This window comes from Rosa rugosa, chromosome 5 (assembly GCF_958449725.1).
Source record: "Rosa rugosa chromosome 5, drRosRugo1.1, whole genome shotgun sequence".
In the NCBI taxonomy this organism is placed as follows: domain Eukaryota; kingdom Viridiplantae; phylum Streptophyta; class Magnoliopsida; order Rosales; family Rosaceae; genus Rosa; species Rosa rugosa.
Genome location: NC_084824.1, coordinates 32357943 through 32428368, shown reverse-complemented (window position 1 = coordinate 32428368; position 70426 = coordinate 32357943). Strand labels below are relative to the sequence as shown.

The 70426-nt window shown below is 41.9% G+C and overlaps 6 protein-coding genes, 3 long non-coding RNA genes and 1 pseudogene across 11 annotated transcripts; 4 read left to right on the top strand and 6 right to left on the bottom strand.

Annotated features, from left to right (window-relative positions):
- Positions 1–11: 11 nt before the first annotated feature.
- Positions 12–1337, bottom strand: LOC133708101 (F-box protein SKIP22-like). The gene has a single exon (XM_062133553.1). It carries the CDS (start codon positions 1212–1214, stop codon positions 186–188), a length of 1029 nt encoding a protein of 342 aa, XP_061989537.1. The 5' UTR covers positions 1215–1337; the 3' UTR covers positions 12–185.
- Positions 1338–5592: 4255 nt separating this feature from the next.
- On the top strand, positions 5593–6902 carry LOC133708057 (uncharacterized). 2 transcript variants are annotated; one of them, XM_062133505.1, is made up of 2 exons: positions 5593–5823; positions 6174–6902. In XM_062133505.1, the coding sequence occupies exons 1-2, from the start codon at positions 5616–5618 to the stop codon at positions 6296–6298; spliced, it is 333 nt and encodes a 110-aa protein (XP_061989489.1). In that variant the 5' UTR covers positions 5593–5615; the 3' UTR covers positions 6299–6902. The 2 variants fall into 2 exon arrangements, with proteins under 2 accessions (XP_061989489.1, XP_061989488.1); XM_062133504.1 differs by having other exon boundaries at positions 5593–5853.
- A 12412-nt stretch (positions 6903–19314) lies between these two features.
- On the bottom strand, positions 19315–21268 carry LOC133712969 (uncharacterized). The gene is made up of 3 exons (XR_009847684.1): positions 20955–21268; positions 20700–20783; positions 19315–19688 (listed from the first exon to the last, which is right to left on the bottom strand). It is a non-coding gene; the product is annotated as an uncharacterized LOC133712969 (long non-coding RNA).
- Positions 21269–21844: 576 nt separating this feature from the next.
- LOC133711548 (putative F-box protein At1g23770) lies at positions 21845–22882 on the bottom strand. Its single transcript, XM_062137652.1, has one exon. It carries the CDS (start codon positions 22880–22882, stop codon positions 21845–21847), a length of 1038 nt encoding a protein of 345 aa, XP_061993636.1.
- A 447-nt stretch (positions 22883–23329) lies between these two features.
- On the bottom strand, positions 23330–25175 carry LOC133707993 (uncharacterized). 2 transcript variants are annotated; one of them, XR_009845480.1, is made up of 3 exons: positions 24634–25175; positions 24160–24434; positions 23330–23844 (listed from the first exon to the last, which is right to left on the bottom strand). It is a non-coding gene; the product is annotated as an uncharacterized LOC133707993 (long non-coding RNA). The 2 variants fall into 2 exon arrangements; XR_009845479.1 differs by having other exon boundaries at positions 24160–25175.
- Positions 25176–29254: 4079 nt separating this feature from the next.
- LOC133711547 (F-box protein SKIP22-like) lies at positions 29255–30298 on the bottom strand. The gene has a single exon (XM_062137651.1). It carries the CDS (start codon positions 30296–30298, stop codon positions 29255–29257), a length of 1044 nt encoding a protein of 347 aa, XP_061993635.1.
- A 5405-nt stretch (positions 30299–35703) lies between these two features.
- Positions 35704–36895, top strand: LOC133711546 (uncharacterized). The gene is made up of 3 exons (XM_062137650.1): positions 35704–36313; positions 36408–36623; positions 36810–36895. Exons 1-3 carry the CDS (start codon positions 35704–35706, stop codon positions 36893–36895), a joined length of 912 nt encoding a protein of 303 aa, XP_061993634.1.
- Positions 36896–37527: 632 nt separating this feature from the next.
- LOC133708434 (uncharacterized) lies at positions 37528–39729 on the top strand. The gene is made up of 4 exons (XR_009845835.1): positions 37528–37666; positions 37838–37969; positions 38460–38524; positions 39593–39729. It is a non-coding gene; the product is annotated as an uncharacterized LOC133708434 (long non-coding RNA).
- A 28242-nt stretch (positions 39730–67971) lies between these two features.
- Positions 67972–70159, top strand: LOC133707769 (superoxide dismutase [Fe] 2, chloroplastic-like). The gene is made up of 9 exons (XM_062133257.1): positions 67972–68107; positions 68189–68241; positions 68333–68407; positions 68653–68841; positions 68980–69151; positions 69265–69383; positions 69506–69532; positions 69659–69682; positions 69776–70159. The coding sequence occupies exons 4-9, from the start codon at positions 68671–68673 to the stop codon at positions 69983–69985; spliced, it is 723 nt and encodes a 240-aa protein (XP_061989241.1). The 5' UTR covers positions 67972–68107; positions 68189–68241; positions 68333–68407; positions 68653–68670; the 3' UTR covers positions 69986–70159.
- LOC133707770 (cell division cycle 20.3, cofactor of APC complex-like) overlaps positions 70152–70426 on the bottom strand; it is a 2731-nt pseudogene continuing 2456 nt past the window's right edge.

Below are 70426 nucleotides of genomic sequence, written 5' to 3'. Positions count from 1 at the left end.
CTGAGAAACAGGTCATAAAAAACAACAAACTAATAAGCTCATAAAAAACAACCAACTAATAACAAGAACAAAGCCAGAAACTACCCGAACGGAAGAGAAGAGGACGCAAGAACAAGAGCTCAGCTCAAAAGGGATATTTCACTTTTTATGGGTTGAGAAAGTCATCCATATTGGAAATCTGAAAGTCATCTCTGTTGGAAATTTGAAGCAGTATATTGATAGGAAAAAAAATGAGGAGGAAGAGGACGGAGTTCCAGTGCTTGCACAGAATTTGGCCAATTGGCGTGAGAGAAAGACCTCTCATTCCTTGGATTCCAGGGATATTTTTGCTGCCTCCATTTATCACCATAAACCGTCTTCCACGTTTTCGTTCCCCCTACCATATCATCATTATCATCCTCATTCCACGACCCCGGAAACTCATACGCTAACTTGTTCCACCACAACTCATCGTCATTGCCTAATTGTCGCAGCTCCCTGCAGGTACATTCAACTTTTGCAATATCAACACCACACAGTGACTTCAAAATCTTGGCCTTGAGCTCTGGAGGAAGACTCATAAGGCAGGGCGGAGACGGCAACCCCGCCTTTGCGCAAAGATCAATAATCAAAGGCAATGCAATTCCATCTTTAATAGTCTTCCAAAAATCAAAAATTTTGGTTTCTTGCATCTCAAGTAATCCAACTTTGACAATATCATTCACGTTTATTCTGCTTGCCCAAACGAATTCAATAATGGATGCAACCTTGTGCGCCTCCAAGCTTACCCGGTATACAGAATCGCCGCCGATTAAATACCCATAAACATTCACGAAGTGCCCTAAGCTCTGAAACCTCAGCCCTATCCTTTCAATAATCGTATTACTACAGCTGCTGCCGGTGCTGCTACTACCTCCCAGATTTTGCAGTATTTCAGGCAAAGTATAAAAACGGGACGTAAAGTGAACACCGGGAACCGAATTGGAGTATATTCGGACAAAACCCGAGTCCAACAGCACCGCATGTACTGCATTCTCCAATAATGACTTGTGATTTATGAGGTGATGGGCACCCAAATCCTCCATCAGAACCCTCTTCAAGAAAAAAGGCACCGACTGCGGGTTCCAGATGATTTCGACTTCAACACTTTTTAGGTATCCTGATTTTAAACCCACAGAAGAAGAAGAAGACCACCTTTCTCCTTCAACAATTGAACCATCACCATGCCTATCCATTTATCTAGAAAACTATATCTTCTGCTAAGGAGATTCCTTATCCTGTCTATCGCGTTAGACTTTGATTGCTTGCGTCGATTGTGAAAATAGGGTCCTAGCGTTATATAAATATTAATATTCTTAAGTCACACCCATTAGGGATTCCATATTGAACACTACACCTAGACCATATCTACAACATAAAGTTTACATCTATGTACTACAATAATTTAAATCACAATCCTTATTGTAGACGATTCGAATGTCAATATTGTATGAATTTTAATTCTTGTTTGTTCGTTTGTTTGTTGTTATTGTTGTTGTTGTTGTTGTTTTTTTTTTTTTTTTTTTCCTCCATGTGATTCAAAGTTTCAAACTCAATGAATGAATGAACACATCAATAAGAGTCCCAAAGGGAAGGAACCTCCATTACATAACTGTTGGTTTTCATCAATTAAATCATGTATCCATGGAGGGTGAACCTCCATGTACAGTAGATGGACTGGATCGACTTCACTGCATGTGCTAAACAATGACCAAGGCGATTGCATCACTTATGGAAATGTTTCCAAGAGACTCCGACCTAACTCCCTCATAAGCAGTCAAAAACTGCACCAATGGCAAGTTGCTTAAGCATTTAGGACATTGGGGGCATCACCTTCAATCTCCACCCTGCCTTAAAACTACTGAAATTTTCATCAAAATTTTTATAATTTTGTTTTTCATCCTCACCTCTACTGACTCCATCCCAGGTATTCCATGACAGTGTGATACCAGTGAGAATCCAATGAGTAACATACATAACGTACTCAGAGCAATAGTGCTTTTCAGTGCTAACCTTATACTGAACCACTTCTAAAAAAAAAAAAAAAAAAAAAAGACATGTCCTGGTAAATAATTGTTGATCCGACAATAGAGAATTTTGTATATATGGTGAATGCAAGTTCTGGTGTCTTTAATAATCAAAAATGGAAAAATAACACGCACATGAAACACACAATGTTTGTAATCAGGCTGACTTGGATGCCGGATTATACTTCGCTGACCAGGTATGGTTAGCTCTGGCTGACCATATCCACTAACTGGGTGACACGTGTCCTCACAAGCCAATTAAGCCTTCTACACGCTCTCGATCTTGTCGGAGCCTCGGTGGCGCTGTGCTTCAAAATCCGTTCTCCCGGGTCACGACATCGACCTTGATGGAGGTGGAGCAAGCATAGTACTGCTGCGAAGCAGGGAATAGTACCCAGAGGAGGATTTTCCGTTGTCGGAGACGTGCCGTTACCGGAGACAAGTACTGAGAGATCTCGATCCGCGCCGTAGGCTTTGATTGAGAGTAATAAGGGTCTAAACCTAGAAACGCAAGAAGAAAGCTTGGAAATAGCAGAAGAAACATAAAGTTGGGGTATTTCTAAATGTACCCAGCAAATATCTAAATACAGCCAGCACACAGTAAATTTATAGAATCTTTAACTACACCCAGCAAATTTTACTATAACACCCTCTTCTAAACCCAGCAAAACTCATACAACCTTGACGAAGAATACCAAACACCTGATAGACTCCCCGACGCTGTCAATCAGTTAATTAATGGATTGGAGAAAGGGACGCTTAAACTGATGTGAGTCTCTTCATAGATCTTCACAGTTCCCTGCCCCAACTCTCTCTTAACACAAATGACAGAGATGCTTTAGATCAACTGATCAAGTACACGACTTTTTCCTTACATTAGGTTTGTTTTCTGTCTCGTGTTTTTTTTTTCTTCTTTACCTGATCTAACAGAGTAAAGGCTCACGAATATAACATCAGTGAACAGTGTATGGTAGACTTTTCATTCGTGTTGTTGAGTTCTAATTCAGTAATTGTATTATATATATGTTATTCAACGTAATTCATTGGTGGTGGTTTGAGAGCAGAATGTAACTAATTATTATTGTCATCACGGTTTATTATTTCCTAATTAATGTTGCAAATGAATGTTGTGATAATTGATAAAAGCAAAAACATGATTAAATTTGCGATAAACTTCAGATTATCTTGGAGAAAGAGTGAGTCTGCTTGGTGTTTGGTATTTGTCAGTGTATAAATTTTGCTGGGTTTAATTAAAGAAAATGGTATTATAGGAAAACTTGACGGGTGTAAGGGTGGAAAAAATTTGCTGGGTACATTTAGAAACACCCTAAAGTTGTTATAGATCATAATTTAATATGGTAATCGACTAGTACATATATAGGTGAATAAACCAGGCTAGGGGGAAGAATTGGACACCATCCAATTCTTCAATCCTTATAGATAAGGAATCCAAAGTTACAGCTAGCAAGCACCTCGATTCCTAACAACACAAGGACTCCAAAAGGATAACAACAACCAAATTATAAATACTGGATCAGTACTCCAATATCCCATCCCCCATTCAAACATTGCATGATCTAACCCTCGAACTTAGGAAATTGAAGTTGAAAAGACTCAGCGCTCTCCCAAGTAGCATCCTCCTCCGAGCTATTTTTCCATTGAACCAACCAACGCACTTAAGGTGAATTACCATTTTTAAATAAAGCTCTCTCCAGAATCTTAGCAGGAACCCAATTCTCCTTGTTTGAGTCGAAGTTTTTTCTCCAAGCTTTTTCTTAAGTAGGGATACATTAAAAACCGGATGCACTTTAGCAGTAGCTAGGAGCTGAAGCTTATAAGCAACCTTTCCAGTCCTCTCAATCACTTGAAATGGCCCAAAGTACTTGGGTGACAATTTATAAGATTTTCTTACCTGAACAGACCTCTGTCTATAAGGTTGTAACTTCAAAAACATAAAGTCACCAACAACAAATTCCCTCAGTGATGCTTATCATAATAAGTTTTCATCCGTCCCTGAACTTGCTGCAAATTTGTCTTCAGTAAAGCCAAAAGGTCATCCCTATTCTTTAGCGTGATATATATCCACCTGATGGACTGATGTAGAACTAGGAACATAGGTTTGAATTCGAGGAGGGGGCACACCATATAAAGCTTCATATGGAGTCATCTTGATTGCTGAGCAGTAGATAGTATTATGTTGGCGTGAGTCACTCTCCATAATTGTAGGAATTGTAGTATAATTAGGATTGTATAGTTAAGGAGGATATCATGTAGTTAAGGGGGAGAATATCACGGTGTAATTAGTTTCCTATTAGGAATGTGTATACTTTGTATATGTACTCCATCTTTGGAGAAGATCAAAACATCAGAAAATTCTCAATCTCTTATTCTTTCGTTCAATTTGACTTGGTATCAGAGCCGAGATCCATTCGGACTCGGTTTGTTCTTTCCGCTGCGAATATAGGGTTCTTTTGATTCGGTCCTTTTTGATTTGGTTGACTTGGTTCTTTTGGTCGGTTGATTCTCTTGCCTTGGTTCTTTTTTTTTTTGTTGAATTGGTTCTTTTGCTTCTGCAAGTCGTGAATTGGTTCTTTTGCTTCTACAAGTCGATTTCATCCTTTGTCCATCAGTTCATCCTTTTTGTTCTTGTGTCCGTCCATATCCATCCTGGTTCTTTGGTATTCTTTTTATTACAATTTGTAAGGTCTAAAAAAAAAATAAAAAATGGTGGATCTGACTCTTACTGACGGGAATACTGGAGGATCTCAGGATGGAGGGGTGAACTCTGTGGCCCGTGAGGTTGTGATTGTTCAGAATGTGACAGATAATTCAAGTTTTGGTGTAAAGCTCGATGGCACCAATTATCAGTTATGGCAGAGGCTTATGAAGATCCATATTCAGGGGATTGGAAAGTGGAGTTATGTTACCGGTAGTGCAGCAAGACCTGCTGCAGGACCAAAAGCCGATGAATGGGATACGACAAATACTAATGTGATGGGAATTCTTCTCAAGGCTATGACTCCGGAGGTAATGAGATTATTTGCTAACTATGATTCTCCCAAAGCAATTTGGGATTCTGTTGCTGCTACATATTATGATGGGAGTGACTTTGCTCGTGTTCATGAATTGAATGTCAAAGCTTTCAAAATAACTCAGAGTGGACAGCCTGTTGCAACCTTTTATGCGAATTTGAAGACAATTTGGCAGGAGCTTGATCAGAGAAACCCTAGTCCTATGACTTGTGAAGTTGATATTAATTCCTATCGGACTGAGCAGGATAAGATGCGTGTCCATATTTTTCTTGTTGGCCTGGACCCTCACTTTGAAGGGGCAAAGAATGAGTTATTGCGTCTTGCAACTCCACCTACATTGGAACAAGCTTTTGCCTATATCCGAAGAGATGAAGGTAATAAGGCTGCTGCTCAGAACCTTCATACTGAAATTTCTGGTTTAGCAATCCATGCTACACCTCCACCTCAACCTCAGATTGGGAACTCTACCCTAGTTCCATCTCAGAGTCAGTATCAGCCACGGAATCAGGGATATCAGCAGAACCAGAATTATAATCAAATGGCTTGCAACTATTGCAAGGAAGTTGGCCATTTCAAGAATCAATGTCCTAAGCTGCGAAGATTTAATTACAACAACTCTGGTTGGAGAGGAGGCAATAATACTGGAGGACGTGGAGGACGTGGTGGTGGTCAAAGAGGCAAAGCGGCAGTCCAATTGGTGCCAGAACCTGACTTCTACGGCATTGCAGGGCAAGATCCCTCACAGGGTAATGTTTCCTTGACTAAGGGAACTCGAGGTAAAATTGGTGTTGCTTTACATGTTTCTGACTTTACTGGTAGTGATACATGGATAATTGATTCTGGTGCGTCTGACCATATGACCTATGATAAGTCTTTCTTTATGTCTATGTCATCCCCTTCTATATCCCATGTTTCTAATGCGAATGGTGCATCTTTTCCAGTCTTAGGTATTGGGTCTGTTCAGGTTACACCATCCATTGTATTGCATGATGTGCTTTATGTACCCTCATTGTCTCATCATCTTTTGTCTGTATCCCAGTTGGGGTCACAAAATAAATGCTCTGTAACCTTTTATCCAATGTATGTTATTTTTCAGAATCTGTGCACCAGGGTGATCATGGGCAAGGGAGACCTGAGGGGGAGACTGTTTCACTTGGATTGCATGTACGCAGAGCCAACACAAGCACCGGAACAGCCTTTAGCCCTGACATTGAATTCTGACAGATTAAGTGAGCTTTGGTTGTGGCATAGGCGTTTGGGTCATCCATCTTTTGGAGTTATGAAGAAGTCCATGCCTTCATTGTTTCTGGGAGTTAGTGAGTCTAGCCTGCATTGTGAAACTTGTGCTTTGGCTAAGAGTCATAGGTCTAGTTATCCTTCGAGTTTTCATTCTAGTACTATGCCTTTTGAGTTAATTCATTCAGATGTATGGGGTCCTTCTAAACATTCTACCCTTTCTGGAATGCGATATTTTGTGTTATTCATTGATGACTTTACTCGATTATCCTGGGTGGTTTTACTTAAGTCCAAAGATTCTGTTTTCTCTGCTTTTACAGCATTCCATAAGCTTGTTCGTACTCAATATGATGCTCATGTTAAGGTCTTTCGTTCCGATAATGGGGGTGAGTTTGTCAATCATTCTTTTCATGAATATTTCCAACACCATGGCATCATACATCAAACTTCATGCCCACAGACACCTGAGCAAAATGGGGTGTCTGAACGGAAAAATCGTCATCTTCTGGACATGGCTCGGTCTCTTCTACTTAGTGCTAACATGCCTAAGTATCTTTGGGGAGAGGCCGTATTGTGTGCTTCGCATCTAATCAATCGTCTTCCATCTGTCCCTCTTCAAGGTCGTGTCCCACTTGAGGTCCTGTCTAACTATGTTTCTATTCCATCTTCTAATACTCTTCCTGCTCGTGTCTTTGGTTGTATTGCTTATGTTCATCTATATAAGAATCAGAGGTCAAAGTTGGATGCTAGAGCCCTTAAGTGTGTGTTTGTAGGGTATGGTTCTCATCAGAAAGGTTACAAATGTTATCATCCTCAATCCCAGAAGTTTTATGTCACCATGGATGTTACGTTCAGTGAAGATGCATGTTATTTTTTGCCTCCTGTGACTCCTCGTCAGGGGGAGAAGTCTTGTTATTATGAAGATTTGTTTAGTGGGCAAGATGGGAGACTAGCATCCGAGTTCTCAAGGCTGGAGTGTTTTGGAACGGAACTTGAAAAACAGGACAGTAGCCCACCGAATGGAGAAGAGAATTTGGGTAGTCAGCTACTGACCAGTCTACCGGATCAGTCTGACCGGTCAGTTGAAGAGGAAGTTTCTGATTCTGTTTCCGATGACATTCCCGATGTCACCAATGCCGTTTTGAACAGTTCTTCTGTCTCTCCCTCTCCTTCAGTGGTCTCGCCTGCTCAATCATCACCCGAGGTATGTTCTAATCCTTCTTTATCTAATACCCCTTCTGTGTCAACTAGTGTTCCTTCTTCTATGTCAGATATTGTTCCCACCAAAACTCTGCCTAGTCGTTCCACCCGTGGTCAACCCCCGAAACACTATGAACCTACTCTAAATGCCAAAGCTAAATACCCCGTTGCTAATTATGTGTCGACCCATAGGCTGTCTAAACCGTATGTAGCCTTTGTGAATCAATTATCTTCTGTGTCTCTTCCTAGTAAAGTGCAGGATGCAATGAGGGATGAGAAGTGGATGCAAGCAATGACAGTCGAAATGGATGCTCTTGAGAAGAATTGTACGTGGGATCTAGTATCATTACCACCCGGGAAGAAGACAGTTGGTTGTCGGTGGGTGTATACTGTGAAACACAATTCAGATGGATCGGTGGACAGGTACAAGGCAAGACTAGTGGCTAAAGGCTATACTCAGAAGTATGGAGTGGATTATGATGAGACATTTGCTCCAGTGGCCAAAATTAACACAATTCGGGTACTTCTTTCGTTAGCTGCTAATCTTGATTGGCCTTTACAACAGTTTGATGTTAAGAATGCATTCTTGCATGGTGATTTGCATGAAGAGGTTTATATGGATTTGCCTCCTGGATATGGTACTTCTACTGGAGAGCAGGTGGTGTGCAGATTAAAAAAATCTCTTTATGGTTTGAAGCAGTCTCCCAGAGCTTGGTTTGGCAGGTTCACCAAGTTCATGAAGAAAATTGGCTACCGGCAAAGCAATTCAGATCACACCTTGTTCCTTAAACATCGGTGTGGTAAAGTGACTGCCTTGATTATTTATGTTGATGACATGGTTGTGACAGGTGATGACTTTGAGGAGATTCAAAGGTTACAAGGTCAGTTATTTTTAGAATTTGAGATGAAAGATTTGGGTAATTTGAAATATTTCTTGGGAATTGAAGTTGCTCGTGGGAAGGATTGTATTGTGTTGAGTCAGAGGAAGTATGTTCTCGACTTGCTGGCAGAAACAAGTATGCTTGACTGTCAACCTGTTGATACTCCTATTGAGCAAAACCATCGGTTAGCAGAGTACTTGGATCAAGTACCTACGAATAAAGCAAGATACCAGAGGTTAGTTGGCCGGTTGATTTATTTATCCCACACTAGACCAGATTTAGCCTATGCTGTTAGTGTGGTGAGTCAGTTTATGCATAATCCCAGTAAGACTCATATGGATGCTGTATTTCGTATTTTGCGGTATTTAAAGTCTGCTCCAGGGAAGGGATTACTCTTTTCAAAACACAGTCACTTGGATGTTTCTGGGTACACAGACGCGGACTGGGCAGGTAATATTACAGATCGTAGGTCTACTTCGGGCTACTTCACATTTGTGGGTGGTAACTTGGTTACTTGGAAGAGCAAGAAACAAAAGGTGGTGGCTCGTTCTAGTGCAGAAGTAGAGTATAGAGGAATGGCCCGAGGACTTTGTGAGTTGTTGTGGTTGAGAAATCTGTTGAGGGATTTGGGGTTCAGGCAGGAAAAGGCTATGCCGCTTTATTGTGATAATAAGGCTGCAATTGAAATTGCTCACAATCCTGTTCAGCATGATCGCACGAAGCATGTGGAGGTAGATCGACATTTCATTAAAGAAAAGCTGGATGGACAGATCATTATGTTTCCCTTTGTTCCTACTGAGGAGCAGTTGGCGGACATTCTTACAAAGGCAGTTTCTCGCAAGGCGTTTTGTGACTCACTTGACAAGTTGGGCATCCATGATCTGTATGCTCCAACTTGAGGGGGAGTGTTGGCGTGAGTCACTCTCCATAATTGTAGGAATTGTAGTATAATTAGGATTGTATAGTTAAGGAGGATATCATGTAGTTAAGGGGGAGAATATCACGGTGTAATTAGTTTCCTATTAGGAATGTGTATACTTTGTATATGTACTCCATCTTTGGAGAAGATCAAAACATCAGAAAATTCTCAATCTCTTATTCTTTCGTTCAATTTGACTTATTATACCACCACTCGGCCCACGGTAAAATCTCAGGCCACATCTCCTTCTTCTCACATATTACACACCTGATATTGCTCTAAGACTCTGTTTAGACACTCTGTCTGACCATCAGTTTGAGGATGGTAGGACATGCTCATACAAAGTTCAGAACCCTGCAATTCAAAGAAATCCTTCCAGAAAGCACTTAGAAAAATAGGATCTCTGTCACTAATGATATTTTCCGGCATTGCATACAATCTAAATATTTTTTGACAAAGGATTCAGCCACAAACCTTGCAGTATAAGGATGACTAAGAGCAACAAAATGTCCATATTTAGTTAATCTGTCCACAATAACCAAAATAGAATCTTTACTTACAACTCGAGGAAGACCATCGATGAAGTCCATTGATATATCAGTCCAAAAACCAGAAGGAATGAGATTAGGTTGAAGTAGGCCAAGAGGTGCTATAGTTTCATAGTGGACTTTTTGACAAACCATACACTCAGAAACAAAGATTTTCACTTGCTTTTTAATACCAGGCTACAAAAAACTCATTGAGATCCTTTTGTTAGTTCTCACCCATCCTGAATGACCCCCTTCTTTCCCACAATGCAGTTCCATGATTATCTTGACTCTCCAATCATCAACATTTGTGAAGAAGTACCTTTTTCAATGTCACTCACTACTTTCATGGTGCCAGGTTGAGTACGACATATGGCAGCAATTTCATTCGTGAAGTCCATGACAGGACTCGAAATTCCCATAAAGAATTGAGCTCAACTTGTCTTGAAAGTTCATCAGAAACAATTTTGGGTTCTAGCTCTAGACGCAATACTGTAATCATACCCTAACAATTTGAGCAACCACTTTTGCTGTGCCGGGATAGTGATTCTTTGGTTGAGAAAGTATTGGATAGTCTTATGATTAGTGAGGATCTTGAAATGATGTCCTAACAGGTAGGGCCTCCAATGTTGAACCGCGAATGCCACTGCCATCATCTCTTTGTCGTAAACGCTTAATGCGAGATGTTTCTGAGCCAAGGTCTTACTGAGATAAGCAATTGGATGTCCCTCTTGAGACAAAACTGCTCCCATACCTTGACCAGAAGCATCACATTCCACAGTGAATTCCTTTGAAAAATCAGGGAGTGCAAGTATTGGTGTGGTGGTCATAGCTAACTTCAAATGTTCAAAAGCTTTTTTGGCTTCTGGAGTCCACTTGAAGTTGTCCTTCTTAAGCATGTTCGTTAATGGTTTGGTAGTAATACCATAATTTTTGCAGAACTTGCGATAGTAACTAGATAATCCTAAGAATGCCCTTAACCCCTTTAAAGTCATGGGCTTCTTCCAATTCCTTATGGCCTCAATCTTTTCTGGATCAACTGAAACTCCCTTATCTGAGGTGATATGACCTAAATATTCTACACTTTTGGAACCGAAAGCACACTTGCTTAGTTTTACTTGAAGCTGATTTTCTTCTAACCTTGAGAATACCCGAGAGAGATGCATTAGATGTTCTTCCAGCGACTTGCTGTAAATCAATATGTCATCAAAAAATACTGAAACATTTTGTCAAGAAGCCATGAAACACTTTGTTCATCAAGGATTGGAAAGTTGAAGGGGCATTAGTGAGACCAAATGGCATAACTATAAATTTGTAATGCCCTTGGTGAGTCCTGAAGCTGTTTTATGCACAACTTTAGGGTGCATACAGATTTGGTGGCATCCAGACCTTAAGTCTAACTTGGTGAAGTACACTGCTCCATGTAACTCATCTAAGAGTTCGTCGACCACCGGAATGGTGAACTTGTCTTTAACTGTCACCGTATTGAGAGATCGATAATCCACACACATTCTATTGCTGCCATCCTTCTTCTTGACTAGAATAACAGGAGAAGAGAAAGGACTTATGCTATGTTGGATCTATTTTCCCACTAGTAACTCGTTGCAGATTTTTTTCTACCTCATTCTTTTGAAATTGGGGATGCCTATAAGGCCTGACAGTTACTAGTAGAAGCTCAATTCTATGGTCTTGCCCTGTATGTGGGGGTAAACTAGTAGACTTATCAAAAAGGGTAGCAAACTTGTTGATTAATGTCACTATGGCAGGATCTACATCATTCAAGGAACCATTGTCAACACTCGAAATCTCCATCAATTGAATGAGCATTGCTTGTTTTTTTTGTTTCAAAAGTTTAGTCAATGTAGCACAACTCACCAAGGCAATATCATTATCAAGGATACCTTGCAACATAAATTCTCTACCTTGTACAGAAAACGTCATAGTCATTTTCTCATAGTTCCAGATGATATCACCAAGTGTCCTTAACCACGAAGCTTCCAGAAGCACTTCACAACCATTGATAGGTAACACAAATACCTCCGTGTCGATAGGTAGCTAGATATCTCTTATAACTGCATCTGTAATTGCATTTTTCCAGAGGTTTTGACATGCGGTCCAGTTGCTACTACCACTTTCAAAGAAGTAAATTTATTTACCTGATGACTAGTATTATGCAACAAACTAGGATGAATAAATACAAACGTAAAATTTAGAAAATCATTTGAAATCTAGAAACAATTATCAAGTCTGACCTCAAGTGAATCTGCAACACTGTCGGCCGACTTGATAATCCGCTCAGCAAACAATACCTAATAACGATAATCCAATTCCAATGAGTAACAAAGAAAACCATATATATAGAACAAAAATAATGTACCCAAATCAATGAAAAACGAAATCTGAAAATTACCCAATAACAATTGGCTAGTCTCACCTTAGGTGAATCCCAAGTCACCGATTTTGATACTAATTTTTTTCCCTCTTTCTGGGTTTGATTTTGGTCTGCTCCTCTTTCCCTTCTCTCCTTAATCGTGCGCCCTGGCAGTCGTTCTTCAAGGAGATCGTCCTAACTGCCTGCGTTTTCTGTTTTCCTCAATGATTCATCTCATTTTTTTTTGTATTTTACATTGTTACCCCTCCTTGATATTTCACTTAACTTGAACTGTCCCCAATCTCATGGGTAATATGGGGAGTTCAATTTTTCGTGAAGCTATTGACACCATAACAGGCCCTTGGCTTTCTAATAGTAAAGATGGAAGCCCGATATTAGACATTAAGCGGCATCAAACTCTTAATTCTGAACGACCAAAGTTAATTACCACTGCCAATCACGTTGGTAGAATATGGGACCCTGACACGTTAAGATAATATAATTTTGGATATAATGAACATTTATGAAATATTGCTTTTCTGTATACATAAGCAAGTGGATTTTCCATTGTTTGCAGGGAGAAGGAATGACAAGCATTGAGCCCACGGCTGGAGCAATAACCACAGTATAACCTAATTCTGTGCAAATTTATCTTGCTTGTTTATTTTATTATTATCAAGGATAATGTTTCATAAGTTTAATTTTGTTGAAGGATATCGACATAATGTGTGCCTCTACAAACTAGGGTTAGAGTTGTAATAGGAATGTGTTCTAGGTATTCAATTGTAATCGGATTCTATTACCTTTTTGGGTACCTTGTAACTCCCTATTTAAAGGGCTCCTATTATCAATAATACACACAATTCTATTCTCCTACAACACGTTATCAGCACGAGTTCTAACCCTAGCCGAAAAGAAAAAAAAAACCCTAAAACCCTAAAAGACCAAAATCTGCCGCAGCCTCCAGCCAACCCCCCTCTGCAGCCTCCTGCCGGTCTCCCTGCAGCCCCTGCTACTCGCCCTGCAGCTCCGCACACCGGCCTCACCCCAGCAGCCTAGCCGCAGCCCACTGCAGCCCCTGCTGCCCGCACTATTTCCTGCCGGCCTACCGCAAGCCTGCAACCCACTGCCGCACGTCCCCTGCCGACCTGCTGCGCACCTGCCTGTTGCAGCCCGCCTACAGCCCTCCAGCCGCCTCCACTGCAGCCCGCGCTGCCCAGTCCGCCCGCCCACTTGGCCCTGCACACATCCTGCCCAGTCCGCCCGCGCTGCCCAGTTCGGCCCTGCCTACACTTGCCACCTGAAGCCGCGCAGCACCGAACGAAGAAGATCAGAGGTGACGGCACAAGGCTAACGAGCTCAAGCCGCGCAGCATCGAACAAAAAAAAAAGAAGGGACCCGGCCCAAGAAAAAAAAAGAAAAAAAGAAGAAAAGGAAAGGGACCCGGCCGGCCCAGAAGAGAAAAAAAAAAGGAGGAAAGCCCAAAGAACAACAGCCCAGAGAAAAAAAAAACACGCCTGCTCCAACACGCGCGTGTCCTCAAGCCAAGAACAATTACGTAAGTTTTTATAATTAAGGTTGCTGCTTTCTTGTATTTAAATTCCTTTTATTTTCTGCAAATATTGGAATATATGTTGCCAAATGATTTTGATATTTAACAAAGCAGAATTGTGGGGATTCACGCTTAACGAACTAAGAGTGTTCGTATGAACTAAGAGTGTTCATAATTAAACGAACTAAGAGCGTTCGTATGAACTAAGAGTGTTCATAATGCTTGGACTAAGAGCGTCCGTAAGCATCAAATTGTGACCATATTAAAAACATCATTGTTTGGTCTAATCCAAAAGAGATTCTTGGAAATTGATTTCTTAGTAGCATAGCTCGGAAATCTTATTATTTTAGTTTTCGTGGAAGTTTAGCTCCGAAACTAATATATCTTCTCTTCTTATTTTCAGGATGTCGAATGAACCTAGACTCAACTTTCCCATGCTTGACTCAACAGGCTCAGAGTACCATAGCTGGGTAACCGATGTTGAGAACCATCTCACTTCAAAGGGAATATTGCCCATAATCCAGGCACCTAACCCGGATCTTGTGTTCATCCCAACACCTGCAAAACATGCTCAAGAAGTCATCTTGATGCGACGTCATATGGACAAAGCACTTAGATTGGAGTATATGTTGATCAAGGATGCAAGAGAGCTATGGGTAGCGCTAGAAGAGCGCTTTGGCAATGTCCAAGATTCCCTCCTCCCTGACTTGAAGGTTCAATGGAACAATCTGCGCTTTGCTGACTTCAAGTCTGTTGCTGAATATAATTCAGAAGCTCTTTGCATACAATCCATGTTGAGGTTTTGTGGAAAACCTATCACATAACAAGAGCTAGTTGAGAAGACTCTCTCCACCTTCCCCGTTTCAGCCATTGTGATATCAAAACAATATCGTACTGAAGTCAATGCTGGACGGATCACGAGGTTTCATCAGCTTATCAATATCATATCTGTAGCTGAGAAACATGATAACATACTCGTGAGGAATTATAATTCAAGGCCCATTGGAACTACGAGCGTTCATGAGGCGAATTATAATGCACCCAAAAGAGGGCGCAAGGAGCGGAACCCTAGGAATAAGGGATATGAGGGACGTATGGGTCCATATAACCGCCCTAACCAGGAAGGAAACCGCAAGTTTGGTGTGGATACACGTGGCGGTAATGCCACACGTGGGAAAGGAGGTCGTGGTATCCCTAGCCGTAATGGTGGCGCCATGGGTCGTGGTGGTGGCACCAACCCTCCTAGGGAACGCCCGCAACGTGCACAACGTGCACCTCAATTAAAGGAAGGCAACCACAATGATGAGTGTCATCGATGTGGATCAATTGAGCATTGGTTCAAGCAATGCAAGGCAAGTGAGGAACTAGCTGAAAGATACAGGGCATACAGGGACCTGAGAGAGCAAGAAGTGTACCTTGCAGAAGAAGAAGAAGATGGTGGAGATGTCAATCTCACCATAGAGGACTTCAAAGCTGAAGATGAAGTGCACAAGGATGCAGCAGACTTTGATTAGATTAGTCCTTTTATTTTTCCAAGAACTTTTGTAATGGCAATTTGCCTTAGTCAATAAATGACAATTGTATTAACTCTTTCTTATGTGGCGGACCCAATAAAATGTGATGTCTAGGAAAGTCATTGAGATTATTGGTACTTAAGAGAGCCTCGCTCCACCAACATCTCTCTCTACTTTACTGGTCATATTTGATTGGAGTTACCAAACGGATAGAGTGACTACAATGTGTCTTAGTTTGATTTTATTTTGGATTAGATTTTGGAAACTTTGATATAATCATTGGCTATTAATAAAGTGTCAATTCTTTTACTTAATGTCTTGGACATACCTTAATTCGAACTTTATTATATAAGAGCCAATGGTTTTCATGTGGAAACACATTATGAGAATGGACAGAGTTCCTTTGCATCACCTCTAATGACTACGGACATAAACGAGTCTTAGAGAAACTTATGTGTCGCTCTAGTGGGTTGTATGCAACCACTATTCGAGTTATTGAATCCAACCATGTCATGAGAGATGACTTATGGGATTCTGACACATATAGGCTTTGACATGATGATCCGTGTATTAAAGACTTTACACGGACATCCATTTTCAGAACGAAGAAAAGTAAGAACCAAGAATTGGTTCGAGGTGCTGCACATGCGCCTCATGGCGCCACGATTGTGCAAAGACCGGCCATACATGGCCGGCGCCGCCTACCCCCTGCGGCAAATACATGGCATTGACGCCATAAACTCCTCTCTCTACTTCTCAAGTCTATTGTGACATTATGACTTAACCAAAAGCCTCATTGGTTGATTATAAAGCCCATGTTTCGTTCTGTAAAGCCTGTTATTTAGGATTGAGACCATCCTATGCAAAGGAGATTGAGGAAATAATTCCATTCTTACAAAGAATCTAAGGGAATTCTATGGATTTGATCAACCAACTTGCGGACCGTATAGATGTTTTATGGTGTTGGTTGATACGCAAACACGCTGGTCATGTGTTGTGCCATTATCCACTCGTAATGCTGCTTATACTACACTCCTAGCACATAACATATGGCTACAGGCTCACTACCCAGATCATCCCATTCAGTCAATTTGACTTGATAATGCTAGAGAGTTTACATCGACAATTTTCGATGACTATTGCATATCATTGGGTATTGATATCAAGTATCGTATTCCCATGTACACACCCAATTGGTCTCGCGGAAAAGCCACCATTAAACGACTACGATGGTAGCCCAGACATTGGTAATGCGCACCAATATTTCCGCTTGGGTTATGCAATATCGCATGCAGCTATGCTAATTCGTCTACGACTCATAGCAGCCACTCAACTTTTATTTGCGTTACAGCTAGTGACTGAGTTCGAGTCTAATATCTCGTATTTATGCATATTTGAGTGTGCGGTTCATGTGCCAATTGCGCCGCCATAGCGCATCAACATGAGTCATTGCAACGAATGCATATATATATATAAGTCCGCTACGTAGAACCCTTGACAGGCGATCTCTATTTCGCTGGATTTGCGAATTGTCACTTTGATGAGACAGTCTTCCCGTCATTAGGGGGAGATTAGAATGTCAATGTTCAACAGGAACGACAGGAATTGTCGTGGTCTGTCCCCACTATGTCTCATCTTGATCCCCTAAAAGTGACGAGATCACATATACCTGCTGCAAACATGCCTGCAAGGATTGATGTCCCCACAAGAGGACATGGTGTCACCCAGAGAAGATGGGTACGGCACCACCACTATGGATGGTGGTATGGTGACGCCACAAGGTGGCATAATGGCGTCATAGGCCATGGGTTCCGCTAGAGAGCGTAAGAGACCCATAGGTTCGATGGATTCTCGCCTTAAGAGGAGAGCGAGTTTGGCACAACTTGATCCATTGATCATTGATACTCAAAATCGGTCTCATGAGAATATTTTGGATTGTGGTTATGTCCAAGAGACATCGTTGGGGGACGCCTCAATGTTAGAACCAATTCCTGAGAATATAGAGATCTCTACGAACTACACTAGTGTACATGAGGACGTGGAATTATTGAGACCAATGACATCGAACCTTACTCCGTTGAAGAATGCCAACGTAGAGAAAATTGGCCTAAATGGAAAGATGCGATCCAGGTTGAATTGGATTCACTAACAAAGAGGAAGGATTTCGGGCCTGAGATGCCAACACCTCCTAACATAAAACCTGTTGACATTAATAGGTCTTCGTTAGATAGCGTGATGAGAAAAAGAGATGATAATCTCGCCTTATGGCGCAAGGTTTCTCACAAAACGCCTTGGAATCGACTACGAGAAGACATATTCTCTCGTAATGGATGTCATTGCACTCCACTACCTTGTCAGTTTGGTAGTTTCCAAATAACTGAACATGCAGCTTACAAATGTGGTCACTACATATCTTTATGGGGATCTAGATACGGAATATAATGAAGGTTCTTGTGAACTTCATTTACCCAAGTCAAGTGGCTCTAGACCACGGAGCGCGTTTGCAACGAGGTTGAAACGCTCACTAAAGTGACTACTTGATTGGGAAGGGATATGATGAACTATGCCCACGCGTTTCCATGACAAGTTCCGGATTTGCAATTGTCGCGGTTTATGTTGATAAACATAATTGGAACCCTTGTGAGTTAAGGAAAACCGCTGAACACCAGAAATCCGAGTTTGAGAGGAATGACCTTGGGAGAACACGGTTTTGTCTAAATTCAGAACTTGTATACCGTGTCAAGAGACATTTTTGATAAAGTCAAAGATGCACCATGGTCGTCCGTAGTCTTGGCCCTAAATGGGATCCGTTTCGTCCCAGGGATGATGACGAAGACGTGTTAATAGCAGAAGTGCTTACTTATGTACAATAGGCGCATTATTGTACTTAGCACAATACAAGACCGGACACCTCAATTATTATGAACTTGTTGGCTAGACATAGCTCCGCACCAACGCAACGCCATTAGATTGGTATAAAGACAATCTTTCGATACTTGAGAGGTACGATTGATATGGGCTTGTTCTATCCCTACAGAGAAAAGAGATAACGGAAGTGTGGGATCAGACCCCACAAGGCAAAATGCCACCTTCCGTGCTCCTCCTCCCCTCCATCAAAATGACAACATGCACTTCTAAATATTGAAGTGAACCAAATCCGATCTGAGGATAATGTAGCGGACTTATTTACTAAGTCGTTACCAAAATCCACCTTCGAGAAACATGTGGAAAGCATCGGATTAAGAAAGTTATCCGAACTCCCATGATTGTAGCAATCAGGGGGAGAATATTGACATCAGGGGGAGGCATGATGTCTACATGTTCGATCTCGAAGAGTGAAGGACGTGTTGTGCTCTTTTTGTCCTTCGACCAGGGTTATTTTTGTCCCATTGGGTTTTTGTTACCTGACAAGGTTTTTAACTAGGCAACAATTAAAGCGTCATCACCAAGTTTGAGCGGCACAAGGGAGAGTGTTGAAGGATATCGACATAATGTGTGCCTCTACAAACTAGGGTTAGAGTTGTAATAGGAATGTGTTCTAGGTATTCAATTGTAATTGGATTCTATTACATTTTTGGGTACCTTGTAACTCCCTATTTAAAGGGCTCCTATTATCAATAATACACACAATTCTATTCTCCTACAACAAATTTTAATTTTATTTTTCCTAAAGTTTACTACATAGGATAATCTTTCACTACAGGAAAACAAGCCATTTACGACGTGCAAAGCATGCTGTAAATGACAATTTACGACGTGCAAACTCGGGTAACAATGCGCCCTTATAGACCGTGTCGTAAAAAATGAATTTTTTTTTGTCTTTTTATAACCCAAAAGCACACCGTAAAATTTGGTATGCACGCCGTAAATGACCTAAAAGCACGCTGTTAAACTTGATATGCACGCCGTAAATGACCTTAAAGCATGCCGTAAATTTTGGTTTAAGGCATGCTTTGCACGCCGTAAATTCAATTTTTTTAAAATATATATATATATATATATATATATTCTTTGTTGTTCCAATGTCACCCAAAAACTTTATAAATAAAAACGAATAACAAATATGTCTAATTCTTTGCTTGTTGCAATTTCATAAGAGAACCTTCACTTGTATAAAAAGTTAAGCAGTATACAAACAAATGCTGTGGAAGCAATCACAGGGCACTGAGGGCACTCATCAGACGCAATGGAGGCGCTCTGGACGTGAAGCCATTTGTAGATGCAAGGCCAGCAGTACAGATGGCCACAGAGGATGACCATTGGCTCGTGTGCAAAGTCTGAGCAGATGTTGCAGTCAAAGCCGCCTTTAGAATTTTCAGAATCAGCTATTTGCACCTAAGATGGACTTCGATTCATGTGCACAATATTGCTGCATTTCCATCTTTCTGCTCTTCCAATTTGATTCTTCCACCTGAGATAAGATATGAAACCAGTTAATACCAGACTCTTAAGCTACCTGATCTCGTTAGCTTATTATGAAATCCTCTACCATCAACTATAAACCATTCTTGATTCGTTCTTTAGTTCAAAGTTCCAAAGTCCGAACATATAAATATAACCATGAACCTCAAAATTCAGAACAAAACAGTTACTGAATTAGAGATCAAACTAACAATCTTTCCACAAGCAAAACACGGTTGCTTAACATAACTCTACAATGCATTGTAAAGTACTCACTCACTTATATCAAACACACTAACAAAAAAGCAGTTTTTACAACTAGCACCCCTCATGGAAACTTGTACTTAATTCCCCACCAATTCCAATTCCTTCACTTCTTATTAGTCAATTTCACCTTAGTCATATACATCGGCATAACAGATATCTTTGCCAAATATACCTACCTTATTCTAATCATCAGCGAATCATTATCAAGAAATCATTAAGGTAACTATCATTGACAGGTGACTTTACCTCAAAGCATGTATGGTATAGAAGACATAAAAAGGAGAACTAGATTTTCTTTTGTCTCACTTCCGTATCATTTCTCATTTTTATTAAGCTTATGTTAGAGAACATTAAATAGAACATTAAATATATAACATTACATGCCTTCTGATGCAAAGCTAGTAGAGAACAACCATTTAAGATAATACTACAATATAATGGCTAAGGCATTGCAATTGATAATTCCAATAGCAGCTAAGCACAAGTCTTTCAATTGATAATTCTATTCTGAAACCCCAAACAGAGCTTAAGGGGAATTTAATCGAACACCTGGTGTGCGATAAACACCCACTTCCACAAAAACATATTGAAAAACAAAACGATTCTAGAGTGGAGAGTAACAATAATTCAGACAAACTCTTAACACAGACTCTAGCTAAGCAACCAACAAAGATATCAAATAGCAACATCAATGGCCTCACAGAAATTCCAAATAAGCAAATTCCGATCATGATAAAATAAGATAGAGGCGTACCTTTGAATTTGTATGGTGCTTCCGATCCTGCGAGAGCTGAATCGTCAATGATAAGATCTCACTTCTTCAGGCGCAGATGAAGCTCTGAGAGAGAGAGAGAGAGAGAGAGAGAGAGAGAGAGAGAGAGAGAGAGAGAGAGAGTAGAAATCGATTTAATCGAAAATTGAACAAGGAAATTTCAAGGTCCAAATATGCAAAATCCAAATACAGAATCAAATTCAACAGAAAGATCAGAAAACCTAAATCGAAGCTTACCTCTGGACTTTCGAATTGCTTGTGAACTGGTTCGCCGATGGCGAGAGAAACGCTCTCCGGTTGTAGAATCAAACATGAATAAGGAAGATTTGGAGTACGAATCTGACCTTCGCAAACTCAGGACTCGAGCTCTTGGTAATCGGTGATGGCGGTGCGACGGCGTCCTCCGTCTCGGTCGACGTCATCGCGGCGGTGCTTGGGAGGAGAAATGAGACAAAGGAAGGTCCGGCTCTCAAGGCTTTTGGGAGAAGAAGAAATCGATGGCTCTCGACGGCTTAATCTTCGTCCTTTATCGGACGAGAGAGAGAGAGAGAGAGAGAGAGAGAGAGAGAGAGACCAGATAAGGGAGAACCTTTGACATGAGAGGGAGAGATAATTAACAAATTTTCTAATGCTTTTTACTACATAAACACGGCGTGCTTTCAACGCACGCCTTAAATTTTATTCTAAAATTGCGAGTTTTACGGCGTGTATTAAATGCATGCCTTAAATGATACTCATTTACGGCACGTATTAAATGCACGCCGTAAATCACGTGTCGTGAATGATCATTTTTCCTGTAGTGTTTTTTGCATGCGAGCTCCTTTAACTCTCCTACTGGATGCACTGTCCATCGTGAGGTAGACTCGATCAGCAAGTTTGTAGAACTCTTTTTCCATGAGATATATGCAATCTTCCATGAACTTGACCAACCGGTTTCTCGATTCCAGAATCCTTTTTATCATTGTTAGATCGATGGCGTAACTAGCTACCTGATGGAGGATGCTCAGGAAGCACAAATTCTCGTCTAACAAATGCCCATGCATAGTCAATAAGAAAATTACAATACAAAACAAAACCACACTGTATAACGGAAACAAGACAACTAGAGAACTAGAAACTAGAAGTAATTAAAATGGTTCGTCATTCGAGGATTCGAGGAGCTTTCCTATAGCAGATCTCGGTCCTAGTCCAATTCTCCGTCCTGTTTGAGGAGAATTTTTCCAATACTCCTCTTGTTCAGAATCAAGAGAAAGGAATGGTAAAGGCCTCTTCCTCTTCTCCTCCCTTTTATAATATTCTCTGCTTGATGCCTCCCTCACTCGCCTGCGTTGCCTCCATCTTTCTCGAAACACCATCTTCCACTCTGTTGTTTGCATATCATTCTTCTTCTTCTTCTTCATTAACTCGCCAGGAAACTGCTGCCCTAACCTGTGCTTCCACAACTCACCGTCATTCCCAAGTTTCTGCAGCTCCTTGCACACACATTCTATTGCTGCAATATTCACACCAGATAGTGACCATAAAATCTTTGTCTTGAGCTCTGGAGGAAGACTCATAAGGCAAGGTGGAGAGGGTAACCCCGCCTTTGCGCAAAGATCAATCATTAATGGCAATGAAATTTCATCTTTGATGGTCCTCCAAAAATTAAAAACTTGTGTTTCTTGCTTCTCAAGTAGTCCTACTGAAACAATATCATTCACATCAACTTTACTTGCCCAAAGGAATTCGATAAAGGATGCAACCTTCTCCACCTCCAAGCTCACCGAGTACACAGAATCCTCGCCGGTTAAAGACCCATTAACCCTTACAGATTTATCCAACTTCTCAAATCTCAACCCAATTCCTTGGATACTGCCTCCTAGATTTTGCAAAATATCAGGCACAGTATAAGAGAGGGACATACCGGAGACACCTGAAACCGAATCGGAGTCAAAGCGGACAAAACCGGAGTCTAGGAGCACTGCATGTACTGCAGTCTCCAATAATAACTGGTGATTACTGCATGGGAAATGTTGGGCTCCCAACTCCTCCATAAGAACCCTCCTCAAGAAAAAGGGCACTGAGTGTTTGTTCCACAAGATTTCAATCTCCACACTTTTTAGGGTTCCTGATTTCAAACCCGCAGAACAACACCACCTTTCTCCTTCAGCAATGGAAGTTCCCATGTTCGATCGCTACAAGAATGATTAAACAAATAAAAAGTTTGTCTTCTGTGGCAACGCCACTGCTCTTTTGCTAGATCGATCGGGGGCTATAGTTGGTGAATTTATAGCTTTAATTTAGGGTTTGCAAAGATACACCAAGACTATCGGAGTCTCATTATTTCAGTCCTAAAAAAAGCTCATGGTTTACAAAATCATCACAGCATTTCAGGCCTAAAGTAGAATCCCAAGATTCGGCCACGTTCGTGTATAGAACTTAATAGACACACACATATATACAAGTTACAGATAAACCTCGGTCCCATCAATTAGGTTTCCATTAGCAGATGGTTTTTTTATTTTTTATTTTATCGAATTGAACAAACAACTAAGATCCACTCAAGAGATGTAATCCCATCTCCAATGCTAATTGTGATCAATAATATATACGAGATTCTGGATAATCTCAACTTGTATTTGAAATGAGAAGTTAATAAGAGGATAATTCTAAATACCGCAAAAATTTTCCATGCACAATACAACCATCCAATTACAATTATAGTCTACAAGTATAGTCCTGTGCATGCTTTTCTGGATGTTTGTTCACTTTTTGAACTTCTTCATATGTAGAGCTTCTTTCTTGCTTGAAAAGTGAACAAAGGCTTGAGAGCCATTTCCTGCAAGCCACATATTTAAGCTGGCTCTATTTCCTTCTCTGAGAAAATCAAACTCATATTTTTGCATGTTCCATGAACCTCATGAAGTCAGCTTAATTTTTTCCGCTTTAAAATCACAGAACATAATACAACGTCTGAGGCTTTGAAGAAGCACCTCACATCCCCAAATCAATTATGCTCTTACCTTGCCTTGAGAATTTTATGAATCATTACAGTAGTGTTGTCTTGTGTACCAAATTCCTTGCTTGCTAGGCAACGAATGTGTGATTCAACAATGATAAATCCCTGAACAGTTTATTCTGTACATACCTATAGATGAAGATGAACCACACTACCAATCGTGAGTAATCATAGCATTCAGTTGTTGGCAAAAAGAAATAGATGTTATGATCATAGTAAACTTTTCTTTTGGTGTTATACAATGGTGTCTTCTAAAGTAAGAAAAGCAAACCATGAATATATATAGTAGATGGTGTCTCTTATGCATCAAAGTAAAGACCCATGCATGCCTGGTGAATTAAGTTTTCCACTCTAGCAAGCAGACAATTAGACAGGTGATATGATAATGCAGATATCTTTTAGGACTGACAACAGAAAAGAAGGAAAAAAAAGTGGGGGGCCAACCTCATTAGCCATAACTGGGCACTCCTCCAACCTACCGGCACTAAATAACAAAAAAGTCCCCATATCGGTTGGAAGGCATCAATCATCACACCACCTGCCCAAAGCTAGTGAAAAGTGTCACCAAGCATCAGCAATCAGCCAACTGGGAACGTGATAAAATACATTGACTTGTAAACTCGACATGAGCATGTCAATGGATGAAATCAGAAGTCAAGGACAGCAAAGGAGGAAGGGTAGCCAAGGAGAGGATCCGAATCCTTTTTTACTCTTCCCACCTGCCCGTAAAAGCCAAATTACCATCACACTTGAAACTAACATCAAAAGTGGCACCAAGTATCATGAGGAATTAGCGACATGATACAATACACTGTCAGGTCAACAAACAAGATAAGATGGTGGACAAGTAGTACGATGCGTGCATGATGACAGGCGAAGTTGATTCATTCACCATGATATCTAGTTGGTTGCACTCACCAAGTCCAATTGTGCAGTTTCCTTTTGCTGTGGATGCCTGATATCCTAAATCTGGTTGTCATCCCGGCTCCTTTAGCTTCTGCTAGTCTAGATCTGTTAATCATTTTTTTAGCTTCAAGCCTAAATGAAAGGGAATCCAACAATAAGAGCAACTTGCCTGAGCTCATCTCTGCATCACAATGCATCAATATGATCTGATATGAAGTGAGATTTCAATGACTAGTGCAGGGAGGTAGAATATGAAACTCAAAGTACCTCGATGAACTGCATCTATGCTGGCTGAGAACTCCAATGTACAACTAACTTTCGCAACCATAGAACTAGGGTTGAAGAATGCAAAGCTTGGCATTGAGGAAACAGAGGGAGGAGAATTTAAGACAATTGGAAACACCATTGCTATGGAACAACAACCGCCGGATGCCAAGCAAGGAGTAGATGCCTCTACCAAGAAAGGACAAAAAGATGACCTGCATGTGAATGCAGGGGATTGGGCATCACATCATAGGTGATCGAGTACCAAAGCTGATGTTCTGACTCCTGGACATAAATGAGGTGGTAAATGAGCTATGACCAACATCACATTCATTATAACCTAGGTTTTCACATTAACTAGGTTGTTTACAAAGGGGTTTTAGTGCTCTTCATCCAGGAATGATCTTCAAAGAAAAAGAAAAGGAAAGAAGATCACAAAACAGTTTTTTTTTTTTCTCTTTCCTTCCTCCAATTACAATCAGAAAGAGTTATAATTCAGTTTTAAGTGTAACACAAAGACACAACACGGAGTTGGAGAACTTGCTAATGCAAAAATGGTCCCTAATAAGATGTTGCTTTCGCTGGAAGAATTGCAGTTGTTAGGTAAACAGAAATGATGACCATGCAAATGATGACCTGCTTGAACCAAAATATTGTCAAATATCTGAAATCAAACTCAACATTCAACAACTAACCAAAAGTAGAATAAAAACCAAAGTCAACAAAAGCAAAGAAAGTTTGGAAGTACCAGGCTTGATGTGTAAGTGCAAGACCAAATTTTGCCAATTTTATTGGACATGAGGCTTTTGTGGTCAAAGCAAAAGCCCCCAAACCCATTAACCTAAAAGTTCTCAACTCTAAGAACGGAAACCAAATTCACCACAACTAAGCTGAATACAAAGCACCCCAGATCCAAATTTTCAAATAACCAATTACAAATGAAAACCACATTCCCAAAAGCACCCAAACCCATCAACAAAGTTCCCTACTTTATAAACAAACACCATAAACACAACTAATCACAATTCAGCTGATAATAAAGCAGCCAAGAATTTCCACTTGCAAATGAAAAACCCACATTCCCAAATACAGTAACAGAGAGATTTTCAGAGCATGTACCTGTAGAGAGAGAGAGCACTGATTGGAACACTGGTTGAGCTCCCGAAGACAGAACTTCTGTCCTATCGGCTCTCTTTGTGCTTGGCTTGGATTTTGGGTTCCCTCCGAATCTGCTGTAACTTTTTCTTGTTTACGACCGGGATATAACTAATGTTCAATTTTTCCATTGAATTTGGCATGTTCATACTGTTCTATATACATATAAAGACAGAACAAAAAAATATTGTGGTATATACTATAGAGTATAGACTCAAAGTTATGAGTATAGGACTCAAATATATGATTCATATAAGTTGTGTGGATAAAATAGTCAATATAAAGAATTGATAAGGGAGATCTTAACAGGTTAATTGATGTCCAAAATTTTAAATAATCAAACTGAGAAGTGATCATACAATAACATTTGAACTTGTGTTTCAACTTCAGCATAGCATACCAGATTTATACCTGACTCAAACAATTACATCACTGTGATGATGCAGACACCAGCCAAACTAAACAAGTAACCACGGTGACGATACCGTTTTTAGCATCATTGACATCAAATTTTTCATATATGAAGATAGTAGAAGGTCCGCTCCAACAGAAATGAATTAAATAAGAAAATTCAGAGAACGTATGCAGCATATGCACATAAAAAAGCGATATCTGATAGACTAATACTAAAACTACAAAACAACTCGAAGGTATATATCAAACCTGAATGATCATCAACACAAGAAACAACGATATCCACATAAATAACAACAGCAGCTACTTCTATTCTTACAAGAAACAAAAAATACACATACACACACATATATATATATATATATATATATATATATATATATATATATATATATATATATATATATATATATATATATATCACACTAAACCATCCAGAACTGATGATTTTTTGGTTTTAGTTTTAGTTGGATATCTAACAGCAGCTAGTTCTACAACTAATATATAAGAAACAGCTGGGGCGGCTCCAGTTAGAGCATCTCCAACAGTGTTTGTTATAAACATAGCTAAAAACTAAATATAGCTATCCAATTTGAGAGTTGTCCTCCAGCAAGGATAGCTATTCTTGAGTTAACTTTCAAGCACCAAATGATACAGTAGCCACTGCATGCTCCCAGAAACTAGAAAATGATCTAATATGAAAGTCTTCTCACGTCTTCTCTTTTTTCCTGGTAGTTCCTTCCTTGGTCCTAGTCTCCAATGTCGACGGAAAGTAACTTTCCAGAGTTGTTCTTCTTATTCTTCCCTTGCACCAGAAAACTCCTCTAAATTGAGCTTCCACCACTCATTTGCAGCTCCTTACAAAGAGACCCTATTTGGCAGTATCAATGCCAGCGATTGACTCCAAAATCTTCATTTTGGCTCCAGAGGAAAGCTCATGAGGCAAAGTGGAGCAGACAAACCGGCAGTCATACAAAGATCAATCAGAAATGGAAGTGCAATCCCATCCTTGGAAATTTTCCAACACTCAGTAACTTTTCTTTCATGTAATCCCAAATCATTCACAATATTCTTTGTAACCTTTCCCAAAAATAACACGCAAACTTTTTCCGATGCAGGTTTTTTTCCCTCCTATATACTCCATGACAATCCCGTTGCCCTTGGTAAATAAAATCTTATAGCACGATCAAGTCCACTGGAAACCCCTTACATGCAATTCATCTTCACTAGCAAGATGTCCAGCTCTATATATATGTAAACATCTCAATTTACAATGGAAGTGACTTGAGTTCACTTTGAGCGCCGGTAAAAGATAATTCAGTCACAGACTTGACAATATCTTCCAAAACTCACAAACTAATAAGACAGTTAATATTAAATAAATTCAATCATCGACCTCAAATTCTTGCATCCAGGTAGCTCTAGTAGACCAATTTCTTCTCATGAGAAATTCTGCATCAACACTATTAGAATGCCGGCCATTTTCTCTTTTGTTTTTGTTAGCAAACTTAGAAGACTGTTTATTAGTCTCAATAACTCAGACTTTTTACATGAAAAGAACATGATTGAGGCCAGATAGCTTGGCGACATGATGTTTAAATGCAAACAAGTGGAGATAGGGGACGTCCATTCATCAATTCTTATGATGGCTCTGAAATAAGGCACATATTTTTTCTAAAATTTTGCAATGGTTATTTTCCCATTTTGCCTCATCCTTAAATTTTAGCCTTTATATCTTTTTATATTGAACCATCTAACAGCGCTATCATTTTTCAATAAATAGATAATGTTCCATCTTGTCTATGAAATCATAGACTTACAGTTGTACCAAACTGCAAGGCAATAAACTAGCTAAACACAGATTGACCTATAAGAGCCGATTGATTATAGGGGTTTCTTTTTCAGAATGGAAAGGCCTTCAAACAATTCCAACAATTGTAAAATTGAACTGCGTCCATTTAGGTGTCGAAGTATCTAAAGTATAGTTCAAACAGTCAACTCCTTCATCCAAGTATACCAAAGATTACAGGTACAAATAAAGACACCAAAATATTGTGGTATATTGCTATAGACTCAAAAGCTATGAGCACGCGCGCGCGCACACACACACACACATATATTAAAATAGTCAATCTAAAGAATTGACAAGGTTGATCATAATAGGTTAAGTGATGTTCCTCAATCATTAATCTGAACTACTGATCCAGCAGATCACATATGAAACGGTGTTTCAAATTCAACATAGCATGCCAGATTCATATATAATTCCAACAACAACATGACTTTGATGATGCAGACTTACAGTCCAGAGAAACAAAAAAACCACAGTGGCAATAGCATCTTTATCAGCATTCGCAAGCATCAACTTGTAATATATGAAAACAGTAAAACGTGGACTCCAATAGACATTTATAAGATAAAGCATATGTACATAAACTAGCGATACCGTGTAGACCAATATTAAGACTACAAAACAAATCTAAACTATCTCCAAAAGGCAAATGATGATCAACACAACTACACAGGTAACAGAAATATCCACATACATAACAAAATGAGCAACTTCTTTTATTATAAGACACAATAACATTATCTAGAAAAGAGATATATCAAACACCAAACTAGCCATAGTTGAGTTTTCAGTTTTAGTTGGAAAACTAATTAACAACAGGTCAACAGCTAAAAATATTACATATAATCTAAGAAACATGAACCTGGGAGACTCCGGTTACATCCAGTCAGAAGGTGAGAAGAGACTGGACTCTCAAGCACCAGACTAATCAATGCATGCTCCTAGGAACTACAAGAAATATGGTTCATGACTCCATTTAGGATATTTAGGACGTGGTTGCCAATCGAAACAATAAACGTTCTCACGTGAGTCACGTCCTCTCTTTTTTCCCACTAGTTTCTTTGCTTGCTCCTTTTTAGTCTCCCATTGTCGATGAAAAGTAACTTTCCAGAGTTCTACTACTTCTCTTGTACCAGAAAACTCCTGGGCTAACTTGTGCTTCCACAACTCATTGTCATTTGCAAGATCTCGCAGCTCCTTACAAACACCCCCTACTTTGGCAAGATCAGCACCAGGCATTGCCTCCAAAATCTTCATTTTGAGCTCCGGAGGAAGGCTCATAAGGCACAATGGAGCAGGCAAACCGGCCTCTGCGCAAAGATCAATCAGCAATGGAAGTGCAATCTCATCCTTGACGATTTTCCAAAACTCACAAACTTGTCTTTCACGAAATCCCAAATCATTCACAGTATTCCTCGTATTGTTTCCCCAAAAAAACTCAATCGCCGGCGCAAACTTATTCTCATCCAATTCCAAACATACCTTCTTGTGCTTCTGCCCAAACCTAGAACCAGAATTAATCAAGGACCCACTAACTTTCACCATGCGAGGAGCCACATGTTTTGTTCTTTTCTGGTCAGACGAAAAGTTACCTAAATTCTCAAACTTCAAAACAATTCCTTCCATCTTCCGATTACTACTACAATCACAATTATCTTGTTCGATAAGAATCTCAGGCAAAGTGTAGGAATGTGACATACCCGATACCGAACCGAACTCGGTGAAACCTAACTCTAAGAGGGCATCAAGGACTGACGTACCCGAACTAAAGCGAACGAAACCGGAGTCTAAGAGCACAGCATGCACCGCAGCGACGAGAAGCTTGTTGTTTTTGTGGTTTCTGTGAAGGTCTTGGGCGGCCAACTCCTCTGTGAGTACTCTCCTCAACAATAAAGATGGGGAGTACTTGTACTTGTCGTCTTTCAAAGGATCACAAGCCCTCTCTTCGTCTTCTTCACCCATTGGTGTCCGCTGTCCTAGTTCAAACGCCATGGGTGGCTACATGCGTATCTTTTTCTTTTTATTTTATTCAAACGAGTCTAAATTCTGTATTTCCTTATTAACCCCCTATTATTAACCCTAACCCCAATCTCATTCCTTTTATTTATTTATTTTTTTGAATAAACCCCAGTCTCATTCCTATTGCTTGAAGATGTTATTGTCGATCATGTCCAAGTAGGAAACCTTAACTAGGAACATCTTCCTAATTCTCTTCATTTCCGAACATCTAGATCAGGGGGTCTGGAAGGATGGTTTGGAAGTTGCTCTCAGTACTTATTCTGATCATCATATTGACGTTTTGGTGGGTAACGTAGGGGACCGTCACAGGTGGACTGGTGGAGGTTCACGGGTCTTTACGGTTATCCTAAACTGGAGCAAAGACCGGAGCTTCTTCCACCCACCTGGGGTCTTCAACGTTGCGTGCAATACACGCGCTGTTAGGATCTGTTAGGTCAAAAAACGTCTACGTCGGTAAAACTGATTTTTACTCCATTCACATGCCTTGCACGCGATATCAAGAAGCTGTTTTTTCACTATTTCAGGTGGTTTCTTGGTGGCTGGAGTTCGAGAAATGAGGAAGATGGCTTAAATGATTCGATTCATATGCATAATACAAGGGCGAGTATTTGAAGAAGATGGGCCAATGTTTAAGAGGTAAATATGATGGAATTGGTCTGTGATTCAATTGGTCTCTAAAAAGATGATGAGCGAATCAGAGATTTGGAGTAAGTTTTTGATGTGGGTTCTTCAGCAAATTGGGTTTTGGTTACTGGGTTTGTTGTAGTTTATGGTTTTGTGTTATTTATGTTACTAAAGATGATGTCTTTAGTGTTTGCAGGGATTCTGGGAATCTGGTTTGGGTGAGGAGTAAGGAGGGAGATGGAACCTGGGTTTTGGTTCTGGGATTTTGTTGATTCTTCTTCGACCTCCTCTAGAAGTAGAACCTGGGTTTTCAATCTTAATTCAATCTGCCCGTCTACAACACAATTTCCGTACAAGGGAAAAGCCTTGCCCTTTTTACCATCTGTTCACTTGTAAAATTTGATCGAACATGTAGCTCAATACAGAAATCCAACCGAACTCGACAACTCCAACTTCGACGATCCTGGAGGAGATGACAATTGAGGTTTTGAGGACCTCTTCGTCTATTTCACTCCATCAACCTGATTTTTACCAGGTTGACTCGAGAGTTTTTTGGCCAACATTGTTCCAAGCGCTGACAGAAGCCGTCTTTCTTAACTAACGATCCATCAATGGCTCAAACTATGTAGTCGTCTAAGGAAGGCAGATCTCTTGACAGCTCATCGGGGTGACCACCCACCTGGGTGGGTAGAAGAATTTTCGCATAAATAAGCTAGGGCATAATAACAGTTGGCCTTGGCTACTTGGGGGTGATATTAATGAGATTCTCCGAGGGTGTGAGAAGGAGGGTGGTCCTCCCAGATGTCTGAGACAAATGGAGGCATTTGGAAGATGTTTGGATGTTTGCGGGTTACTGACCTTAACTTTGTAGGTCCCTGCTTTGGAGAGGTAAGAGGAGGGGGGGTTGAATCGATCAAGATTCGTCTGGATAGTTTTGTGGCAAAATAGTGACTGGAAAGCATTTTTCCCGGCTTCGAGAGTGACTCACCTCAAGCCATCCAGGTCGGACCACCTTCCGATTCTCATTGAGGTACGTACCACTCGCCCTAAGAAGAAGAGAAAGAAGAAACGGTTCCGGTTTGAAGTTCATTGGCTCCAAGATGATGGCTGTGCTAGCAATGGCGGATCCAGGATTAAAAAATGGGGCGGGCTGAAAATATTTTCTCTCTGACTAAAGTGAAATAGATAATTTAGCACAACCCGACTAAAGTGAAATAGATAATTGGGTCCTTGACCAAAAGCCCCAAAATGAGCCAAAGTTATCCCACTTACCCCAGCAACAGATTTTTATTCCCACTAACCCAATTTGAATTGAAATAACAATTTTACCCTTAGTCTAATTAATGAATTACAACCACATGTCCTTCTTTCCTCTCTATCTCTTTCTCACGCAGACACTCTCTCTCTCTCTCTCTCTCTCTCTCTCCACACACGACGCAGACTCTCTCTCTCCCTCCTCGGTGCAATCGCCGGCTCCGGACTCTCTTTCCTGGTCACCGCCTGTGTTTTTGCTAGCTGTGATTTTCTCTCGGTGCAGATTGCCGGCGTTGCTCTCTCTCCTCGTCTCCGCCTCGGTTTTGCTCGCTGTGATTTTCTCTCCGTGTAGATTGCCGGCTTGCTCTCTCTCGGGATCTGTTCCTGCTGTAAGTTTTCAATTTCACCTATATATAAATATGATCTGTACATGATCTGGCTCATCAATCTTGGCTGATTTTGCAGGCGATTCCAGATCCAGGCCACCTCACTGTCAAATTCCAAGGTCAATTTCCTTTTTCCGGTTTATTGCACTTTCTAGAATTTGCTTACCTTTTGTTTATTTGCAGTGAAATTGAAGCAAAGGAAAACGAAATTGAAATTAGATATAGACCGAATCAGCTGGTTTTTGTTGCTGGATTGTGTTCAGGAGTTGTTCTTTTTCTTAAATCTTCGGTTTGCAATTTGAATAATTGATTAATGAAGCAAGTGGATAAGCATAATTGTGAATGATGAATTAGTTATTAGAATTTTGGATTACATTGATTATTGGTTGTGCATCTTGGTGTAGTTGGAAGATATGAAGATGGATGAAGCGTCTGAAGAGGTGGCAGTGGAAATAGCTGCACAAGGGGTCCTTGGGAAGAGAGTTGATGAGATGGAGGCCAGTTTCATGATGGCAGAAGGCCCAGAAGGAAAGAAAAAAGAAAAAAAAAGTTTTATTGGTGGGCAATAGACGTGTATTGCCCCCCGATAGACGTCTGATAAAAGTCTATTGGAGGGCCATACATGTCTATTGGGAGGCAATAGACGCTTTAAATTGATACAATCTCTGATTTTTTTTCTTTAATCAAAGTTTTATTTGTGTAATTTTAGGAAGATTAGTTTTCATTTCGGTAACCGAAACGTTTATTGAGGGGCAATATACGTCTATTGGAGGGCAATAGAAGTTTTCAATTGATGTAATCTCCTCGTTTTTTTTCTTTAATCAAAGTTTTATTTGTGTAGTTTTAGGAAGATTAATTACCATTTTGGTAATCTAAACGTCTATTGGGGGGCAATACATGGTTGATAGTCGTCTATTGGGGGCCAATAGTCGTCTATTGGGGGCCAATAGTCGTCTATTGGGGGCCAATAGACATCTATTGGGGGGCAATAGACGTCTATTGTCCCTCTATTAGGGGGCAATAGATGTCTATTGGGGGCAACAAAACTTTCCGGTGAGATTTTCAGCAAATTCTGGTGGGCGGCATCCGGCGACCGGACTCAGGCGAAAGTTGGCCGGAATCCGGCGAAAGTTGGCCGGAATCCGGTGACCGGTGATGGGCTCCGGCGAAGTCTCCTATGGTTTCTCTCTCTTCCATTTTCTCTCTCTCTCTCTCTCTCTCTAAGTAACAAAGGGGTGAGGGGTAAAATGGTATTAAAAAAAAATTAAAAACAAAAAAAAAATCTTAATGGGGTATTAGGGAAGACTCCCTTAGAGTGCATTGGGTAAGAGGGAATTAAAAAAACTTAATGGGGTAAGGGGGAAAAAAATCCCTAGAAATGGGGTAAATGGACAAAACCCCAATATAATTTAGCACAACCCATGGCAAGAAATTGAGTTGATAACTTGAAAATATTTAACTAAATTATATAGACATATACTTCATTGAGATGACAAAGATGCTAAAGAACCCAACCAAAACAAATACCAAATAAGTTACCAAAAAAAAATATTATATAGAAACATTTTTATTCAAAAAAAAAAAAAAAGAGAAGAACTTTGTCTAAACTAACACCAATCTTTTCTTATTGACTAAGAAGAGAAAAAGATGTTGACAATAATAACAAGTGTTGTGACAGTAGAGCTAATTTTGCTGCTTCTCTTTTTGTATTGGGAGAATTAATATTATGGGGAAAAGAATAGTATGGGTTATATCTAAATAGAAAAGAATAGTTAAACAAAATATGAAGTAAAACATAAAGAAAAAAAAAGGAACCCATAAGTCAAAAGAAAGTAAAACTGAAAAGAAAAAACAAAACCAATAATGTAAGTCCAATAGAAAGGTACTAATAATTAAGTTTCGAACTTGGATTACCATGTATGTAATCAAAGTCATCAGCCAACCGGGCAACACCAAGCAATTATTAAAGTTGACATATAATAATGGCTTTGTGTGAAATTTGGGTTGGGCTGTAGCCCAACCAGTCCACTTAGTGGTTATGCCACTGTGTGCTAGGGTTGTCAAAAGTGGGTGGGACGGAGTGGAGGGCTCTAACCCTTTCCAGACAGTTTGCATGAAGATTGATCGTACAAGGCAGGCGCTTTGGGATTGGAGCAAGGAGCGTTTTGGTAACCTGAACGTGGAGATTGAGAAAATTAGGATGATGCTGGCTGTGTTCTATGACAGGTCATTGTCGACGCCACCAGAGGAGGACTGGTTAGGGTTGGAGGCACTGTTGAATGAGTTGCTCTTGCACGAGCACAACTGCTAGAAGCAGCGCTCAAGGATTATGTGGTTGTCTAAGGGTGACCTACATACACGGTACTTTCATCAGAAGGCCAGTAATAGGAAGCAAAGAAACAAAATCAAGGGCTTGTTTAATGGTAGTGATGTTTGGTGCACAGAGAAGTCTGACATTGAAAAAATAGTGCTAAAATATTTTGGCGAGTTATTTTGGCGCTCAAGGGCTTGTTTAATTTACTACTTCTTCTCCTAGAAATATGGAACTGTTTACCAATATGTTTCCTCTACTGGTTTCAAATGAGATGAACTCTCAGCTTATAAGGAGTTTGAGGAAGACGAAGTTCTAGTTGTGTTGAAACAAATGCACCCGATGAAAGCACCCGGTCTAGAAGGGTTTTCTCCCATTTTTTATCGGCGCTACTGGCATGTGGTGGGTAAAGATGTGACCGCAACTGTTAGATGTTTCATGAAATCAGAGGACCTATTGCGGGAGGTGAATGGTACGTTTGTCACTCTGATTCCTAAATTTAAAGAATTAGAACATATGCAGCAGCTCAGCCCTATTAGCCTTTGCAACGTGATCTACAAGTTAGGGTTGAAGGTCCTGGCAAATAGATTGAAACCTCTCTTCTACATGACATTATAGCTCCCAATCAAAGCGCTTTTGTGCCGGGAAGACAGATATCAGACAACTTGTTGCTAGCCTTTGAGATTTCACATTTTTTGAAACGGGGTACTGGAGGGTCTCAAGGATTTGGGGCTTTGAAGCTTGACATGAGTAAAGCATATGATAGAGTTGAATAGGGATTTGTAGAGGCTGTTATGAGAAGTATGGGGTTCCATTATGAGTGGCTTAAGTGGATAATGAGATGTGTCAGAACGGTGAGTTACTCTTTCTTGATAAATGGTGAACCTAGGGGGAAGTTGATTCCATCTAGAGGTCTGTACCAAGGTGATTCGAAATCCCCATACTTGTTCTTAGTATGTGCAAAAGGTCCTTCAAGAATGTTGAAGAATGCAGAAGAGCAACAACTGTTACACGATGTTTCTATTGTGGCTAGCGCTCCCCCCATTAGTCATCTTTTCTTTGCTGATGACTTCTTCATCTTCATGAACGCAGAAAGCGATGAATGCACCCGATTGAGGCAGATATTCCAATGGTATGAAGAAGCTTCGGGCCAACAGGTGAATTTTCAAAAGAGTTGTATTTCTTTCTCTAAAAATGTTACCCTTGAGTTTCAAGAAGAATTAGCTGCTGTCTTGGGTGTGGAGAGGGTTGACAAACACGATGAGTATCTTGGCCTCCCTACTGAAGTGAGTTACTCCAAGACAGTGGCTTTCCAATTTACCACAGAGAAGACAAGAGATAAGATGAAAGGGTGGAAGGAAAATGTTAGGCATAGCTGGGAAGGAGGTGATGATAAAGTCTGTAGTCCAATCGGTTCCTACTTATGTGATAAGTTGCTTTGAACTACCAAAGCATCTACGTCAGGAAATGCATCATTGTATGGCTAAGTTCTGGTGGGGTGATTCAGAGAAGGGTCGTAAAATTCATTGGTCAGCTTGGGACAAGATGTGTATCCCCAAGGAGGAAGGAGGATTGGGTTTTCGCAATATGGAGCTATTCAATCAAGATTTATTAGCAAAGCAAGGTTGGAGATTACTCAAATATCCGAATTCATTGTTGGCTAGGACATTGAAGGCAAAATATTTCCCAGAGGATAGCTTTTTGAATGCATTAGTGTCCCCAGGTGATTCGTATACTTAGAGGAGTCTAATGAAAGGAAAAGAGTTGTTGCAAAAGAGGGTTCGCTTTCAGGTGGGGAATGGATTGAGCATTTTGATATAGACTGATCCCTGGCTCCCCCGACACACCTTCAAACCATATTCCTTGGTTATGAAGGGCTTAGAGGACTTGAAAGTTGCTGACTTGATAGATTCGGACTCTAGGGAATGGCTGCACGAGTGGCTAGATGAGATCTTTTCGGAAGATGAGGTGGAGCTGATTCGGAAATCCCATTGAGCATAAAGAGTCTAGATGACTGGCTTATTTGGCATCATGATAAGCATGGTATGTATACCGTGAAGAGTGGATATCATGTGGCTAGGAGTTTTTACCCCTAAGTTGCTACATCTCGGGTTCATGAGGATATAAAAAAGTTATGGAGATTGATTTGGCATGCTTGAGTCCAGCCCAAAATCCGTGTCTTTGTTTGGAGGTTGGTGAGGAACATTATCCCAACCAAAGCTGCTCTGAGCAAGAAAGTAGGCATGGAGGATCAGGTATGTGTGTTTTGTCGTTGTGCAGTTGAGTCTGATATGCATGTGTTCAAGGAGTGTAGCGTCGTAGCATGTTTGTGGTTATATAGTCCGCTACGGCTACGGGTGTAATGCCCCGTACCTTAAAATTTTTACTAGTTACATTTACCGGTTTTGACCGAGGAGTTGACTTTCTATTTTGTCTGTTAAGTTGGGAATTTCCTTGAGAATGCCGTAGTATACGAAAAATCGAGTTCGTGGACACATAATTTGTTTAAATCGGAATTTTGACGGGAAAGTTATGACTTAAAATAAGAGTTACTATACTTAGCTTGGGTTTTATTTAAGTGGTTTCCATTTTGGGAAGAGAGAGAAAGTGACAGATCAAGGAAAATCGGGACAAGCCCGAGCTCTCCCTCCCCCTTTCTTTTTCTTTCGCCGCCGGCCTTCTCTCACAAAATTCATCGTCGTCCGGCCACCACAGGACGAACCGCTTGGCATGGCGTGATCCTCTCCTCCTTCTCTACCTAGTCATGTAAGTTTTTCACCTTGGGTAGCTTTGGTTTTTGAGATTTGAAGAGGAAATTTCCAGAAATGGGAAAATCGGGTTTTACTGTGATCTCCGATTTCCGGCGGTTTCCGGCCGGATTCTTTGATGGTTTTGATTGTTGGTGAGGTGCTGAACGTATTCTTAACCTTGTTGCAGCTTGTTTTGATCGGTGAAGGAAGATTTGAAGGTGTTTGAGAGTGTGAACAGTAACGTGAACAGTACTGTGGAGTTCTTGGTTGTTGTTTGATCTTTCCGGCCATTTCTGCTAGATTTTGGTTGCTGTTGCAGGTATAGAGATTGTTGGGTGTGTTGTGAAGATGATTTTGGACTATATAGGTTGACTGGAATTGGATTTAATCTTTGAGTTTTTGGTTAGACTTGAGATTGTTGGGTATTGAGATTTCTTTGGAGTTTGATGTTGAATATGGTTGTTTGATTATTATGGTTTATAATGTTTGGGTGTAATCTCTTGATAAAAAGGCTATTGTTAAATTATTTTGTTGGGAATTAGAGAGGAGATTGTGATCTGAAAAGGAAAAATTAAGAGAGAATTTGGAGATTTTGGAAAGAGAATTATTTATAATTTTGGTGGTTAGTTTTAGTTAAGAAATTGAAATTGTAAGGAATTCCGAAATTCGAGAGTTAAATCCTAAATTGAAGAATTGGTTGTTAGAGGGAATTTCTTTTAAGTAATGAGTATTAATTTCCAAAGGATTAAGTTTTGACTCTTAGATTAATTTCTTATCGAGGTTAATTATATCCTGTCCATTTGCTACAGGACGTACTGATCCCTCGAGCGAGGAGGACACGAGCAGGCAGCAGGGTTAGCTGCGAGACTCACCAGTGAGTGGACTTTTATTTTATTTAAATAATGCATGCAAATACTATTTGAGTAAATGTGGTATCATGGAAAGAAATGGATTTAAAGAAAGGAGTTGACAAGGAGGGTATCTTTGGCGCATGCGTATATTACCTAGTTGGCAGTCCCTTCTAGGTAATAGTCTGGTTGGCAGTCCCTTCCAGACTATATTCCAGTTGGCAGTCCCTTCCGATGCGTCATCTGGGTGGCAGTCCCTCCCAGATGGCATTAGATGGTTAGCTGGCAGTCCCTTCTATCCACCGCCTCCTATTCCGGTTGGCAGTTCCTTCCGATGCGTCATCTGGGTGGCAGTCCCTCTCAGATGGCATGAGATGGTTAGTTGGCAGTCCCTTCTATCCACCGCCTCCTATTCCGGTTGGCAGTTCCTTCCGATGCGTCATCTGGGTGGCAGTCCCGCTCAGATGGCATGAGATGGTTAGTTGACAGTCCCTTCTATCCACCGCCTCCTATTCCGGTTGGCAGTCCCTTCCGATGAGTCATCTGGGTGGCAGTCCCGCTCAGATGACATGAGATGGTTAGTTGGCAGTCCCTTCTATCCACCGCCTCCTATTCTGGTTGGCAGTCCCTTCCGATGCGTCATCTGGGTGGCAGTCCCTCTCAGATGGCATGAGATGGTTAGTTGGCAGTCCCTTCTATCCACCGCCTCCTATTCCGGTTGGCAGTCCCTTCCGATGCGTCATCTAGGTGGCAGTCCCTCCCAGATGGCATGAGATGGTTAGTTGGCAGTTCCTTCTATCCACCGCCTCCTATTCCGGTTGACAGTCCCTTCCGATGCGTCATCTAGATGGCAGTCCCTCCCAGATGGCATGAGATGACTAGACGGCAGTCCTTTCTAGTCATCAAATGAGTTTTTCTTAAAAAGGAATGAGTTGGAAACATTGTGAAATCTCGCTGCATGTTGGTTTTGTTAACAAGAGAAATGGGGAAGCATTCAATTAATTGTTTCATAACTTGTTTCAGTTTTGTCCACTCACTCTAACGGTTTTTTTTTTTAATGTTTTCCCCTGGGCCCTTCGTTTTCAAATGCCCAGATTTCAGTTTGGCCGAGATCGCGTCCAGGAACTAGAGGCATTGGAGTCAGCGCTTCCGTTTTGGCTGTAGGTTAATACTTAACCTACCTTGTAAGATATCGGCTTAGATATGTAGTACTGCTCTGATAACTTTTTAATTGGGGAATGCTAATGTTTGAGAATCTGTTATAGTATTGAAGTTAATGTGGGATTCGTACTTCCTGAATGTAACGTATACTCGTGGAGTGTAAATATTGGATTGTGCGTGAGTAGAAGTTTATTATTAATCATGTCCAGGTTTTGTGAATTATTTTGGGTAGCCTACTTTAGGGGAGGTTCTGCCGATTTTTCGGTAGGATTTCACTTAAGGTGGGTCCCACAGGCTCGTATCCGGGTTTCGGGGTGAAACTTGGGTCGGGTTCTGTCAACGGGATAGGAGCCATGCAGCGAAGTCAATTAAAGACTGGATTATAGAGGTACTTGAGGCATTGAACAAGCAATAGGTGGATACATTTATTATACTTTTGTAGACTATTTGGACTGAAAGAAACAAATTGGTGTGGAATGATGGAACTTTTAGTCCCATGCATGCAGTAACATGGTCTATGCATTTGCTGGAGAGTTATCAAAGTTTGCATCCGGTGAAGCCTTCCAATAAAGGCATAGAGGGACAACAGCGAAGAGGTTATTCCCGCCCTGGGGGAGACTTAAAATCTATACTGATGGGGCATTTTTTCCCAGCAGAGGCTATGGTGGCGTTAGAGTTATTGTACGTGATGAGAGGGGTAGTTTCAAGGGTGCTTGGTCGAGATTTATACCTCATATGGTGTTGGCTTATCAGGGGGAAGCAGAGGCCTGCAGAGTAGGCTTACTATTAGTTGTTCACCAGGGATGGAAGCATGTTGAAATCGAGAGCGACTGTGCGGTCTTGGTTGCTGTCTTGAACCATAATGAGGAGGATAACTCAGAGGTGAGTCAAATTCTTGATGATTGTAAGGACTATCTGCAGTTTTTTTATTCTTTTCAAATTCGACACATATATAGAGAAGCAAATAGTGTAGCTCATAAGTTAGCTCACTTTGCTAGTCTAGATCATGTTATGGATCTATCTTTATGTGAGGCCCCAGATGTTCTTCAGGATGTACTTTATGAGGATAATTGTAACGCAACTATGCTTGCTCGGGGTTCAAGTATTACGTCCCCCCAATGCAACAAAATATAAGTAATAATAATATGGGAGTGAGACCCAGCCTGACTGGGTTCCAAACCCTTTTTATAAAATAAATAAATAAATAAATAAATAATTGTACTAATAAATAATAAATATAAAAAAATAATACTATATAAAGAGAAAGAGAACAAAATTATTTTTCAAATATCTCAATGAACAAAGAGAAACCTAAGGGTCTCAAAATTTTTTTTTTTTTTTAATTTTTGATCTTGAGGGAGGCTCCGTGGGGCGGGGAGGGTGGTTTGTTTAATTTAGGGTCTTATCCACGCTTGTGGAAAGAAATAGCATAGAATCAACTGGATCTTGGTTTAAGGTCTCAAATTTAGCTAGTTGATGGATTTGCATGCATGTCAAGTCTGGCTACACCATTTTGACGTGAACGAGTCTGTCTCCTTTAGGTGTAGTATGGTTTCTTGCCTGGTTTGGGATGAATTGGTGTCTTTGAGTATTGTTTTGATCAATCTTGGTGAGCTATTTGGTTTTTGTTTCCAACAAAATGATTGGGGTACCGGTTTGGTAGATCGGTGTACCTAAATCTGGCGGGTTTTAGGGTCTGGTTCATAGACTTGTTTGGATTGGTTGTGGAGCTATGTGTTCGACATCTTCCTTAAGGTGCGTGGGTAGATTGTAACGCAAGGTTGGGCTAAGGCATGGTTAACTTTCTTCAACTTTTACTTACAAGATACTCTGTTTTGACTTACCGATCTGATATAGACAAAGTTGTTCTTATCGGCTCATGGTGGGCTGGAAAGGGAAGCAACTAAAAAGAGGAGTCATGCTATTGACGTTGATGGCGTTGCTGATAGGAGCATTTTAATGCAACGTTTTAACTGCATTTCCTTACATTTCTTGCGTCATTTCCTTAGTAAAACTCTGTTTAGGAAAGTTTCCATTCTTTGATTGGGAAAGTTCCTATTTGTAGAAAGTTTCCATTTTTCTTAGTTTCTATTTTCCATTTTTAGAAAGTTTCTATTCTTGTAGTTTTCATTTCTCATTTCTGGCAAGTTTCTATTTTTCATTTTTAGTAACTTTCTATTTTTCATTTTTAGTAAGTTTCTATTTTTCAAATTAGGAAAGTTTCCATTTCTCATACTAGTTTCTATTTTCAGAACCTCCGAGCTAAAAAGTGGAAATGAACGCACGAATGGAAAGAGGCGCTTGCGAACATCAAAACGAACAAATATGAGAGGAAACGGCCCACACATTTGAGCAGAAATGAAGAAACAAGCTTTCCTAGTGCAACCAGGAAACCCTGCGAAATGGAGGGGAGCTTACCAATGAAGTTTCCAACGCAACTATGAAAAGACATGAAAGAAATGAAGTGTTTTGCGTTGGAAAATAAGAAGGCTTGAAGATGACGCAACAAAGCCCAAGAATGAAGTGGATTTTCGGCAAAATGGATCATGGCCCATCAAGGCCCAAGGGATTAGGGTTTGTGACGCATGGAATAAACCCTAGGATGTTGTTGCCGTGAAAACCAAAGAGAGAAACAAGGAAGTGGCGTCCAAAAATCAGAAATTAAAAGGAGATTTTCTAGGGAGATTTTCTAGGGTTATTTTTATGGAAATACATCAAGAGATAAACCCTAGAATATCTTTTGCCGTCCAAGCCAAGAGGAAAAGGAGGAAGTTGCCGTGATATACATGAAGAAACCCTAGAGAATTCGGCAAAGAGAGATTCTAGGGGAGAGTTTTAAGGAAAGCCAAAGTGTGGAGACCAAGAAACGGCCAAAAAGGAGTCTAGATACATTCCTACATTCCCTAAAGAGTTTTGGCCGAATTTAAAAGCAGAAAATCAGAAATTATCTCAAGAATTTTGGCCAAGATTATTTAGAGAATTAAAGGAGAATTTTGTGATTGGTTGAGACACCTCATAGGGCTTACTTGGCAAAATTCTATTGGAGGAAATTATGTGGAGTTAGCACATTGTTGCCGTGAGAAGTCTTAGGGTTTTGGACGGATTGGAGACCTAGGGGCCGTCCCCTATATATTGTTCCCTCTTCTCAACGCAAGGGGTTCCTCTTTTTTGCGTTTTATACTTTGAGAAAAAATTCAGAAAACTCTCTAGCCTAGCCGTGCTTCTCTCCATCCTCTAGGGCAACCACGAAGTGCAAGCAAGGCCAAGGAAGAAGAAGACAAGCCGTGAACATCATCCATCCTCCACCTTGAAGATTGCTTTCGAAATTCAAGAGACCACATCATCACTTCATTCATCTCACCTTCATCACGGTGTAATCCGATTCTCCTTGTAACTTTGTTTGTATTTTCGTTGGTTTTGCCTTAGTTGACACATATGTTTGAACAAGTTTTAGTTTCTGAAATTTTATGGTTAATTGTTAATTTTCAGATTCATATATTGCGATTTATGGTTGCTTTTGTGTGAGTGTTTGATTAAATTTGCATGATAGAAATCTTTTATATGATAATCTTGAATGGTTCGAAACATTTAGGGTTTTTATGTGGATGTTGCTACGAATTTAAGAACATGAATCAACTTTTTGGTTTTGTGTTCTTGAATCAACAAGTAGTAAAGGTTTTGTACAAAAACCGAATTTAATCAAAGAAGATTGCAATTAGGTGGACTTTTTCATACTAAGTTGCACATTTGAGTTGATAGCCTTTCTAGGTACTTATTGCGTTAAACATGTATGATTGACTAGCTTTCTAGGGCTTGAATGCATGTTTGATAGGGTTAGTCTATGTGCTTTCACTTAGATTAATTAGCATCGAAAGTAAAATATGGGAAATTGTTTGCTTTTAACGTTTCACATGATCAACTCCTCTTGCATGACTATGATGAACAATGATGAACTTGAATAAATTTTAATCATGAGTTTCGACTTTGATCTTTGTTCTTGCATTCCATTTGTATTTTTATGTTTTAGCATTTTAATTATTTTGTTAATTTAGTTTTATTTTCGGAAAAACCAAAATCAAAAACCCCCTTTGAATTCGTAAATAATGTGCATATGTGTGAATATTATACTTTGTTTTAATTTTAATTGTTTAATTGTTTGACAATGACAGGTGTACCCTCAATCCCCGGAATAGAACGATCCCTATTTACTTTATACTACTAATGACATTTCAGGGTTAAATTATGCGCTTGCTTTTAGCGTATCAATTTTTGGCGCCGTTGGGGTAAACAAAACTTTGGCCTAATTGGATTTGGGTCGTTACACCTGGGTTTATGGTCTAGGGGTATTTCCTTAACTATATTACCTTCTTTTGTTGTTTGGACTTTCAGTGAAGGCGTCTTGCCATATCACATGTACGCTCAAAGCCGATCCGGCCTAAGTTTTGGACCTTCTTGGGCCATTATTGTTAAAATTTATATCGTAATATCCAATTAAATATAAATAAAAATATAATTAATTATGGCTTTTCAAATGAAAATGGTACTTGTCTTATTTCTAATATGTGTCTTTAGCAACAAGTTTGTTTGTCAAGAAAATAAGTTAACAGACAAAATTGGTTCACTTGGGGTTCTATATAAACTCATATTCATATCTCCTCAAAAACTAGGAAATCCAGACCTTCTTAAAGTTCCACAATAATGATAAATGAAGTAAAGTCGACAAGTCTTTTATATAAATTTAGAAGAAAAGACAAATCAAAATAAAAACCAAAAGAAGTTGCATTGGGTTTAAGATTAAGGGGTCGTGACCACTTACCCAATTTCAGCTTAAAAATTGCCCACTTACTCCACTAAGAGTTTTTTAACCCCACTTACCCAATCTAACATCTATTGACAGTTTTGATCCCTATTATTAAATTGAAGGAAATTGAAACCCATCGATCTCTATCCTCTCTCAGTCTCTCTCTCTCTCTCTCTCAAATCTGCCTCTTCACCCAAACCACCGTCGTCGGTCTGGCAACAGCTCCCTTGGCGGCTTCTCGGCCATCACCGCCGGCCAGTCCATCGAGCCCAGGTAGGTCCTCGAGCCCAAGCGCGTGAACTACCGCGTCGAGTATAGCGACTTCGAAAAGGCCGCCGCCGACTATTACTTCTGGAAGCTTCTCGCAGAAATCGAAGACCTCCACCTGTTAATGGACCCGAAGGACTTTCTCCGGCTCAAGAACCAGTTGAAGATCAAAACGGTGGACGATACAGAGTCGTTTTGCTTTAGATCGAAGCGACTGGTGGAGATCACCAAGCTGTGTAAGGACTTGAAGCATAAGGTACCGAACGTGTTGGGAGTGGAGGTGGACCCGATGGGCGGGAAAAGGATCCAGGAGGCGGCGATCTGCTGCAGGCGATGCAGACTATCAAGTCGGCGGTGAAACGTTTCTTCTTCGCGTACAAGCAGGTGCTGGTGGTGAAACGTTTCCTACTTTTCTGGGTGGCCCAATTTTTTTTTTTTTCTTGGTAAACTGTGACCTCCAAGAATGGGGAAGGAAAAAAAAAAGTGAACATGTAGAATTAAACATATAAATTGATCAATTGTGCTTGTGGTGTATTCATTTTGGTTTTGGGAGTTTATGCAACTCACTAGAGTGCAATAATATGATTATTGGAGAGCAATAATATGATTATTGGGGGGCAATAATATGCATATAAATTGATCAATTGTGCCTGTAGTGTATTCATTTTGGTTTTGGGAGTTTATGCAATTCACTGAAGGGCGATAATATGATTATTGGGAGGCAATAATATGAGCATTGGGGGGCAATAATATGATTACTGGGGGACAATAATATGGTTATTGGGTATTATTGGGGGGCAATAAATTCAGAAGCTGGAATCTGGTCACCAGTCCGGTAGCCGGATTCCGGATTCTGGTCAAAGGTCGTCGGAGTCAGGTCGCCGGTCGCCGGAGTCCGGCCACTGGTTGCCGGCGTCGGGTCACCAGTCGCCGGAGTCAAGCAAGGTCTCCAATGACTTCTTTCTCAAAGTGACAAAGAATGAGAGGGCAAAATTGTCCAAAAAATAAATAAAAATGAATTAAAAATACTAAATTGGGTATTAGGGAAATAATCTCTTAGAGTGTTTGGGTAAGTGGGCAATTTTTAAGCTAAAATTGGGTAAATGATCATTTCCCCTAAGGCCCCGTTTGTTTTGTTGGAATTGGTGACTGGAAAAGGAAACCATTTCCTTTTCCAATGCTTTGGCCTTAATTTTAGGTACGAAATGGAAACGAAAGAGCCAGCTGATATGGAATCAATTCCGTCTTTAGGGTGGAAATAGATTAATGCCTATGAGGTGGTATTTCAATTCCAACCATACTGGGAATAGCCAAATGACGTTATATACCCCTCATTAATTGTAGAGCAATTTTAAAACTTAACCTCGAGTCTATCTCCTTTAATATTGTTGTATCGTTATCAACGTAGACGAAATAAGATTGATGGAAGTCACTGCAGTAACAAATGGATCATCCTTGATATTTATATATTTGCTTTCCCCCAGCCACTTTTTTTTGTCTGCTCCTTATTGATCGATGTAATTCTACTCTATTCTTCCATGCATAGATGACAGAAGCCTTTGCAAAATTCAGTCTTGATTTTACCCTGATCTACATATAACCAACCATTAGTGATGTTTTAATTTCTCTAACTTTTACTCCTCTTGTACAATTACTGTGGTCTGTGGTGAGATACGATTAAAGCAACAAGCTCATGAACTGGAAATTTGTATGAACGAAGGACGTAGGACTCTGCAAATACACTATCATACAATTTCTATATTATGAGTCCAGAATCCAAATGAATCATGAGCAAGTGTAATTTCAACGTGTCTCCTTGTGCAAGTGCAATTTGTTTGATTTACTTGTGATGGCTATAAACATTACTTTCAATACTTTTGACATTTTATGATCTTTTATATCCAAGGACGAGTATTATTAGTAATAACTATATTATTGCCCTGGGTATTACTGGAAAATCTGAAATATGTTTTTCCTAATCATGATTGCAGTTCCAGTTTCATCCAAACGTTGAAAGGGAAATATTAAATCCCTTTCCATTCCAAGGTAGTTAAGGAAAGGAGTTCAATTCATTTTCCCTTTTTATGATTCCAGTCAACCAAACGGGGCCTAAGATTAAATAGTTGCACCACACTAAGGAAACAAGAGAAATGCATATTGCTAACATGCTTAAGGATTTAAGTCACAACCGATAATAAGGTTATTACAATTTAAAAAAAAAAAAAAAAAAAAACTTTCATTAAATTAGCGATGAATATCGCTTAAGATGGCATCCCTTATAAATTCGGGAGTGTACATACATGTACATTTGCAAGCATAATTAGCTATAATGGGCCACGCTTATTGTACCGCCAAAGGTACTCATTCCAACCGAAGGAATGACATGCAGGCACACCGCCAGGCGGGCTACAGCCCAAAGTCGGACCACCTCCAGATCGGCGGCGACGTGCCGCCACGCGCCACGCCAAGATAGCATCAGAAGCTTCTGAAACTGGGAACTGAAGCATATCAGTCCCACATCGAAAACAAAGAGAAGATCAACCTCTTCCTCACCTATAAAAGGTTCTCTCCTCTCTCCTCATTAATTACGCATTCAATACTTACCTACTGTTACTTTGTCAACATAAATACATTGACTAACTTAGGCATCGGAGAGTCGAAGACCGCCCAACGCGGTCTCCCTCTGACGCCCTTTGTATTTTACTTGACAGGTAACGGAGGCTTTGAGAACACCACAAGTATCGATCCGCTCATCGGATCAGCGTTAACTAAAGTTCAGCTACCGCCGGACTTCTAGACATTAACATTGGCGCCGTCTGTGGGAATCCTTGAACAAAAGGTCATCCCACCACATCCACCATGACTAACGGTAGCGGAGGAAACGTTGAGGAACAGGCGGACCAGTCCACCCTTCCCCAACCCTCCGACCCAGCGGTAGGCGTTAACCACGCACTATTCACAACCCCGGCGGTGAAACAAATCCAAGCAGCAGCCGCCCGCCGGGCCAAGATCTCGTCACTATGTACGAGCTAGCACTGGCGGATCTTCATAAGGCAAACAGAGAACGTGAGGAGGAGCGCAAGGAAAAGGCTGAGGCCCAAAGACAGGTGGCTACGCTCATGACACGTTTTGAGGAACTAAAGAGAACGCTGGAGGCCAACGCCCGCCCAGCACAGAGCGAGCAGTCACGTAGCACCCGGGGTAGTCGACCCGGCACCGGCACATCGGTACCAGGACCGGTCATACAGATGCAAGTACCGCTGAACCCACCTGAGTTGTTGGGAATGGGGCCACCACCCATACTCCAACTAATGTTAGAGCAGGAGGCGGAATCACTCCCGCACACCAACCGCTCGGAGGCCAGGGCGAGGACTGTAGGCAGTCCGCCTGTGCCGAGGCGCAAACTGGCCCAGCGGATCATTCAGGCTGATTCCGCCGACGATGCAACCGCCCAGATTTTGGAAAGGATGCACCAGCTGGAGCAGAGGTTGATCAGGGCGGAGTCGGGCGCCCCAGCGCCAACTCAGAATCCGCTCTTCGCTTCCAGACCCGGGCCCTTCACCGCTGAAATTTTGCAGGCTGTCAGACCGGCATATGCAAAAACCCCAAAGATGTCGCATTACGGCGGAATGTCTGATCCCTTCGTCGACATGGACACTTTCAAGAAAGTCACCAACAACAAGGGATTCGACGACGCCACCTTGTGTCACTTTTTCAGCGAAACTTTGGATGGCGAGGCAATGAACTGGTTCTTTGAGTGTCCGCCGGGGTCTGTCAGCTCATTCCATGCACTGTCACACGCTTTCCTCTCCCGGTTCATCTTATTATCCGCTGGGCATCACAACACAAGTCAGCTGTTCAGCGTCAAGCAGGGGGAGGACGAATCACTGAAGGCCTTTGTCACAAGGTGGCGAGCGGCAGCGTCTCAGTGCCGTGACTTAGACAAAACAATGGCATCGGCGGCCTTTAGGAAAGGACTTCTCAAGGGACCATTCCTTTATCATCTCAACTACAATCATCCCAATGCGACGTATGACCACGTCATGAGTGAGGCGGTCATTCACGCCCAGGCGGAATTCATCACATATGGAGAGGCCCCACCGCCACCAGCAACTCCAGCAAAGTCAACACAGCCATCCCCCATTCATCAGGAAACCGCTGACAAGATCCAGTCAGCACCGCCAGCTGACAAGAAAAGGGAGTGGCAGCCGGGTCACCACCAGAACAAGCGGCAGAAGGACCAACACTACAACAAGGGCAACCGCCCTACCCATGGGGATAACCGCAACAAACAGGCGGAATCCTCGCAGCGGTATGCAGTATTCACAGTCCTCACGGCCTCGTATGAGGACATCTACAATCAGTGCAAGGATCAGATCCCACCGCCACCCCCTCCAAGGTACCCAAAAAGGGTAAACCCAGGAACACCGGCAGGTGGTGCAAATACCACGAGGACAGCGGCCACAATACCAACGGCTGCAATGCTCTCAAAACGGCCGTTGAGACCTTGTATCGTGACGGCAAGTTGGAGCAGTTCAAGGTGCGCCAACCACCGCCAGTAATCGCCAACGTTGAGACCTTGGGCCGCATCAACACCATCGATGGCGGTGCTCCAATCACCAGCATGTCTCACAGGGCAAGAAAGCGCTATGCACGCGCTAATCATCCGAAGGAGGTCTGCAACATCCGCTACGAGAGGTCCGCCAAACTCCCAAGATCAGGTTGGGAACCTATTACCTTCTCAGAGGAGGAGGAACACGGAGTGCATTTACCCCATGACGACCCATTCTTGGTTGATGCCATTCTTGGCAAATTCTCGGTGGGGAGAATCCTGGTGGATAGCGGGTCCGCTGTCAACGTCATCTTCAGCGGTTGCTACGACCATCTCAAGCGGAACAAAAAACTACTCCAGGATCACGAGCCTCTGCTCAGCTTCTCCGGCGACGTTACACAACCGCTGGGGTCGGATTACATGCGACTGGTTATTGGCACCAGTCCATGCATGGCGGAGGTACATACGGAGTTCATTGTTGTCGACTGTTTCAGTTCGTACAACGCCATCATTGGTCGACCAGCGCTAAACAAGCTCAAGTGCATCATTGCCGGGTACATGCTTCTCATGAAGTTCCCCACGCCCAACGGCACGGGCTGTGTGAGGGGAAGCCAGCAGCTGGCACGAGAATGTTATTCAACGACTATAGCGCGGTTAGCGCGCCGCCACGAAATTCTAACGGTGGGTAATGAGGCACCGCCACCAGACATCTTTGAGGATCCTAGAGATGAAGAGGAGAAATATGTAAAGAAGGAACCGGTCAATCCGGACACGTCGTTGAAGGTTGTCTGCATCTCAGACGAACACCCTGAGCGGACAGTCCACATAGGAGCCCAGCTAGACCCAGACGTGGAGGCAGAACTCATTCAATTCCTACGTGATAACGCCGCCGTCTTTGCATGGTCCTACGCGGACATGCCAGGTATCTCTCCTGACATTATCACTCATAAGCTGACCATCAAACCCTCTTTTTATCCCATCAAGCAGAAACGGAGGGCCTTTGATGAGGAAAAATATCGGGCAATCGGAGAGGAGGTCGCCAAACTCTAGGACATTGGATTCATCCGCCAGGTCATTTATCCCCAGTGGATCTCCAATTTGGTAATGGTCAAAAAGCCCAGCGGCAAGTGGCGGATGTGTGTCGACTTCAAAAATCTCAACAAGGCATGCCCAAAGGATAGTTTCCCGCTACCTCGTATCGATCAGCTAGTCGATTCAACTGTCGGACATGAGCTCCTCAGCATGATGGACGCTTTCTCCGGATATAATCAGATCAAGATGCACCCCAGCGACCAGGAGTGCACCACCTTCACCACTGACAAAGGCCTCTACTGCTACAATGTCATGCCTTTCGGTCTGAAGAATGCCGGTGCAACTTACCAGCGGTTGATGAACGCCATGTTCGCTGAGCATCTGGGAAAAATCATCGAGGTCTACGTGGACGACATGCTAGTTAAGAGCATAAAAGCCAGCGGACATGTGGCAAACCTCAAGGTCATAGTAACTATTCTCTTGGCCAAAAAAATGTTTCTTTGCGGTCACCGCTAGCAAATTCCTGGGATACATCGTCAGCGAGCGAGACATCGAGGCTAACCCAGACAAGGTGCAGGCCATCCTTAACCTGGCGGACCCCGAGTATAAGGTGGACGTCCAATGCCTCCAGGGCAAGTTAACCGCCCTTTCTCAATTCATCTCTCGACTCACTGATAAGTGTGCCCCATTCTTCAAACTCCTCAAAACAACTCACAAGAAGGTCATCGACTGGAACCCAGAATGTCAGGCGGCATTCCAGAGCTTGAAGGAATACCTGGTGGCAGTCCCTCTCCTTGCTGTCCCTGTGCAAGGAGAAATACTATTCATATACCTAGCAGTCTCGACATCGGCGATAAGTTGCGCCATTGTCCGGCGGGAAGGCCAAGATGAGCTCCCAGTGTTCTACGCTGGTAGAGGCATGAACGGAGCAGAATCAAGATATCCTCCCTTGGAGCAACTGGCCCTCGCACTTATCGTTGCCGCCAGGCGCCTTCGCCAATACTTCCAGGCTCACACGATCCATGTGTTAACCAATCAACCGCTGAGGCAAGTAATGCAAAGCCCAGAACACTCGGGGCGCCTCAGCAAGTGGGCCATTGAGCTCAGCGAGTTCGACATAGAATATAAGCCAAGAACCGCCATGAAGGGCCAGGCAGTGGCGGACTTCATTGCTGAACTCACCGAGCGTCAGCCAGAACCCGGTACTGAGACGGGGCACGGAACAGAAATGGTAACCGTTGAGGAGGCAATTCCCCTACAGTCAGATTGGAACCTGCACGTGGATGGCTCCGCCAGCGCCAAGGCCAGCGGCACCGGAGTCATCTTAACAGGACCCGGGGGACTGAACGCGGAGTACGCGTTGAGATTCAACTTCAAAGCTTCAAACAACATGGCGGAGTACGAGGCACTCATCGCCGGTCTGCTCCTCGCCATTGACTCAGGGGCTGACAGCGTCAACATATTCAGCGACTCTCAATTAGTCGTTAACCAGGTCAACGACAGCTTCCAAGCCAAGGACCAACAGTTAGCGGCATATTTGGGGTACATCAAAACGTTGCTAAAAAAGTTCAAATTTCACACCATCACACAAATCCCCAGGGAAAAGAACGCCAAGGCTGATTCACTGGCGAGGCTGGCAACTGCCCAGCCACATCAGAGCCCGGCGGACACAAGGGTGGAGTACCTTGATAAACCAAGCATCACAAAGACCCTGGCGGAGATCTTCAACATTGAAGTCAACCCCAGCTGGATGGACGAGATCATTGCATATAAGCGCAGCGGCACATTGCCAGAAGATAAGGTCCAGGCAAGACAGCTCAAGCGGAGAGCAACCCGTTACAACATCCAGAATGGCAAGCTTTACCGCCAAGGATCCACCCATCCCAACCTCCGCTGTCTAACCCCAGAGGAGGGAAAGATCGTCCTAGCGGAAATCCATGGCGGGGAATGTGGAAACCACTCAGGCGCCAGATCCTTAGCCAACCGCACATTGCGACAGGGCTACTTCTGGCCCACACTTGGTGATGACGCCCGGCAAATTTCGAGGTCTTACCACAAATGCCAACAATTTGCAGATCTCCCACATGCACCGGCAGAACCACTGTCCGTCATCATCGGCCCTTGGATTCACTCCACGTGGGGCCTCGATTTGATGGGAAAGTTCCAAACCGCCAATGGCCAGTTCAAGTACATCATTGTAGCCATCGACTACAACAGCAAGTGGATAGAGGCGGAGCCACTGACGGCAATTACTACCGCCAAGGTCATTCGCTTCCTCTGGAAGAACATCTACTGCCGTTATGGTGTCCCACACACAATCATTACAGACAACGGTACACAGTTCAACAACAAAGAACTCATATCGTTCACCGCCAACTTGGGCACCAAGTTAAGTTTTGCATCTGTCGCCCATCCCCAAACCAACGGCCAGGTCGAAGCAGCAAACAAGATAATCAAGAAGCTGCTAAAAAAGAAGCTCGACAACGCCAAGGGATTGTGGGCGGAGAAGCTTCCAGAAGTCCTATGGGCCATCCGAACAACTCCAACTACCGCCACCGGCGAAACTCCTTTCTGTATGATGTTCGGCACAGAGGCGGTCCTACCTATTGAAGTAACTCAGCCTACCGCTAGGGTCGAGGGCTACTGCCCAAACACCAATAGCGATGGCATCAACTTGGACAGGGACCTCCTAGAAGAAAAAAGACACAAGGCCCATTTGCACAACTTGCAAAACAAAAGGCTGGTATCGCGTTTCTACAACGCCAGGGTCAAATCCCGGAACCTCCAATTGGGGGACTGGGTAATGAAGGAAGTCATTCCGCCACCAACAAAGCTCCGCCCAACTTGGGAAGGCCCATACAAAATTGTGGAAGTCGTTAGCCCAGGCACCTTCTACTTAATGGACAAGGATGGCGTCACATCGACCCACCCTTGGAATACTGAACACCTTCGGTATTACTACAAATAGTCAGACCGCTACCCAGGAGCATCTTGACTTAGCTAAATTTTTGTTCAATATTTAGCTAAGGGAAGCTACCCAACGGGTACTACCCCACTTTTGTACGCTGATCAATCAGCTATCAATGAAACGAGGAATTATTCAAACCATTGTTACCAAGTCTAGCACTGAGGGCAACTGGCAACGTCAGCAATCGTCATCGGACCTCGTCCGCTACGTGGTGCACTTGGACCAATTTTAATTCCTTTAATGTTTCATTGATTGGCAAAAGCAAAATATAACTCAAAGTACTAGCAGTACAAACACATCCTAGCAAACACCAATTCAAAATTTCATTTTATTTCGCAACATACATTACAAAATGTTATGCCTCAGCGGCTACAAAAAAAAGAGTAAGAAGATCTGCAGCGGTCCCAGCTGGCTTCAGGGGTTGCCTTCGACATCTTCTGCTTCAGCAGGCGGCGGCACGATCGCTCGACTCGTTTGATCGGACCCTCGTGCTGTCGGACTTGGGGTCTCTATGGTACCATCCGCCCGAGTGTGCGCCGCCAGGAATCCAGCGCGCGACACCTCCGACGGGGTGGGGTTGGGAGTCTGCTGAGACCCTTCCGCCGGATGTGCGCCACTTTCTCCACTGCCTGAGCGGGCACTTCCCGCTGGGGCGGCCACGACGTCTTTCTCCGGCGGGGTACTCTTGGCCGGCAGCGCATCAGGCTGTGACGCTTTGACGAAGTCGATGGCGCCCTTCCGCTTCAGCATGTCTATGTTTGCCAGGGCTCCAGCCTTCGCTGACTCGGTCATCGCCTTCTTAAACTCCGCCGACTGCTTGAATGCTTCAACAGCAGCGGCCGCGGTAGTATCCCCTTCAGCTCTCAAACGGGCAACCTGGCCTTCCAGCCGCTTCAGCTCCGTCGCCTTGGCGGCGGACTCCCGCTGCACGATAATAAGCTTTTTGTCCTTAGCGGCAATCCGCTCCTGCAGCAGCGCGACGTCTTGCTCCAACTTGGAGACGCGCTCATTCCTCTCCAAGTCCCGCTCGATGGCCACGTTGAGCTTACCGCGGGCGTCGGCAAAGTCACACTCCGCCTTCGCCAGGCGCCGCTCTGCCTCCGCCAGTTTCTCCTTCGCCCCCGCCAACTCCCTCTGGAGACCTTAGATTTCCTCCCTGAGCTCCCCCTCAACCAGGGGTTGCTTTGACGCCGCCACGAACATGTCGTGCAGTCCCGCCGATATCTGACCAAACGCCGAGCTGAAGGGTGATTGGTCAATTGCTGTGGGGCGCGAGATACCGGCTAGGCCGCCGAACCCAAGCCGTTCGCAGAGATGGAAGAGGAACTCCCGCTCACTATCTGTCATGAACGCCGCATACTCGGCAAATGAGTCCAGCTCACTAACGCCGGGCGCCTCTCCCTCCACCACGACAGTTTTCGAAGGGGCTTCTCGGGCATTCTTCTGTCGGCGGGACCCGATCACCTCCACGTCCTCCCCCTCTTCCTCGTCAGGAGAGTCAACCTGCCGACGTTTTCTCTCCAGCGCCCTTTGATTCCCGGCGGCGGTCCTCGTCACCCTCACCGGCGGTTCCTCCCTTGGCGCAATGACAGTCTCCGCTGGCGACACCACCCTCTCCTTTTGGGGGCCACGCCTGTTGGCAGGCATCCGCTCTTTCTGCTGCCCAGCTGCAGCGCCTCCCTTCTTCCCGCCGGCCACTTGGGCCCCCGCCTGCACTACCGGCAGACCATCCTCACCAAGATGGGAGTGGTGCGGCATTGGCAACACCACCGGAACCTCGGACTGGCTCAGCGCCAGTGTCTCGGGGTTCACCACCGTCTGCTGGGCCACCAGCCCCTCGGCATACATGGTCTCCAGAAAGTTGTCTATCTCTGCGCGGTCCATGGCTTTTTCGAAAGCGTCACGACTCGATTTATTGCCTGGCGGAGTCTCTAAAATATATATATATATATATATATAAACCAGTCAGTCTCGGCTACTTATTACAAAAGAGAGATCAATCTGGCTGAAATTTCTTACCAACGGAGCGAGTAAGTTTCTGCTCGACTAACAACTCCCAGCCAGTCAGAAGTCTAAAGTCCAGCAAGTTGCGGTTCCGCCAACAGCCTCTGATCCGCGCCACGCGACACTCCTCCTCGCGCGTTAGGTTGTACCGCAGTCCCGCTGCACAAACACAAGTGGATTAGTAAAAATACCAAGTCTGCAAGATAAAAAACCCCGTCAGCTACGTCCAGCGGAAACTGGTTACCAACCTCGGATAGGTTGGAACTCCGACTTAATCCTAAACGTCGGCCCTTCTTCGTTCGCCCCAGCCTGATACTCCCACCCCTCTGTGGCGACGCAGAAGGTCCCCCGCCAGTAGGACATCGAATCCCTCAGATTCTCGATCAGCTTGGGCGCTCCCTGGCGGCGGCTCAGGTTCACTTGCCCTCTACAACCCTGGCGCTTCACGTACACCAGCTCGTAAAAGTGAAGCACTTCCGCCACGGTAGGCCCCTCGCACCCGGACAACCGCCACAGTGAGTTCATTGCCAGCATCAGACGCCACATGTTGGGACAAATCTGACCGAACGCAAGGCCGAATTCACACACCAGGATTTGCAGATTGGGCACCAGCGGTAGTGTCACTCCTTGGCGGAATATCGCTTCGTGAACGGCCACAAATCCCACTGGGAGAATCGACGCCTTCTCATCCACCGTTGGCGGGCGCAGCTTCACAGAGCCCGGCAGCCGGAACGTCCGTTTCATCTTGGTAACGGCGGCGACATTCATCCGCCCTCCTGCCTCGTCAACAGGGGTGCCATCCTGGAGGAACCACGCTGACTCAGCGTCCTCCCCGGCTGTTTCCTCATCCCCAGCGGACCCGCTGGCGGCGCTGTTACTCGCCAAACGCTCGTCGCGCCTAGCTTTGGCCGCAGCCACCTCACCCGCCTTAGAGCTCTCCGGACGTGACGCATGACCCATGGCTACTTCCCAAGGTATGGTCTGTAGCGGCTCAACCTCTAGCGGTTCTGGCAGTGAGGTTCCTGCATGGGCAGACGGACGCAACGAGTCAATAAATATCCTATCCGCCGCGCTGAACGACACGTCAGACCCGGAATCCTCACTGCTCGATATCTCTATGACGTTAGCCATCCCAAACCCTAAAACCCACACCAGTTAGCACAAACACAGATCTAGCCTATTCTTACATCAGTTATCGCCAAGAACATCAGCAACAGTTTACCCAGAAAACACAAAAACAAGAACAAACAACCAACAAACACTTGACCCAGATTCGACCATCTAGTGGATCCAGAAATCCCAACTGTGTCAAAAACACCAAAACCCATCCCCAAAGCCCACTTTACACACTCAGAACACCCCAAATTCACAAAACCCAGAAAACTCACAACAGCAAATACACAGAAATTCAATGGAACAGGGATGAGATTCAGAACACCAACCTTAAAAGTGAAACCTTTGGTGTGATTGCAAGCGCTTGTCCTCACCGATAGAAGCCTCGTCCCCAAGATCCGATAACTCCACAGCTTTCGTCCCGCAGAACTCTATTTGCAAATCGCAGAGAGCTTGAAGACGACGACTCGGGTTTGAAGTTTTCACAAAGTGTCAAATCTCACTAAGAGCATCTCCAACCATTTAGCTATAAGTCATTTTGACTTTGGCTTTTTGGTAGAGGGATCTCCAACCATGCTCTTGCTTTAGCTATTTTGACTCTTGAGCCATAATTGGAGTCAAAATGACTCAAGTTTGTAGAACGAAAGCCAAATTTCTTTGGCTGAAAAAATGGTGGGCCCCGCTGCATGTGCTGCAATTTCAGCTGAAGATGATTAATTTAATTCTCGAAAATGATTAATTTATTAAATGACTTTGGCTTTTGACTAAAGATGGTTGGAGATGCAAAAATTGAATGAATAGTGATGACATTAGGGGAGTCATATTTTGCATATGGCTTTGGCTTTTGACTAAATGGTTGGAGATGCTCTTATATAAGATATACTCTTGCCCACATATGCTCACGCGTGTGTCAATTCGCCTTTTTTATTTTTTTTATATTTTATTTGTATCTACAATATTTATTTGAGTTTTTATTTGTTTTAGTAATTTCTATAAAAAAATGTTTATTTTTTATGAAATTATGAATACCTTTTTGTTTAATAAGTAATTTTTTTTTTCTCTACAAAAAAAAAAAGTATTTTTTTTTATTTAAACTGCCAATTCCCAAAAAAAAAAAAACAGAAACTGCCATTGCAGTTAACAAAACGTCTAAGATATTTTTTTTTGGTAATTTCTTCAATTCAGTTTGCTATTATATTTACTATTTTATCCTTCATGTGTTAAATTATAAATTTTTAGACTATAATCAAAGAAGGGTAAATTGTGGGTTTTTGAAAATTTAACCATAAGCCTTATTGGCTTAATTAATACTGATATATACTAGTCTTGCCCACATATGCTATGCATATGTAAAACAGATTTTTCGTTTTAAATTTTCTTTTTGTAATATTTATGTCTTGATAATTATTGAAGTTAGATAAATATGGGGAGTTATTGCAAATGAAGGTAGTGGGAAGTTATCTGCATAATAGGGTAGTGGGAAGTTATCCACGTACAAAATGGGTTAGTGGGAACCTATTTTTTTATTTTAAAAATTTATAATTAGTTTATTATTATTTACTATAATACCCTTCAAATATTAGAAATTATTTAAAAATAATATATGGTATGAGGGTCTTCATGTCTTTTCACGTCCACTTTGACTAACAAAGTGGGTTCTCTTAATAATAGTATATATATAATACCCTTCAAATATTAGAAATTATTTAAAAATAATATATGGTATGAGGGTCTTCATGTCTTTTCACGTCCACTTTGACTAACAAAGTGGGTTCTCTTAATAATAGTATATATATATATATATATATATATATATATATAGATTTTATCCAGAGCGGAGCTCCACTTTGAAATTAACATGTGAAGTTCGAGTTTTCGGTCACTTTTCGGTCGCATATCCACATCTCGACCGTTCAGTTTTTAGGTATTACTGTATAGATCATCTCTGCAAATTTTCAGCCAAATTGATGATCGTTAAGGCATCTAACTCGCTTAAACCAATGGACGGACTGAATTTGTCAACCTGAACCGTACCAGCTTTAAAGTAGTTATCAATGCCTTAACGATCATAATGGGAAGTATTCTGTCAAGAGTGGATATAAGGTAGCTTTAAAGGAGGGTAGAGCTGGAAGAGGTGCTTCTAATGGAGTTCCTATGATTTCTGAATTTTGGAAACAACTTTGGAAGATTAAAGTCCCTCCAAAGATGTCTCATTTTCTTTGGAGGTGTGCTACAAGTTATCTACCATGTAAGGCTTCTTTATATTTGAGGAGATTGGTTACGGATTCTATGTGCTCTCGGTGTCAACAAGCTCAGGAATCACCTTTACACGCAATATATCAATGCTCACATAGTATTGCACTATTGCGGTGTTGGAAAAGGCGAACTTCTATTCCAAGTTGGGCCAATTAAGGTACGTGGGATTCTTTTATTAATTTTTTGGAGGATGCTAGGAAGGTGTTCACGGTGGATGAACTGAGGTTTCTGGTGGTGTTGCTATGGAGTAATTGGAAGGAAAGAAATGCAGTGCAATTTGGTGAGCATCCACGGCCTCCAGAGGTTATTTATGCGATGAGTGAGGTAGCTTGGAATGGCATATTACAAAACCAGGTTTTAAATAAACTTGGGAGTAGTAACGTGCATGGTAATGCATCAAGTGGATGGGTGCCACCTATTGATGGCCAATTAAAGCTTAATTGTGATTCCTCCATTGTCCATAATGGCAACAATGTTGGAGTGGGTATTGTATGTAGGGACAGTGGGGGTATGTTAGTGGCTGCAACGGGTGAGCGATTCATGAGTAGACTTTGCCCGGTGGCAACAGAGTTGATGGCAATACAGATGGGATTGGAGTGGAGCATAGATCAAGGTTAGAGAAGTGTGAGCGTAGAGACAGATTGCTTGGAAGGTGCCCAGTTGATTAATGGAACTGAGGAATGCCTTGCTGCTAAAGGATTGGTGGTAGATAGAATTCGATTCTGAATGGAACTGAGGAATGCCTTGCTGCTAATTGATAACTACTTTAAAGCTGGTACGGTTCAGGTTGACAGATTCAGTCCGTCAATTGGTTTATGCGAGTTAGATGCCTTAACGATCATCAATTTGTCTGAAAATTTGCAGAGATGATCTATACACTAGTACCTAAAAACTGAACGGTAGAGATGTGGATATGCGACAAAAAAGTGACAAAAAACTCGAACTTCACTCGTTAATTTCAAAGCAGAGCTCTGCTCTGGATATATATATATACAGTCATTCTCAGGTGCGGACGTCTGTACCTAAGCAAAAGGTACGGATTTTCATTTTTTCCCTAGTTTCCGATCACACATTTACATCTTATGAGCAACTCCAACAGTTTCCCCATATCTTGAATTTTCTCCATTTTAGGGAAAAATTTGGCTGTTTTGCTCTAACAGATTCCCTATAATTATCTCTAAAATAGAGATAGTGATGAGAGAGAAAACAAAATCTGCAATGGCGTCGTTTCGGTTTGTAATGATACCATTGTGGTTTTGCCGGAGCTCCGGCGTTGATATCTCGGCGAGAGAGAAGAGAGAGAGAGCAGATTAGAGAGAGAGAGAGATTTTGTGATGGCAACTTGAGGTTCTGTTAAGTCCTCTTCATTTGGGGAAACAAGTAAGCAACTCGGTCTAATGTGCTGCCAACTCCCCCAAACAAACAAAAGGGTATGAAATCTTTCAAATTCTCTCTATTGATGACGTTCAATCAAAAACTTGCAATTCAGTTTTCTTGTACTCGTTTATGTTGAAAACTTGAAACAAAAGGAAAACTAAAAAGCATTATGCAGTTTTACAAGGAGATGGCTATGAAGGACAGTGCAAGGTATGTATGAGAAGCAGTGGGTGCAGTTCATGAAAAAGCCAACTCAGGGCACTGCAAGAAGGTAGAAGATGTAGATACATAACAAAATATATTCAAGAATGGCTTCTGGTTCATTATTCTTATCTGTCATATGTCCTTTGTACTTACCATATTGTAATGCAAGTAATTCTATTGTTTGTGGAAGATCCCAACTCAAGCCTCTGTCCAAAGGAAAAGGTCTCAAATTTTGACCCAATCTTAGCATACCATCCTTACTTGATTAAAGTCATTCATATAGGAAGGAGTTTAGGTGAAAATTGTAGTCAAGATAGGATTTTATCTTATAGAATAATCGAAAATGCAGTACAGGATAAAAGTCGTGTTCATGAACGCTGTATGAATAATATGGAGGAGATTAGGTGAGAATCATTCTGTCAGCACTACTCTTCATTATGATAAGGAACAATTCCATCAGATGAAAGTTTCAGATACAGATTTTAGGAACAGTTCGTGGAAGAATCGAAGAATATCAGCATATATATTATAGATCAAACCAGACAGTAGCATACAATAGAACTACCAGATGATAAAATTGGGTCCTAGAACTATACACGAATACACAACACTACTAGGAGATTGGGACACATTCGAATGACAAATATGAGCAGTTCGGATGAAAATATTGCTCTCAATGCCTATAGGGAGAACAGTTTTGTAGACACATCATATGTTGGATTGGCAGTTAGCTGTGGTTCCTGCAGCAAACACCATTCAAAGGGACGTTAGAGATGGCAACTGAAATCATTATATGGTTAAACTAGTGTTAAAGGCATTGAGAATCATACCTGTCTCAACCTTCCAAGACCCCCTCCCGTCAAAAGCATGGAGATAAAGGGATGTCACAACTCACAATGAACATGATTCATGATCAGAACATCTTCCTGATCTGAACAACAGCCTCTAAAAATAAACTAAAACTTCCTCTAAAAATAGAGGTTTTCTCATGGCTTCTGTTGCAAAATGGGTCTTCCACAACTCAAAGATTCGCACGGATTTTTACTAATCTTTGCTCTTTTCGCAGAGTAAGTTCTGAACCTGTATATCATTTGTTTATTAATTTTTTTTTGTTTTGAGAGAAATAGTCAACTAATTTTTTTGTTTTTTAAACATTGAGAGGACATCCTTAAACTTAAGATGTGAAGGATGCTCTCGTCTCTGACTCCCGCAAGGGAGGTTCCCTGACGGCATCTACTTTCGGGTGGTGGCGGTCTTGTACTGTTGACTGCGTCGGGTGTTCTTTCACCTCTCTTTAGTCTCTTTCTTGGTGGTGCCGGCGGGGCAACTCGATGGGGCTCCTTGCTCCTAGGCTGTTGCCTAATTCTCCTCGTCGTCGATGCTAGCTGCGGTGATGGGGGGTCTGAGGCCGATATGAGTTTGGATTGGAGCACTAGTGATGTGGATTCTTTAGGGAGGATAGATGCGAGGGTGGGTATTGGTGTACGACATGTGGCTTGTGGTGGTGATCGCCGCGTTGATTCTTCAGGTTGGCACTACTGGGATCGCATTGCTCCGAGGGGGGTGATGGTGGATCGGTCTTGCTTGTCAGGTCTGGGTTACTGTCGATCGGATTAGATTATGCGTTCTGTCCATGATAGTGATTATGCAGACGGTGGTCAAGGTTTCTGTCTGTGCGGTGGTGTTCGTTATGGTGGTAGTGGTGGTCTAGTTGGGGGTGTTAGTTTCTATGGTGACGGCGGCGGCTTCCACGAGGAGGGCGACCGCGGAATCACACGGGAGGCTAGGGTTTCTCCTCGATGGGCTTGTTGGGCTTTAGTTAGGGGTTGGGCTCTAGGGTTATGGTCAATTTTGGCTGGGCTCTGGGTCCTTGGGCGTATGTTTTCGTTGTTTAAATTAGTGGGCCTTTCTCTATTTATTCAAAGAGAGGATGGGTCCATTTTTTTCTTGGGTTGATGGGAAAGATCACAAAGCTAGTTTTGGGCTCCATTGTTTTTTTTATTTTTTCTTCGGAGCTCTAACTTATCTTTGTTTGCGCTTCATTAAAAAAGGTGGGTGTGTTAGGAGTGTACTGAGTAGTATGCTTGTGTGAGGAGTGTACTAGTGTTGTGTGCTCTATGTAATGGCTTCTTCTAACGGCCCTATGGGCAAGTCGTTATTGTACTACTTGGTGAAATTTATACAAGGATTGAACGTACTTTTCAACTCAAAAAAACTAATATTGAAGTTTAGCAAAATGACACATAACGACCTGCTAGTTAGAACTTACAAATAGAGCTGCTACCTAAGCAATTCAACTTTTTAAACTACTAATGTAGCACGTCTAGAAATTACCCAAAACAACCTACGAGAGATTAAAATTGCACAGACAGTGTGGATATTCCTAGCGACTTTTCTCAAGCCTCGGCACCCCCTCCCCCTCCCCCTCCCCCCAAAAGTTCTTACAAAGTAAAAATAAAAAGAAAAATACCAAATTGAGCCCAAGCCCAGACCAATAGCCCGGAAGTCCAACTCTCCAGCCCAATGACCAACATGAAACCCTAGACCAGAGCAGGTTGGCTGCTGCGCTGCAATCACCACCATGTTTGTGAACGGAGCTGAGATCATTTGTTTATTAATTATCCTTACCCAATAGAAATACGGAATGCCTTAAAATCTTTCATTCCTGAAAAACCTAATGTTATAGATGGATCTATTGTTGTGGATTGTCAATATTGGAACTCTCATCACACACAAAACTGCTTGTTGGAAAATTTGGGAGGAGCGAAATCAGTATGTCTTCCAAAATAAAATTTATCAAGTTCAACATGTTGTTTTTCTTATGAGACAATTACTGCTTGATTATTGGAAAACTAAGAAAATTGCTCTACGAAAATGTAGACAGAAAATGAACAGTCTTATTGGCTCGACTCTTCCCTTAATACAATCAGGGGCCTTATAGCAAGTAGTCCTTTTTTTTTTTTAGTGCCTTAAATATTAACTTATAAAATTTTACTCTATTTTCTCCCTCATCCTCTCGTGGAATAGGGATAAGTTTTCCTTATCCTCGTGGAATAGGGATAAGCTATATTAGCTACATATATAAAGACCTTAAACCACAATTAGATCCATCTTCCTTATTATTCTTAACTATCAATATATCGATATATCAGTAGTTCCGAGCCGGCCACCACAATATACACCATGAGACTTGTTACTTGGTTCCATGTTCAGCAAGAAATCAAATCCTTCCCAATCGAGGCAAGCTATATACTGATGATATTTGAGTTCGTCAAGATCACCGCAAGCCAACGTGAGATTGATCATCCAGGAGACTTTAGTACTTATAATTCTCCGCAATATCATTATTTGCATGATAAAGTATTGAAGGTGAATCCCTTAGTCAATAGGACAGCGATTCTACGGGATTATATTGCTTGGCTTCTTTCCGACTCTATACGTATCACAGAAGATGACCAGTCAGCTATTATTGAAGGAGTATTTAAGGTCCTTGACGACCCCATACGCGAGCTGCCTATTGTTGTTTCTGTGGCAGAAATTACTCTGCACATATTGGATGGGAACGATGATATCATTGAGAGGGTTGCAACGGAGTCCTTGGAAACATTTACTCCCAAGCTTCTTCCGGCAACTAAATCATCTATTCAAAATTTGGAGAAAGTAGGGCTTGATAGTTTGGAAATAAAATCTACTATGGAACTGACACCCTCTTGTGTTATTTGTATGGAGGGCCTTGATTACTCTGATGATGATGCACCGGATGAAGAGGGGGTAGTTGATCCTGATCATAAACGTCGTGACATCGTGATCACTCGCATGCCATGTTTACATTATTATCATGAAGATTGCATTGTCCGTTGGCTGGAGATCAATCACTGGTGTCCCATTTGCCGATACCCAATGCCAATCGTGGAAATGAGCGGCAGCCATGAAATTGAACCCTAACCCTAAGAAGAGAGCTAGCTAGACTGCATTATCTTACAATGCTGCTGCATCAAAACCGTAATTGGTTTTTCTTTTCTTATGTTATTTTTTGTCGTGGGAGCTTGTTGTTCTCAACCACATGGTTTAGCTGAAACTAATAGTTATTTTGTATTCAAATTATGGAGGTTTATATGGTTTATCGATCCAACCATAATTACTTCTCCACCAAGATCGAGGTGCATATAATCTTCGTTTCTGGTTTTCGTTTTAACTGGCGGAGTCATCATGGTACATTATACTGTTTTTTTGCAGTATAGTGTTTCTTATTTTATTTTCTAAATAATAATTAATTATATTTCTTTCTTTATTTTTATTTATTTTTGAAGTTGCTAATGGACATTCAAACACTAAGGGGGGTGTATTCAATTCAGATTTTAAAAGATTCTGGCTGACTTTTAATAATTCATGGATTCTGCTAATTCCATGGATTTTTTTAAGGGTTTTTGTCCATTTACACCATTTTTAGAGATTTTTTTCCCACTTACCCCACTAAGTTTTTTTAATTCCCTCTTACCCAAAACACTCTAAGGAGGTCTTCCCTAATACCCCATTAAGATTTTTTTTTTGTTTTTATTATTTTTTTAATACCATTTTACCCTCACCTTTGTTACTTAGAGAGAGAGAGAGAGAGAATGGAAGAGAGAGAAACCATAGGGGACTTCGCCGGAGTCCGATCACCGGCAGCCGGATTCCGGTCACCGGCCGCCGGATTCCGGCCAATTTTCGCCGGAATCCGGTCACCGGCCGCCGGATTCCGATCACCGGCTACCACCCACCGGAAAGTTTTTTTGCCCCCAATAGACGTCTATTACCCCCTAGTAGACGTCTATTGCCGCCCAATAGACGACTATCAGCCATGTATTGCCCCCCAATAAAGGGGCAATAGACGTCTATCAACCATGTATTGCCTCCCAATAGACGTCTATTAACCATGTATTGCCCTCCCAATAGATGGGCAATAGAGGTCTATTTCCCCCCAATAGATGTCTATTGCCCCCTAATAGACGTCTATTGGCCCCCAATAGACGACTTTCAGCCATGTATTGCCCCCTAATAGACAACTATCAGCCATGTATTGCCCCCCAATAGAAGTCTATTGCCCCCCATAGGACTTTTAGTCGCCAGAATAAGAACTAATATTTCTAGATTTAGACAAATAAAACTTTGATTAAAGAAAAAAATGAGAATATTACATCAATTCAAAACATCTATTGCCCCCCCCCCAATAGACGTCTATTGCCCCCCAATAGACGTCTATTACCATCCAATAGACCCTTAACACACTCCTAAGAGCACGGAAAATAACCTGTGAAAACAATATTGGAAACAGTAAAACCTCCACTAGGTTCTCGACTATATTGCAAGAAGACTCAATCAGAAACAAAATCATTGTACAGATGCTCCCCAATACCTCAAAAAATACATTCCAAACTGGGAGAAGGAAGCTAAAGCACTCTACGAAAGGTTCGAACATAGGCCGGGCAAAAAACTGAAAAAAAAAAATGAAAAAAAAAGAAAGAAAAGGATCGAGTGGTACTCCTGATATTCAAGAACCAGCCTCCGACCACTCAGGGTCAGGATCCGACCAACCAAGGTCAGGATCCAACCTCCTCCAAGACTACTCCTTCCTCGGCCCCAACACCCTCGGCCTCCTCCCCCTCCTCATCCACATCCGACTCTCCCACCTCGTCCCCGACCAGCTCCGCTCCACCGGCTCCACCAGCCTCAACCCCATCATCAATCGCCTCCTCATCCACATACGAGGAGATTGTCGCCTTCGACCACTATCGCCGGGAAACGACGACGACGTGGCTTTACTGCCGCTCGATCCCATCTTCTCTCTCTCTCCCTTCTCCAGATTCAATGCACCTAGAAATGCGATTTGAACCGCGGAACTGAGATCTGCATCACAGCTCGCACTCGATCGAGTGGATGATTTTATGCGAAGGAGAGAGAGAGACAGCGCCAGAGGAGAGAGAGAGAGACAGCGCCAGAGGCTAGAGAGAAAGAGCGGAGGAGAGAGAAACAGCGCCGGAGGGGGAGAGAGATCGGGATGTGAGATTGATGTTGAGTGGCGTGTTTGTAATTTTTTAATTGAGTTGAGGGTATAATGGTCATTTGGTGTCAAATTGGGTATGCGGGAATAAAAATCTGTTGCTGGGGTAAGTGGAATAATTTTTGCTCATTTTGGGGTGTTGGCTCAAGGACCCTTTTTTTAATTCCACATGGAGTTTAACAGATTTTATTAGATTGATTTATCAGTATTTCTTTGGATTCTATAAGTCCATAGATTGTTGTAATAGCAATAAATAAAAGAAAAACTTGGCCAAAACACAAACAATAGAATAAAATTTTGACTTGAAATAAAATGCTCTAATACAATGATATAAGGACCTATTATTGAATCAAAATAGCTTTGTGCCGATTAACCACATCTCTAGTTCTCTACTTCTATAAATAGAAATCAAAATTTGGTGCCAAAGTTTCACTAAATTTTGAATTATCATAAATACATATTATTATCATAAACTACCAAAATCAAATGACAAAAGAAGAAGAAGAAGACTGTATGTGTTATTAGATTCAAACTTACAAATAAAAAGATAATAGCAATACACTACATATCTTTCAAATAAAATAAAATAAATACATGCACCACATATTTGCTTAGTGTCATTTGCTTGCATGAGCGTGGGCATCGATAGCCTCACATGCTTACACAGTGTAGTTAGCCTCGCTTGCATGTGTGCGTTAGTCTCGTTAGCTTCACTTGCTTACATGAGTGCGGCTAGCCTAACTGGCTATGGTGGTGTTTATAGAGACTACAAAGGCTTGGTTATAGGTGCTTTCTCTTCTACTCTTGATATCCCTAGTTCTATGGTTGCAGAGGTCATGGCGGTCATTAAGGTTATCTAACTAGCTTGGGTTAGAGATTGGAACTATGTATGGTTAGAGGTGGTTTCTTCCCTTATACTTATTTTTCTCCGTTTTCCTCATCTGGTTCCTTGGAGGCTTCGTGTGCAGTAGAGCCATTGCTTGCATTGTATCTCTCAAATGCATTTCAAATCTAGCCATATCTTTCGTGAAGGCAACCAAGCTGCTAATGCCCTTGCTAACTATGGTGCTTCATCAGATAGTTTTACTTGGTAGGATTCAGCTCCAGATTTTATGGTGAGTCATTGTATTAGGGATCGTTTAGGTCGTTAATTTGTATTATTTTAATAGGAGGTTAGCGGCGTTTCTTATGCCTGTTCTACCTCCTTTCTCTTTGTAACCTTTTTTTCATTAATAAATTTCACTCGCTTGGTCGAGTTTTCAAAAAAAAAAAAACACACACACATCTAACTTAGGGCTAGTTTGAAAGTGTTGTCAGTACATAAAACAACTGCATAACGTGTTTTGATCCACAGCAGCTTCTAAAATCTGCTGTCAGTGACCTATAACTTTTAATTAAAACTACTTTTTATTTATTTACCAAACACAATAAAATCTAAAATTTTGAACAAAAACTGATTTTTCTAAAAGCGAAGCAATCCCAAACAATGCCTTATTTGGACGTGGACATCAAAATTGACGATTTAGTGTGGTTTCAAACATATAGCAAATTGGTTCGGTTTAGTCAAAAACATTGTGGAGTTGGAGGGTACAATGCCCAATGAGTCAAAAACCCTAGACCGGTCTAACCGACCCGACCCGGTAAAGTTCTTATATATTTCACTTGAGGCCCTCTCAGAATCTAAAACTCCCACTCTACTATCAGTCTTCTCATTTATCCGAAGCTTTCAAATTTTCCGACATGGTAATGTTAGCAGTACTAGCAGCAGCAACAACAACACCACCTTTCGCTGCGCCCAATTCGCTAACTTGAGCACTGGGCCCACCATGGCAAGGTGTATCACCCTCTCCCTCTCCATCCCCTTTTCTCTTTCTGTCAAGAGTTTTGGGTTTAAGCTTTAAGTCTCAATTTACAGGCCTCACTGGATGTCTGGCATCACCTTCAAGCTTGCTATGGCCAAAGAAACAGGTTTTCTTCACTGAGCTTACTTCAGTGTCTTATAAAGTATTGAACTTTGAATTGGGTTTATGTAGTTTCTTGTTTGCTTTGGAATTTTCAGAGAGAATGCAAAAGGAAAGCTGGTCCAAGTAGTATCTGTGCCAAATTTGAACTAAAGCCTCCTCCATATCCACTGGTAAGGTTTAAAGTTTCTAATTTGAGTGTGGGTTTAGGCTTCAATCAGCAAGTACCAAACTTTTCAATCAAGTTTCAATCTTTGACCCTTCATTGATTAGTATTGGTAAATGAATTTTAGCAAGTTTAGCTGACAATGGCTGTGAAATTTGTGAACTGGGTCAGTTTAGATGACAATTTTGAGCCAGTTAATGTTGTGTTTGTCGAAATTGTGACAGTTTAGTTTGATGTGTAATCTTTGAGTAGGATGCGCTAGAGCCGCATATGAGCAAGGAGACTCTGGAGTATCACTGGGGGAAGCACCATAGGGGTTATGTGGATAACCTAAACAAGCAAATCAAAGGAAATGAGCTAGATGAATTGTCGTTGGAAGATATTATACTTGCTACACACAACAACGGAGATTTGCTTCCACCTTTCAACAATGCAGCACAGGTATGCTATTCATGAGATCATTATTTCGGTAGAATTTTGAAATCCTTAAGAGTGTTAGGTACAAATTTTTGCTTCAGTGTCATTATTGAAGAGTCATTTGTGAAGTTAACTACCTATTGCTTTTTCACCTTTATGCAGATCTGGAACCATGACTTCTTCTGGGAGTCCATGAAACCAGGTGGTGGCGGAAGGCCATCCGGGGAACTTCTAGAACTAATTAATAGAGACTTTGGTTCTTTTGAGAGATTCATTGATGATATAAGGTTGGCTGCAGCTACACAGTTTGGTTCTGGTTGGGCTTGGCTTGCGTGTGGGTTTGCCTTCCGATTGGCATATCTTATTGTTTGCCTTTAAGACTGCAAATTCTGTTGTGACCCTGCATTAGCCATACAGTAATATTCCCAATTGTTTTGTTTTCTTCAGATAAAGCAAATAGACTCGATGTTGAAAATGCAGTAAATCCTAATCCGTTGTACGAAGACAAAAGGCTTGTAGTGGTGAAGAGTCCTAATGCAGTAAACCCCCTTACGTGGGATTATTCTGTGAGTATCATGATTCATTAAATTTTTCCCAACTCATTTTTGATGTATCCATAGTAAGGAGATACTTAATAGGAAAACATTGAGTTCATCTGGTAAATGACTTTTCTTATTGCTCAATGCAGCCGCTCCTTACCATCGATGTTTGGGAGGTATTTGTAATTTATCGTGTATATACTCATGTTTGCAATAGTTATATACTATCTATGGGTATTATGGGAAAAACCATTGCTGACAAATAGCTAAAATTGTTGTGGAAATTTGTTTTGATCCAACAGCATGCTTACTACCTCGATTTTCAGGTGAGACCCTGTTAATTAAACATGCAGTCCTCTTATGAGGAGGGGTTTTATGGAACTCTGTCTAATATCTGTAAATCTTGGTTAATCCTGCAGAACCGGCGAGCTGATTACGTATCAATCTTTTTGAAGAAACTTGTTTCATGGGAAGCAGTCAGTTTTAGACTTGAAATTGCAAAAGCTCGAGCAGTTGAAAGAGAGGAAGAAGAAGAAAAGAGGAAAAGAGAAGAGGAGGAGAAATCATCAGATGGCGAAGTTGCAGAGATTTATGTGGACAACAAGAGTGATGACTCGGAGGCCGAATGAATTCAGTTTATTTCGTCATGAGATTAAACTGGAACCAATTTTGGGTTGGTTGCCTTCTGTTTTGCTGCGACTGTGATATTGGACTATTTCCTTTGCTGTATTCTACAGCATAGAATTGCACATGTACACATGTAATGTTCTTAATATACAAACGGTATTAGCTTATTAGCTTTGCACTATCATGATCATCTTATTGGAGAAGTCTTATTAGACAAAAAACTGTCCAAAGCTGAGAGCCTTAAATTGTCAGCACAGGGGGGTCCAAAGATATCCCAAAACCGAAGAGTCCCGTCTGCAACAGCTGATACCACAGTTAACCCATCAGGGCTCTGCAACAAAATCAATACAAAGAGCAAAGTTAGAGCCTATAAACTCTATCTACAAACCACAAAACCTTAAAGATTTGAGAAAGAAAATTGTGGGATGTCAAACCTGAGAAAG

Coding starts and splice junctions, on each gene's coding strand:
- LOC133708101 (XM_062133553.1), bottom strand. CDS start 1,214: ATGGATAGGCATGGTGATGGTTCAATTGTTGAAGGAGAAAGGTGGTCT.
- LOC133708057 (XM_062133504.1), top strand. CDS start 5,616: ATGGCTTGCAACTATTGCAAGGAAGTTGGCCATTTCAAGAATCAATGT. Junction 5,854..6,173: donor CTTGACTAAGGGAACTCGAG/GTAAAATTGGTG, acceptor GTTATTTTTCAG/AATCTGTGCACCAGGGTGAT.
- LOC133711548 (XM_062137652.1), bottom strand. CDS start 22,882: ATGGGAACTTCCATTGCTGAAGGAGAAAGGTGGTGTTGTTCTGCGGGT.
- LOC133711547 (XM_062137651.1), bottom strand. CDS start 30,298: ATGGCGTTTGAACTAGGACAGCGGACACCAATGGGTGAAGAAGACGAA.
- LOC133711546 (XM_062137650.1), top strand. CDS start 35,704: ATGGGGTTCCATTATGAGTGGCTTAAGTGGATAATGAGATGTGTCAGA. Junction 36,314..36,407: donor TAAAGTCTGTAGTCCAATCG/GTTCCTACTTAT, acceptor GGGGTGATTCAG/AGAAGGGTCGTAAAATTCAT. Junction 36,624..36,809: donor GAATGCATTAGTGTCCCCAG/GTGATTCGTATA, acceptor CTGACTTGATAG/ATTCGGACTCTAGGGAATGG.
- LOC133707769 (XM_062133257.1), top strand. CDS start 68,671: ATGAGCAAGGAGACTCTGGAGTATCACTGGGGGAAGCACCATAGGGGT. Junction 69,152..69,264: donor TGGTTGGGCTTGGCTTGCGT/GTGGGTTTGCCT, acceptor TGTTTTCTTCAG/ATAAAGCAAATAGACTCGAT. Junction 69,384..69,505: donor CCCTTACGTGGGATTATTCT/GTGAGTATCATG, acceptor TGCTCAATGCAG/CCGCTCCTTACCATCGATGT.